This window comes from Magnolia sinica, chromosome 2 (genome assembly GCF_029962835.1).
Source record: "Magnolia sinica isolate HGM2019 chromosome 2, MsV1, whole genome shotgun sequence".
In the NCBI taxonomy this organism is placed as follows: Eukaryota; Viridiplantae; Streptophyta; class Magnoliopsida; order Magnoliales; family Magnoliaceae; genus Magnolia; species Magnolia sinica.
Window position 1 is genome coordinate 4,876,343 of NC_080574.1, and position 72,089 is coordinate 4,948,431.

General features: G+C 39.5%; 3 protein-coding genes across 11 annotated transcripts; 2 read left to right on the plus strand and 1 right to left on the minus strand.

The window, feature by feature from the left end:
• Positions 1–2,674: 2,674 nt before the first annotated feature.
• LOC131232493 (uncharacterized) lies at positions 2,675–21,093 on the plus strand. 2 transcript variants are annotated; one of them, XM_058228764.1, is made up of 7 exons: positions 2,675–2,971; positions 7,016–7,101; positions 13,541–13,687; positions 14,025–14,133; positions 15,781–15,904; positions 16,664–16,958; positions 20,633–21,093. In XM_058228764.1, exons 1-7 carry the CDS (start codon positions 2,824–2,826, stop codon positions 20,738–20,740), a joined length of 1,017 nt encoding a protein of 338 aa, XP_058084747.1. In that variant the 5' UTR covers positions 2,675–2,823; the 3' UTR covers positions 20,741–21,093. The 2 variants fall into 2 exon arrangements, with proteins under 2 accessions (XP_058084747.1, XP_058084755.1); XM_058228772.1 differs by having other exon boundaries at positions 2,678–2,971; positions 16,664–16,934.
• A 1,864-nt stretch (positions 21,094–22,957) lies between these two features.
• On the minus strand, positions 22,958–39,495 carry LOC131232461 (uncharacterized). 8 transcript variants are annotated; one of them, XM_058228704.1, is made up of 14 exons: positions 39,427–39,449; positions 38,970–39,087; positions 38,130–38,217; positions 35,468–35,567; positions 35,290–35,363; positions 35,072–35,143; positions 34,078–34,155; positions 28,765–28,889; positions 27,566–27,638; positions 27,325–27,386; positions 26,853–27,233; positions 25,548–25,650; positions 24,394–24,610; positions 22,958–23,344 (listed from the first exon to the last, which is right to left on the minus strand). In XM_058228704.1, exons 2-13 carry the CDS (start codon positions 39,047–39,049, stop codon positions 24,416–24,418), a joined length of 1,431 nt encoding a protein of 476 aa, XP_058084687.1. In that variant the 5' UTR covers positions 39,050–39,087; positions 39,427–39,449; the 3' UTR covers positions 22,958–23,344; positions 24,394–24,415. The 8 variants fall into 8 exon arrangements, 7 of the variants coding, with proteins under 7 accessions (XP_058084687.1, XP_058084681.1, XP_058084734.1 ...); XM_058228698.1 differs by having other exon boundaries at positions 35,456–35,567; XM_058228751.1 differs by lacking the exon at positions 39,427–39,449 and adding an exon at positions 39,199–39,420 and having other exon boundaries at positions 35,456–35,567.
• A 15,000-nt stretch (positions 39,496–54,495) lies between these two features.
• LOC131232503 (pentatricopeptide repeat-containing protein At4g18520, chloroplastic-like) lies at positions 54,496–57,411 on the plus strand. The gene has a single exon (XM_058228785.1). The coding sequence runs from the start codon at positions 55,216–55,218 to the stop codon at positions 57,049–57,051; it is 1,836 nt and encodes a 611-aa protein (XP_058084768.1). The 5' UTR covers positions 54,496–55,215; the 3' UTR covers positions 57,052–57,411.
• The last annotated feature ends 14,678 nt before the right edge of the window (positions 57,412–72,089 follow it).

Below are 72,089 nucleotides of genomic sequence, written 5' to 3' on the forward strand. Positions count from 1 at the left end.
CAATGAGATGGCATTGGTCCTAGTCCTTCATCGTTGAAACTTTCTGACTCTGGTTAGGTCAACCTTAATTTCTTATTTTTTTAATTATAAATTTTTAAAAAAATTTGGATTTTTTATTTTTAAAAAAAAAATCAGGATCAATCCGAACTATATATAATCCGATCTGACTCAATTTCCCTGACCGAGTCGGACTCGGATCGAATCAGGCCAGTAGGGCACCGGATCGGATTGAGTCAGATGACCCAGACTCGGTCCCAGATTGAATCGAGTTCGGGTCAAGCCATGAAACTTTCAGACCGAGCTAAGTTGGACCCATCTAGTCCGACTCGACTCGATGTCCAACTCTAATTACTAATCCCACATTAAATTTCGAAATAGCATGTTTGGAAGGAATGTGAGATAGGATTAAAATTAACTTTGTAGGCTTTAGAAAATGAGCCTTATTTTGGAGAGTGTGAGATGGAATTACTAATCCCACCAATGATGGATTTTTGCTTCATCCAATTCAATCCAAATGCAATTTGAAAGTAAATCCTGGGATTTATTTTTTAATGCATACATTCTAAACATATTATTAGAAAACATTGGATACACCCAATCCAGAGACAATACCTTACACATGCATTTATTATAATTTTTACAATTCCATGCACCTTAATCCTACCTAATGCAACTAGCCAAACAAGCCATAAGATGAATGGATGATAGATATAATGCGTGGTTGTCATTATTATATTTTTATCATACACTATTGATATAATTTACAATTTAAATAGATTTTTATAAAGGGTTTGTCCTAAAATCAAATTTTAATTTAATTTATCTAAGAACACCAAGCACACATCATACGATAGACAAGTGCTATATGGCACCCATAACCCCTCCATGTGTGCTAGCACTCACTGCAAGACTCAACTATCAAGAGAGATTTGCACCATATGTTTATGGGAGAAAACCTAACTTCCTAACAGCTAAGGTGATTAATAAATTTGTCACTTGATGATAACATGGATCTTATTTTTTTGACATCAAAACTACCTTTCATCGAAAGCAAGACCAACTTAATAATCAGGTGGGCCGACGGCATTCACAGACCAAAACTTTTTTAGTATGAACATAAGTGCACTTGATGATCATTTGGCTGATTTTGTTGAGACATGTAATCTGCATGCTATGGACCACCTAACAAATGAATCAAGTCGTTTGCATGTCTACTTCTTTCAGATAAGTAAACCTAATAAGTGGACAATAACAAATTCGCATCCTACCTTAAAGACAAAAAGAAAGGAAATGGGACTTCATGAAGGCTTTCTTTTTATTGGCTGGCTTATGGGTGATTTGAGGAGAAAGAAAAAGAATATTTTATAAGCAAGCAGGAAGAGTGGGTCGCAAGTAGGATAAATTTTGGTCTTAGGTAACACGTTAGGGGTTGTTACCCTTACTGTGGGGCCACCCTTAATGATTTGTTGTATATCCGCACCGTCCATCTGTTTCTCCAGCCCATTTTAAAATGTAACTTATAAAATTAAGCAGATCTCAATCTCAAGTGGACCACACCACAGGAAACAATGATAATCGAGTGCCTCATAGTTAAAATTCCAAAGAGCCCATAATAAGGTTTTCGTAATGTTTTTCCAATGTATTGATAATGTTAAGAAGATTTGAATAAAGGAAAACAAATACAAAGAACAATTTGATCTAGAACTTTTATGCCCTAGAAAAGGCTTTTAATAATCATTTATTACTGTTTTTAATAGTGTGGCCTACCTAAGATTTGGATGTTCTTTAGGTTTCGCTTTAAGTTCTAAAATAAAATTAAAAACCATACAAACAACACATATAATCAACAAATATAGTAAGGTGAGCCCCAGTTTTTCATGATTAGGGTAACACCCAGTAAGGTGTTAGCAGGGTAATAACTAATCCGCTCTCCAATTTTTCATGTAGCTAAAAGGACCGTTGGTCTTAGTTACCTTCAAAAGATGTAGAATTTTCCTTTTTATTTAATGCTTGGGTTGTACCTTGAGCCATTTTGGCACTTTTTCTTTCCTTTCAATAAAAGTTATTATTACCTTTTAAAATAATAAAAATAAAAATCCTTTGAAAAAAGCTTTTATATCTCAACAATGTGTGATGATGAAACGTAGGCAGATACGTATTCACATTTCATGTACAGTTTCTATGTGCCTGTGTATGAAGTGCCATGCTCTCCCAACCTATTAGTAAATTCAATACATAAAATTAACAAAAAATTGACAACTATAGTGGAGAGACCAGGGTTAGACAGTTGCTTCTTTTAGACCATGAAAAGTAAAGAGAAGTTATTTGATACTCTGCTATCATATGACACTCAATACACAAGCACCTGAAACTTATACATGTGTCATGCATTAATTCAAAGTAAACTACTGTTGCTAAGGGTTACAGTCCCAAAATTACATTGGTAGAACAATCTTCTCACTCATGAACACTTGTTGGTGGAGATAAGACCATAGGATATTTTTCATTTATAACCGTCCAATCAATGTCCACCAATTCCATAGCCAGATAATAATAAAAAGCCAGGCTTTTGGGCAATGATAGATCTAAGCTGGAACCCATAATCTGGACCGGTTAATTTGTATGGATTAGATGCCACGTGTACAATTTCTATATAATTCCTTGAGTGCCTGCGAATCGTACGTCACACTGAAATAGTCTCAAAGTAAAAGTCTAGTCCACCCACGGCGTATTCCAGACACGTCCCATGAAGTTCTCTCCTTTCGCCTCGTCCTCGTCGTCTCAGAAAATTCCTCTCTTTCCCTTTCCTCCTCCATCTTTTACATGAATAGGATGTCAGATCCTGCAACAGGACCTTCATCTCCGTCTTCTCCTCTCATACCTCCTTCGATCGTCCCCGAACCGGGCGAGATCGACCTCGAAGCGGGCCCTGGTGAACAAATCCAGTGCAGAATCTGCCTCGAAACCGACGGTAATCTTTCTATCCAATCCTCCTCTTTGGATCTGCATGCAGCACCTCCTGGCGCATGTTAGCCCTCTCTGCCCCCTTTCCAATCCCTGCTGAATTCAGATTTTGTTGGTGCGATGTTTCCAGCTGAATTTGAGATTTTCTTGTTGTTAACGTAATTTTCCATGTATTCTAGGGCTAGAATTTAATAAGAAAAGAAATTTGTTTTTTCCCTTCTTTTATAAGACATATATACAAATTTTGTAACTAGATAAAATTGCATGTGTCGAAATCTGGACCGTCCATTTAGTTGTTGCTGCTGTGTACCGTTAGAAGCTGTGCTGGCAACATTCTTTACATGATCGAGGAATATCCGACCGTTCGTGTATGGTTCATGTGAACGATGCGATTTCAGATGGTGATCTGTTAGGAATAATGTAGGAAATTAACGGCAAAAATAAATTATCCAAACAATCGGAATGCTGCTCCTGATATGTTGAATTACAAAGATTGAAATGCAGACGATGGATGAATCAGATTTTCTTGTTGGAACGAGGTGTGGACTAGGTTGCTTCCATTGAGATAGTTGGAACCCTGCGGTAGAATCCAGTGTAGCAGTCTCCCAACGTGCTACCCTTAGGATATGATCAGCCAGCATATGGCTCCCCACATAGTCCACCGGCTGTAGAAAACCCAACACCAAGATCACCGCCACACCTTTCTTTGTATGTCTAGAGAGTGAGAGAGAAGATTTTGAGATGAAAACAAAGAACTTTTCATGTGTGAAAAACCCTCAGAGAAAAACCCCCTTTATAGAAAATACAATTAACAAAATGCCTGTCTCATTGAACGGTCACATCTGCTGAGATGCACCTGAAAACAAAAAGTTATGTCTCACACGATGGAAACTAATTAATGATTAAGGTAAAATAAAACAAATTTTGGCAAAACCAAGCCCATCTTAGATTCATGGGAGGGGACCTGTTCAACCTACAAGGCCAGGATTTGAATTCCTAGTCCATTGCACAAGAATATTGTGCGTATGCATTTAGTTAACTGGTTTTTCAGTTGGCTAGGCTTTGGCTAGGCTCATGCTCACGTATAGGTTAGAGCATGTTGCAAATAATTTTCAAAAGCACTGGGGAGTGGAATGCTTTATAAGCACTCTTCACTCCTCCCTATTCCATGTGAGACTAAAATTTTGCACTAAAAAAAAATGGTGGTTTTTTCAAAAGATCTGCACATAACTTAAACTAAGTAATTTTTTTTTTTTTTATTATTTATTTTTAAATACTCTAACAATCCCCCACTCATTTCCAAGTATTATAAGAGAGAGCATCTAGGCATGATGAAGAGCTACTTTGCATAAATGATAGTGACAAATTGTTGTGAACCCCAATGAAACGTGCTTGAACTACAGAAACTTAGTAAATTGGGTCTTGAAATAATTTTCTTTAATGTAGACCATATATGAGACATGCACAGTAGTTTAAAAATCTTCAAAGTGTTCAGAGATGCAGGTTATGATCATGTGCAATATCTTGGTTTCATGAGCGCTTTAGAGAATGAACCAATTTTCAAAGGAAATGACCTATTTCCACGTTCATATGGTAAGCTTATTTTTCTATTGAACCTAATTCTTAAGATCTTCATTCCTTAGATTTGGTTATTGTTTTTGGTGATTCACTTTTCTATGGTCTAAAGTCCCATATCCCTTGATGTTTTACTGACATTTTTTCTAGTTAGGGCTTTGGTTGAGAGATCCACTATATTTTCATTGGATCTTATAAAAGTCTAAAAGTTTTTACACTATTTTTTCAATAGTTTTTCACAACCATGCTTTAGAAAATTTGTTTGTCCCATCATAACACTTGTTATTAGGTACTTCCTATGCCAGCCAAACTATCATAGTGATACATTTATTAATAGATTTGTATCCACGCCTCCCAAAACTATCAAGTGAAAAAATAACCATTAGTATATTTAGAATAATTAAAGCATGAGTTCCAATAAGCATTACTGTAACCTTCAATTATAACAAGGGACCTCTAGTACTGAAGATTGAAGTTCTAGTTTCTTTTAAGATACCTCGAGAATGTGTTAATAGCATTCTAAGTCTCATAACTTGGTTTGAAGTATATTTACTTGGTTTTCTCTTAGCAAAAGCAATATTAGGTCTAGTGCAATTCACAACATAGGTCAAACTACCAATCCCACTAACATATTCTAACCGAAATACACTCATCAATAGTTGATTCTAACTTGACACTTGCATGATAAGGTGTACACACAGCCTGACAGTCAAATAAAATCTTCTCTATCTAATGAGATTGAGTTAGTGTTATATTAGCTTCACTTCGAATGATTTTAATCCCTAAAATGATATGGGTCTCTTGAAGTCTTTCATGTCAAAATGAGAACACATAAATGCTTTAGTCTCTTTAATGATTTCTACGTTTGAATCAAAGATCAAAAGATCATCTGCATATAAACAAAGCAAGACTCCAAAGTTTTCAAACACCATAGGGTAAAATCATTTTTCACCTTCATTAAACATAAAATCATAGGCATCATTACTTTGATCGAACTTCATGTACCATTTATCTGTACATGAATCTTAAAAGTTCACACACCTTACTTTTGGTTGGCTTAGCCCTTTGGCCAGGATCATGTTCGTAAGGCTGGTAATAGGCTGGACCTATGCCCACAAAATCAAAATTTTGAATAGGGCCAGCCCGAAAGACCAACCCAACCATTTCAAAGTCTAGGTCTAGGCCGACCCATTGTTAGGCATACATGCTCATGTACAGACTAGACTAGAGCATGGTGCAAGTATTTTTCAAGAGCACTAAGGAGTGGAATGCTTTTCAAGGACTCTCCACTTGAAAAAAGAAAAAGTTGGTTTTTTAAGAGACTTGCAAATAACCCAAACTACATTAGCGCTTGTATTTTTTGAAACACTCCCAAATGATCTATTCCATGGTGAGGCCTACTCAGCGGATGATCCAGATACTGTCCATGCGTCAACATTGCCACGTCCAGATTGATATTACGACTCTTCTTATTTTAGTCAAATTGATTATTCGAGATTGTTTTCTAGTAAGTAGAAATGTGTTTATATACTAATAAAAAAGAATGAGTAGAAGATCATGTTTCTTAGGGGTTTTTTAGATGCAAGTGAAGTTGTGTTGGCATATGATGCGTAGGTCATGCTATCAGGACTAGTTATTTTGTTCATTGTTTGTCAAAACCCTAGAACATGAAGTAAAGATGGATTGTGGAACATATGAAGAGCTTACTGTGGATGGTGGTATATGTAGCATTTATGATGTGTATGCAAATTGACACATGTGGCAGTTATTGGGTGCTTGAGGATTCATGGTGGCATATGTGCACATGAGGCACTGAACTTGGTGGCACGTGCACATGAGGCGATGAACGTGGTCACACATGTGGCATATTTGGCACATGTGATACATGTGCACATAACATTATGTTCCTTGTTCAATGTTCATCGAACTAGGAATAAGCTGCCCTCATTGTTATTCTGCCTTCTTTTGCAAAGATATCATGTCCTTGCCAACGATCAAATTTTGGAGACAAACGGTCCTTATTTTCTAGGTTCCAATGTATAAATGAGTCTGATAAACCACGAACAAGCCATCTGCCCTAGATAGCTTGTGTTGGCATAAAATGGCTCCTCAGTTGTATATAGAATTCTTTTTGTTCTTGTTCTTCTTTTCCAATTATTTGGGGGCCTGTTTGGATGTGTCGTGTGGAAGGTGGGGAAGGGGAGCCATTTGGTGCATCCCTCAAAATGTGAATGGCAGAAAGCGCTAAAAGATCCCATTCGAAAAAAGTGGTTTGAAATGAGAATCAGATTCATGTTTCACAGAGAGAGAGAGAGAGAGAGAGAGAGAGAGAGAGAGAGAGAGATTCATTCTCATTTTGGGCGGTAAACGTGCCACCAGTATGATTTCTTGTATGCATGCAAATGCGGTAACTTGTACTACCTATCAAATTTTATTTTAATTTTTTGACTGGTGTATTATTTTGCTTTATTTCCAGGTAGGGACTTTATTGCTCCTTGCAAATGCAAAGGAACGTCGAAATATGTTCACCGTGCATGTTTGGATCATTGGCGAGCCGTAAAGGTAAACAAGATCTTGAGTGACACTATCTGGTTTTAGAGGGTGATGTGTAGCTATGCTGAACTCCTATTGGGATCATGCTTATTTATCATTAGCTGGTTATCTACCTTGATTAGGTTGCACGAGTGGGTGCACAGTGGAACAAGAAGAATTTTGATACTCTGGTAGAGTGAAATAACGGAACTGAAACTCAAATTTAACCATCCAAATCCTGAGCACAACTTTAGATGGGTCATGAATATTATGAAGGATGCATTCCTTTCTTGAAGCTTGCCAAGCAGCAGTGGGTTCATTTCCATTGACAAGAAAACATTTGCAACAGAACATGCACTTGATATTCTGTTGGGCTATTCCTGATTGCACAGATTGATAGAGGGTCACTTGTATGGGGCAGTTAGCCCATGTATATTTTATTCTATCAACAAAATTGTCAATTCTTTTTTTAAAAAAAAAAAAAAAAAAACTGTATGCGGATATCTAGACAAATTCTTAGCATTGCCAAGCAATTTATCATGGCTATGCGCTATCTAGAAGGTTCATTTTAGGTGAGTGAATTGAATCAAAGTTACTTGGCATTGATGCACAAGCTTGGAGTGAAAAATGTCAATTGAAGTCACTAGTGGGAGGAAAGGTCCAGTTTAAAGAATGGGCAAAGTGGAGTAAAAAACTCTGTTAACTGTATGTATCATTGTTTAAGTTTTCATAACTTAAACAAGTTGTTCACGAACTCATGATCAGATCCCAACAATGAATTCTGGACCAAAAAGCCCCTTATATTTAGTGAAAAAAGTAAATAAAAGCGTGATTTAACAGTAAGTGTTTCGTGTTTATTCTTTTGAATTGGTAACAGTAATGGTTCTATGAGATAACAATAGACAACATTACAGAAAAGACTTCAGCAAAGGAAAAATTCCCGAGCAGTCATCGATGAAGGCCTAGATGGCCAATCTCTAGTTTCTAGCAAGAGAATCTTCCTCTGAGTTGACCTTTCTAAAGATATGAGAAAGAGAAATCTGTAGAATGATGCACATCTCTCCAATCTTGTTTACGCAGTTCATAAGGGTGTTTCTCTAAATAATTTTTCTTAGGGATAATTCAGATTTTATTGAAAAGAAAAAAGCACAACACTCTACATTCTACAACAACTCAGACCAGAAAGCATCAAAATTATTTTTCAAAGTAAACCATCAGGATAGGATAGTGTCTAAATAATGGTGACAAGAAGAGTGAATAAAAAAGTAGATGACAGTATGACACTGTCAGGGTTTTAAGAAGAAAAAGGCTATTACGGTCTAAAATGAAAGCTGAAGAAAGGTTGAAAGAATATTTCTCAACAGTTTGGTGGTTTTCAAGGATAGAGTTACAGTCCTTTTGGGGTTAGAGGTACTATTCTCTGGATGCTAATGCCATATGATATTCTTTGGGTATGTGAAATGAGGGAAATAGGCTCCTTCGTGAAAGTTGAGAGGGGTTTGATTCATGTGATGTTCGCTAAAATTTAAACGCCCTTCATTAGTTGGGCTCTATCTTGTGAGGAGTTCGAAGGCCTAGACCCAAAAGATCACCCTTATGATTGTAGTACTCTTTTATCTGAGGGAAGATTTAAATGGGCAACTATCAGTGGACTATACCTCCATCAGGAATGTGGACGATCAATGTTGGTGATATCTCTGTGGGTTTTTTGCGGCATTCTCAAGGATTGGAATGCAGTTACCAGGATCTTGTTTTCTGGTGTGGCAGGAGTGGGCTACCCATGGAAGCCAAAGAAAGGTTCTTCAGCTGAAGAAGAGGCTGGGAATCTTCTGTTATTTTTCAGGTCCATCTTAGTGAAACGTAGTTCCAACTCCAAGTGTATAGTCAATTAGGCTATAAAATCAAAGTGCAGAGCTGTGGAAACTTTTATTTTTCTTTGCCAAACTGAGATAGTTCCTCAAAGTCAAACACTTTGCTTTCCTTGATGTCGAAGTGGGGACTTTGGCTTATACGTGAGCTGTCATCCAATAAAAGAAAGGGGATTTTCGAACAATGGGCTGTCTATGTGGCAGCCCTCTCCCCAGCCCTGTTCATTTTTCCCATTTTTGTTTCTCTTTCTTTTAGCCACCTCTTCTCTCTCCGTTATCCTTGAAAAAAATCATAATCATTAAAAAAAAAAAACCCTCTCTTTCCTCTCTCTTGACTCTTGAGGACATGCATGTAACCATTTGGAGTTTTTAATCCATGGATTACTCAAAGAATGGTACTCCAACCATGTGGGCAGGCACAAACATCAACATGATGCACATGTGAGATCAATGCCCACATGATATTTAGCCTTGCTTGATTTCTGAGCCAGTGCATGTTAAGAGAAGGGACCAGACATGTTGAACAACTTGGATCTTACACAATTTTTTCTATGGTTGCACATGTCATGCACCAGTGCATCGCTTAGTTCCCTGCAAGTCACTATGTAATAGGGATTTGTCCCTTAATGTAATTTTGACTCCTTTGTTTTCACAAAATTTCATTATTCATCAATAAAGGGAAAACATATTAAAAGAATAAGATTAAATTTTATTTGAAAAGAAGTTTGGGAATGTGAAGAAAAATTGAATAGCACTTATATGACTGTGTTTGTATGTGGAGGTTTGCCAAGCCCACATGTGTATTAGTTAGCAACATTGTTCAAAGTATCCCCAATATTATCGATATATCCTTGATATTATCCGTATCTCTAGCTCGAGAAATTCTAAGTGTTGACAATGTATCACTAAGTATCGCCAATGTATTGATATCGCCAATATTTTTGACCATACAAATTCCAGGTGTCGCTTGTATCGGCAGTGTATTGGTGATATTTCGGTAATATATAGATATCACCAAAAAATTGTTTATTAAAAAAAATTCTATTTCAATTTTTTTAATGGGCGCATGGTTGTATGTAGTGTTTAAATTGTCGATGATAATATCGTGATATTATCGTTACCTCAACATGGGCGATATTGAGACCTCAATCTTTCGTTTCCTTTCCAGTTGTCAATTTCTCGGTGAAATATTGTGTTTTGTCAATATTCGAAAATATCAATGGATGTTTGAATGGAAGGTTGGATGGATAAATGGGATTGATGGGATGGTTGGACTGATTTCTTACAACAACACATGCGTTTAGGCCCCCATTAAATGGAAACTTATTATGTATGCAGGCTTTTTACATTTTTTTAATTCCTAAATATGCAAATAAGTATATTTTAGTATCTCCTGAAGTTTCACTGAAAAATTCCATTGTTTCCCCATGTTTCCCCAATGTTTCCCCACATTTCCCCATGTTTCCCCAATGTCCCTTGGGGGAGTTTCACTGGTTGTAGTTCTATTTGCATTTTTGTATATTTGTTTGCTTCGGCTTCGGCCTTTTTAATGTAACATCACTGTACAAAAAGAAAGAAAGAAAGAAAGAAAAAATCTTTCCCCGCATTTTCGTTTATTAGCAAGATCGATATTGTTTCTGTATCTTCAGCTAGTGAAACTTGTAGTGATACCGATACTTCGAATGCTGGTTATCAAATGCACACGCCACCACCTATGCTAGTGTGCGGAGAGCTTTGCTCGGCCCACACACATGTACATTTTAGCTACTGTCACGACAAATACTAGTGTAGAACATAGGTGAAATATCCAAGCCATCCATTAGGGGAGTACCTCTACTTAGATTCCTATGCCAAGAAATAGGTTGGTCTACTAGTTAGGTGGGCCACAATTAATTGAACAAATGAATGGTTTTGAATAAATTGGCTGAAGTTCTCTAAGCTGTCTACTTATTTCTAATATTATGGCACACCTATTGAGTGGACCACCTTTGTCTTTTGGCATGTATGTGGTGAGGTCCGCATAAAGGATGACTTGGATATTTCACAAATGTGCCATGTTGGCAAATGTTGTGGCATGTGCATTAGCTGACTTCTACACGCCTATGGGCTTGGCAAAGCTCATATGCATGTGTACGCTCACAGACACATTTCATGAGTTATTTCCAAAAAGGATTGACTAAGAACCTCCTTTGCATTTTGTATTCCAACTTGGGCCTATATGACAGCCTATATGACATGAATGATCGATAGATCTTCTGCATTAGTAAATGTCTAGTTTGTTAACATGCATGATATCAATCCATGTCTTGGTGATCCGAACCATTTATCTTATGTGATACACTATGTTATGACATTGAAAACCACATTTTCTAAGATTGCTGAAAAGTGGACAGCGCGCATGGCCTGAGTTTGAGATAGTGGATGGATGAGCAAACGGCGTCCAATCAAAGGGGTATCATTTCGATGATCTCGTTTATAAACCCAAAGAGGGGTCTCATTTCAATGATCTCTCGGGGATGTTTCCCATTTTTTGGAGCTCGTGCTCTCTGAGTTGCACCCTTCTCCAGCAAGTGTGCAAACGTCTTTGGAGGACAAAACCTACCGAGGATAGGAGCTCGTGCTCTTGATGTCTTCCGGATTGGATGGCTAATGCCCTTCTATTCAGTGCTCATGGTTATTGCGGTCTTCCTCCAGCTTCGTCTCCATGTCTCCTTAGTCACCCAGCAACACTCACCTTTGCCAATGGAAACACTCTCCTTCCAGCCCTATTTGTTCTAACTCTCCTCTCCTCCAATGGCCCTCCACACCCGCGCTCTTCTCTACTAGACAACACCCATCACTCCTTTAATGGTATAGTGCCCACGCTCATTTCCACAAGAGTGCCATTCATGGCGGAACCCTTCATGGTGGTGCCCATCATCTTCTTAGATCAGAGCTGCTAGATAGTTGGCCATGGTAAATACCACATGCAAAGTTGCTTATTATGTTTGGGATCAGCATCCATCTTCATCACCGATGTCTAGAGCCGTTGGTAGATGGGCCACACTTAGATTAGAACCGCTGGATAGTGGGCCATGGTAAATACCTCATGCAAAGTTGCTTATTACGTCTGGGATCAACATCCTATCTTCATCACCGATGTCTAGTGCCGTTTAGTAGATGGGCCACACTAAGGGTTCTATGGTAAGGGTTCTATGTAGGACCATCGATCAGATAGACCGTATTCAAAGTCCCATGCAAGGATGTTGATCACGATTAGGATGTGATGATCCTCTGATCAACAACTGTGATCCCAATGGCTACACAAGGATGTTTGTCATGGAGGATGAGCAACAATTCATCCGTGTGGGGTGATTGTTTTAGGACTTAAATAGATGGAAACCCATTTCCCTGCCGTGTGCTTTTACCACACAAATTGGTATGAGAAGGTCTCTACTATGTGTTGTCCTCGTAGCCTCATAGTTGATTTGGACCATACACATCACGATGGACGTTGTCTACATGATGGGATCCAATGGTCCAGCATCTCTCCGGACCATATGATTTCGTAGCATCTTCGCATCTATTGCCCCGGGTGTGCTTCCATGCTTTCTTTACAATTGCACCGCATTTATGCTACGGGGCTGTCTTACACTTAGGCTATAATGCTCTCAGTAGAGCACTTCATATATTGTCATTATTTGGCATGATTCCAAATATTGAGGCCCTGCGCCCACTCATACAGAACATATGTGAGAAGGGCACGGAGTCCATTCCCTTCTACCATTGACGGGGTGTGGAGCCGGCTGCCACTAAAGACAGAGCCGTGCTCTATGTGCAGTATATGCATCATGTATTACAAGCATTATGCATATGCATAACCATGCATCTGCATGAATAACAACTTTAACCTTTTATCCTAATTCCTAATAAACTATTTTGTCACTTATTATTGTCTTAAAATCAAGGGTTACTTTATGTAGTATAATTAAGGGCTTGTGGTATGTCACGGCCTGGAATGTAATAAGAATCCAAGATAATAATAAAAGCGTTCCAACTATATGCTTTTGTCTCTTTTGTGTAGATATGGCTATGTCTTGTGAATGTTTATAAATGTGAATGTGAATGTTCCAGCCTTATTTATTTCCTCAACACCAAAACAAGTTAACACAGACGCGCAGCTGATGGGGCTCTCTTGAAAAACTTCAAAATTGGATGGTCTTAACCTTTTGATTAATGGCCCACAAAGAGATGGGTGAGGTGATGGTCCATATAAAAAAGAATACTTCAATGATTAAAGGGTCAAAGCATTTCATTGTGGAGATTTTTTGGATCCCCCCATCCATGTTGAGGCCCATCATATAAATAGTTTGGATTGTTGAAGCATGTCCCCACATGTATGGAATCCACCGCTCAGTGAAAATGTACGTTTTCTAATATACAAGATCCCTTAATCCACATTTCCAAAATATCATGATTTTTGTTTTTTTTTTTCCCCCCAAAAAAAAAAAAAAAAAAAACCTTGAACATTGCCCTTTTATTGCACAATTAGTGCAATATTTATTGTTGGTGCTACTATCTTGAATAGCTCAAATCTGATTTCCCCTTCCCATTTTCTGCAGGAAGGTTTTGCCTTTGCTCATTGTACTACCTGCAAGGCTCCTTACCACTTGAGAGTGCATGCTTTTGCTGATAGGAAGTGGCGTACCTTGAAGTTTCGTTTCTTTGTGACTAGAGATATACTATTTATCTTTGTGGCTGTTCAACTTGTAAGGATTTGATACCATATGTTATTATGTGCCATTTCTCGCAAGGCTATTTTGGAAGTACCTCTGGAAGCAGGAACTGGGAGAATGCCGTTCTGCAAATTAATATTTTGTTCATTGAGAGTAGCACTCAAAGTGAACAAAGGTGTCATTTAAGGGCCAAAAAGTTGTTGGTCTCGTTTATTGCACCACCCCAAATTCTTGGCGAGTTCAAAACGAAATGACCCCATTAGCACATGCAACCAAATGCTGATTCAGGGGTACTTCCAAATGCTACATCAGTATTTAAAGTAATCATCTCAGCTTTCACGTTTTGTTGTGGGTGGGTGTGCATGTGCAGGTAATTGCATTATTGGCATATGCAGTGTATTTGGTTGACAGTTTTTGGCATTACTGGCTGCGGTTGGCTTGGGGTTTTGAAAGTGAACTTAGTTTCTACTACATATGTGGTAAATCTTGAGAACCAGATACAGGAGCTAGATCATTTGAATTGTTCTTCTCATAAATTAGCTTACAGTCACTGCACTCTACATGTTCTGTTACAAGCTTTTAATGTTTTTGGTATGAAACTTGATATGTTGGCCATCATTCCCAAATGTATTGATTCATTGGTTCGAATAAGATTTGTGGCGAAGCATTATGTGATCCGTCACTGTACATTTCCTTAGTTCCCTCATGCAGAAATACCTGATCTTTTGGCGCGACAAATAATTGCATGGTACATCCAATTCAAATGCTTCCACGTACAATTAGGATATCACATCTGGAAAAGGTGATGTAATTTGGATGGTGTTCCATGCCCAAATAAAGAGCTTTGGAGATGCATTCTGAAAATAGTAGGCTATCATTTTTTCCATTAACCTTATGCTATGTGTTCGAAGGTAACATTTCAAGACCGCATAACATAACTACTTTTGCGCCACCCCCCACCCCCCCTTCGAAAAAGAAGAAAAAGAAGAAGAAAGAAAGAAAGAGAGGGAGAGAGGGAGAAAAAGCTGGAGTGGGGGATAGTGTTGAGGTATTAATGCTATTATTGCAATGCTTTCATGGGTACCTTTCCGATTGTCATGAATGACTTCCCGACGTGTTGTTTTCAAAGCTCAAGAAGGTTTTCAAAGCTCAAGGACTTTTGACCCTCTCTGGCCTCTGTGGATCACCATAGTTCAAGTTAACATTGCTCATTTCTATTGGCTTTCCGGAAGGTCTTTTAGCAATTTTGTTTTCAAAGCTCAAGCACTTCTTCAGCTACTGCAAGTTGACTTTCTGGAAGGTCTTTTAGCAGATTATTTGTTTAGGTAGAGGAGTGGTCTGCTTCTTGGTTTTAAGGTGGGAACACCAGAAGTTAGCATTGCTCATTTCTATTGCCAAAAGTAGGTTGTTTGTGATTGGTCCCAGATTCAATTTGATAGTCTTAGTTGCATCTAAGATGATTTGCGGCGGTCTCCATCCTCCAGCCGCATCTTCATAAAAGTGTAATGGTTGGCATATCCATCTAGAGTAGGAAAATGGAAGTGTTGAGCCCAATGTTGGTTGTAAGAATCATTTCTCATCACTCGGGTCTTCCATTGTGTGCTAACATGAACTCAATTGCAGCTCGGGATTTGATAGTTGAAAGATTAGAAAGGAAGCTTGCCATGCAGAAGAGGTTATTTATGCATTGGAGATCTCATTATGGTGATTAAATTACCTATCTAATCTCCCCATTTACTACACCTCTCAAGACCGAAAGTGAGAAAAGACATCCTAATGGTAGCAATTGTTGGACAAAAGCTTGCATGGATTCATTAAGCTTGAGAACTAACCACAACAAAACAGTTTTGATACAAATTTGGCCAACTATCACGTCTATGTCTTTTGTAGTAGTTTTTCCAACTAGTGCATATCTGTATCTTTTGAAGTAGCTGGTGTAACATCATTTCTCGCGTGTATTTCATGATGTGCAAAATCTATCTTTGCTGTGATCACAATTTTTAGATGTAGCTGTCCTCCATGTTCTTCACTCTAAAATTTGCCAGAATGTGGTTCTAGTTCCGTAGCTAGTAGCTACTGTCTTTTGGGAATGCTGATGCATTTCTCACTATTGCTGTTGAGTGCAGGAGCGCTATTGTTTTTTGCTTTATTGGGATTGTCTGGTTGCTTCATAACTTGTTACGATCGGCGAGTCCGCAGCGATCTAGCTCAACCATGCCGAGAATTATGTCTTTGTTGCTGCCAACCTGGGTAAAATTCTGTTTTATTTGATATGCTTGATGCCCATATCTCAATTTCTCCTTGATTCTATTGATGAAGTTGAAATCAGTTTGTTTGTTCTAAGTGCTTGGATCTAGTCATCCCAAGTAATGGCTAGGGAAAAGAAGTTTTTTTTTTTTTTTCCCCTTCTAATGAGCTGTAGTGTAAGAAGGGGGGGGGGTTTGGCAATTTATAGTAGTATTTTAAAAATTGCGATGGTGGATATTCTGTCCAAAAATGATAGTGCCAAATGCTGAGGTTGTGGTTTCCTCTATCTCAGCTAGAAAGTTCTTTATCTCAATTAAGTGTGTCCATTTATCAGCCAGTTCATCGGGTCTTTGGGTGTCACTATCAGGCCTCTTGATTTGTGTTTTCTAAAAGTTCAGGACCAATTAGTAATTGAGCGTAGCTTGGGTCAAGGTCCATTGGATCAGGTCTGTTAACTCTGATCTGGTCATATAGAAATTGCATAAGGGCCGGGCATGGGCTTAACAAATGTTTAATTGGGTCAGACTTGGGCTGATAAAAAATTGACCATCTCGTGCTCAGATTGGGCCTGCACTCAGGCTGGTGCTGACCTGAGTCACCTGACCCGGGCCCAGCCCATGGACATCCCTTGTCTCAACCATGATGTTGTGAATTCGTTCCCAATCATATGTCCTCATGTTCTTTCATCATCTCAAGATATGTTGTTTGTCTCTTAAGATATGTTATTTAATGAATAAATGCAATATCTCTTTTTCCATGCAGAATGTGTGCTGATTGCCATCTGCCTGGCACTCTCTGTATGTGGACCGACTGTACTACATGCTTTGAAAGCTGTGCAAGTGCAGCAGGTGAATGTGGTTGCTTGGGAGGAGCTGGTGAAGCTGGACTACCATTACTACTTATCATGGGTTTGATCTTACTCGGACTATTCACGGTTATTGGCATATTCTACAGTGTACTCGTGGCTACCATGGTTGGCCAGCGGATTTGGCAGCGGCATTATCATATACTAGCAAAAAGGATGCTAACAAAAGTGAGTCAGTGCTGCTTTATATTCGTATGTCTTCTGCACTCCTTTGAGTTACCATGCTATTTTTTTTTTCTAGTGTCCTATCCAGTCTCTCATTATTTTGATTGGTCAACAGGGCCATTATCTTGCTTATTAGTAGGGCTATAGGTTGATCAAGTTTGGGTTGGGTACAGTGTACCTGTATACAGAGGGAACCAGATACAGGTCTTGTTGGGTTGGGATACAAGGTACCTGAACCCATTGGATCCTGTCAGATCTAATTTTTAAGCACAGATTAATAATCAAGATGGGGTTTGGATCCAAAATTGGGTCTATGATCAGGTCCTATCTCCGTCTAGATTCCAATCCATACCAGAAACATGCCTTTTGTATGGTTATTAAATCATCATCATCTAAGCCTTATCCCAATTAATTGGGTTCGGCTACACAAATCCTGTTCTGCCATGCCACTCTATCAAAGGGCTATAACTTGAGTTCAACCACACCATGGGGCCATAACTCATTGGTTCTAATCAACCTATGTAATAGATTATTGCATAGCCCCTGTGGGAGTTTTGTACTCTCATTACCGGTCCCAAGGATAAAGGAGAAGGCATGTGCCAGGTTATCAGCCGGCTTGAAACTTTTGCCGTAACCTTCATCATGGTTATTAAACAATGAGTGTAATTAAATAAAAAGATAAAACTAAAGAATCATATCCAGGTACCAAACAGATACCGAGTTGGGTGCCCAACCTGACCTGATATCTAATCGGATCGGAGTCTGTGGGCTTAAATGTGACCTGATAATTTTTAAGCCCGAAATCTGGATCCAGATCCCTGATTAAAATCTGTAGGATACTTTTTGGGGTATCCATGTATGCGGACGCAAATTCAGAGCGCTACTTATTAGCCAATGATGTCAAACGCATTCAAAGCTGCAATTTATATCAAATCTTGGAAAGCAGATTGGGAGAGTTCATTTAAGCCATCACATTCTTCTCCAAAAGTGCCTCTAGAGGTGGCTACACATGCCAAAGAGGCAAGTTTGCAGGACATGCAAGCTGTGTATCAAGTGAGCCTCACCATGCAGATGATGAGAAGAAGCCAGGCTTGTCAATTCATCGGGTTGACACCTCTACATTGAATGGGAACTTTTTTTTTAAACCATCCATTCATTTTTTACATGTTGCCCACCCAATGAGCTGACCATCCTGATATTTTTACCAGATCATCTACAAGTTGGGACCCACATGATTAATGCCCTGGATGTCCTACACATGGCAGATTGACATGCATTTCTATGTACTTGAGGTGCTTGAGGACTTGGCAGTGATTTTTTATTTATTTTTTGCTAGTGAAGATGCTTTTCTGCTTATTGCAATCAAACCAATGGCTCAGTTTTCCAAGAGGATTTCACCTTATAAGTGGCCATATCATTATACAGCTCTCATCCCGGCTGATGCATCCATCATCAGTTGCATGGTACATTCTAAAAATGATACCTTCCACATCATTCCATATCATTAACATTGTCCGATCAATGTTCAATTTTTTTAATTTTTATTTATTTACTTATTTATTTATTATTATTATTTTTTAACGTTGTTCAATTCTCACGTTCATGTGATGTCTTCTAAATGATCCTCCAATCCTCAACTTTTGGTGCACAAAGTTCTAGTCAGGTCAAGAAGGAACATTCGTAGTTTGATGCTATAGGAGAACTTGTGATCGTCGTATTTTTGTATGTTCTTGGTGCAACTGTTGACTTGTTGGTCTATCCACCATTCCTTGTGGCATCCCACATGAGAGATGACTTCAGATCCATCTGTGCCCCTATATATTTTCTCGATGCGTGCATTGGGATTGACTTGGATCGTGTCTTCATCCATAGGATCCCAAGTGCCCGGATTAATGGAAAGTTTGATTCTATCTGAACTACTCATTTTCAAATTATATTCACATTATTCACAAATATTCATTTTTGACTTAAAACAAATTCTTATAATTTAATCCATAACAATTTTCGCATTGAACCCATAAATGTCTGTATTTTTTTATTTATTTTGAAATCATTCAATCTTCCTCCTTTATCACTGCCATTGCGGCCAGTTCTTATATTAGAACTCCCACTATCGCTTCCACTTATACTTTCACCACTACAAATATAACTATAAATGCAACTGTCACTGTAATTGTCGCTACCGCTTGAAATGTAACTATCAATACTGATTTCAGAATGAAGATAACTATCAATGCAACTATTAATGTTCCAACTATATTTAGTACTATACATGTCACAATCATAGTAACAATTGTCACTCTTGGACCCATTATTCAGATAACTAGAAAAAGAACTTTCTGGTTCACTCAGAAAAGAACTATCATTGTCAATCTCAAAAATCTGATTTTCAATCTCAAAATATACGGAATAGCATCACCATCGTCTCCCAGATACCCCTTATAACTGTTGCTGCCTATATCACCGCAGTCATTGATCTTCGCATTCAATATGGATGAGTCCTATGGTTGCTTTTCCCTCAAGATTATCAATTTTTCTTGGGTGATTTCAGAAAAAATAAAAATAAAAATTATAATCTTGGTAGTATTGTCACCTCAAGTGGGTAGAGAAGAAACGGTGGACACTGGTGTCTTTAGAGCAACCTTTTGAGAAATCGTTGGCATTGGGAAAAGACAATCTAACTAAATAGTTTAAAGCAGGCATGAGTCGGAGAACAACCTTTTTAAGGATTGAAGCCATCCAAGCTAGCATGGCAAAACCAGTCCTTGGAACAACCATTAAGCTTTGAGGCAATCGATTCCAAAATGTCAAAAAATGTTTTAAGTGGGTGAAGGAGGACCTCTGTGGATTTGACCAGATATAAGGGCATTGTTGGTATTTATTATCTGGAGTTTATTGATCCTGTTATTGGTGTTGATTTTCCAGAGTTTATTGAACAAGGTTCTTCTTCTCTTTCATTGACTTGATTTTTCTTGGTATGGAGAGTATTCATCATTTATGAGTCCATGGTCCTCTTCTATTAACTGGAAGGTACAAATGATCCCTTTTCTATTTCATTTGTTATGTGGAATCGAGTTGGTACTGAAATCAGTCATTTTGATAAACTGAAACCCTTCTTACGACCACTGCATCTCCCATAGAGAAAAATACTTCAATAAATTAATGAGATTGGGGACCCACTCTTCACCCCCTAATCTTTTCATGCACATCCCTTTTGACTTACTGATGGAACTATTCTAATCTGAAATGTAGGATGAAGGGATCTATGCATTAAAAAAAAAAAAAAGAGTGTGCGAGTAGCATTCCCTAAATTTAGCATTTCATTTGTTGTGAATTTGGTTTGCCTGTGCATTTGCAATCAAAAGATGTCATTCGGAGAGTTGGTGGATCTCAAGTCAAATTAAAGGAATGATAAACAGATTTCATATACTGAATGGGATGACCCTCTCGGTTAGATATGATAAACAGATATGATATACTGAATGGGATGACCAATGATCTCCTCTCTCTCGCAACGATAGACATTTAAAGACTTTGCTTACAATACCCATCTCTTTTATTCTCATTGTTCGACTGATTCTGTTTTGCAAATTAGATTTTTATATGAAATGCTGATGCATGCAAATTATTTTTTCTTATTGATTAAATTCATTTACGTGGCTTGAAATCTCTCGCTCATCATTTTCACATCTTTATACCAGGAGTATGTCGTGGAGGATGTCGATGGCGAGATGACAGGATCAGATTGGTCGCCTCCACCTCTTCCACCTGAGCATGTTCAGCAGCTGAAGTCACTTGGGCTGCTTTAGTTCAAAGCCTCCATGCTCATTATGTGGTCTAGATGAAGTAATCATTGTGCCGATCTCCCGATAAGATGTGAGGAAAGTGACAGCCACCATCATTCTCTCTCAGAATGGCGGGGAAAGAAAAACACAGAAAGAAGTGTTTGTTATTATCATAGTGCCCATACGCACCGACATGAGCGGCCTTCCATGCAAGGTCAGTTTCACAAGTTGGGCTCTTGTTACATTACAAATTATTATAGATGTAAGGAGTGTTTTACAAATTTTTTAAGTTTTTCTTTGAAATATGGGATGGAATGTTATATGTTTTCTCAGAGCTTCTAATGCCTCGTGTTTGGTATATCCATGACATTTGATAATGCATGTTTGACGTTTGACGTTTGACTAATGTGTGGCAAATCCATACTTGTGGGAAAGAATAAGGATGAACATTATGTGCTTCCGATGATTATGACATGCGATTTGTAAGCATCCCGGTATTAGTATGGGATTTTGATAGGATATGGTGACCATGGACTGCATCTTAGATGATGATCTTAACTGTTTGTGTTCTCAGTACTACCTTATAGAATCTATCATCTTGTAATCATGCTTTATCGATGATCCTGACCTTTTGAGTTTTGGATTTGAACATGAGCCATTAAAAATTTACTTTTCAATGTTCAGAATTCATCTTCATACATCAATCATCCATTCAACAAATCTTTCTTAGGATGGCCCCTTTAGTATAGAATCCAGAATATGAACGGTTCTGATCATCATCTAATATGCAATCCAGGAGTGTAAATCTCACCCCGTACTGCAGCTGTGCTACAGTGGGAACCGTATCCTATCAAAACACCTCAGTATGATATCGTGGGAGAAAGGCAAGCATCTGGACTCATCCTAGTGCCGTGGCAGGTGAGAAAGGAGCTGTGCATTGGGTGGGATGGCCTCCTTTCTACAAATTCAGGCTGTTTCGCTTATCAGGTGGCCACGTTTACTATGAAGGTGGGACTGCTGGCCAATTTACTTGTCCGTTTTTTATTACATGTGTGCTCCGCATGGGCTGGTCTATTTCTGGATTTGGAGCACATATGGGAACCTGCTAGATGAGTGGCATGGAGGTCTTTGTGCAAGTGTTCATGCAGACAGCATGGCAAGATACCTTTCAGGTTTACAGTATACAGCATGGCAAGATACCTTTCAGGTTTACAGTTTGTACTAGTCGTCAAAATACATGGTCAGGAAGAAATGCAACTACAGCTCGCATTCAACCAAAAGGCCAAATGTTCTCTATATATCTAGAAGCATGGCTATGATCTACCAATTTGGGGTTGTTTTTTTTTTTTTTTTGGGTTATGGACCTTTCGTAGTGGGCCCATCATTAATTTGAATCACAGAACCACGAGCCCCATCTGTACAGAGAGGAAATTTGCACAAACTTTAGGCTGTGAGCCGTTTCCTACAAGGTGGCGGCAACAGAATTGGGGAAACCTTTGGGAACAGCCATGGGCTCTGCAGGTACTCGGCAGGAGTATCTTAACCGTCCATCAGGTCGGGTAGGTCTGACCTTGCACATGTTCTTGCCCAAAAATAACCATGATCCACTCGAGGGTACCACAGTATCAGAAACAGTTCCAACTGTTAAGAGAACTATCATCAAGTTTTTTCAGCTGGCCTTCCGATCTGTATGGTGAAATATGGCCCATCTAAGGGAATGGATCAACCTGATTCTACGCAAGTCCGGGTATTTTACATCTCCAACAATTTTAAAGGGGGCATTAAATATTATAAATTTTAATTATTTAAAATATTGAGTTTACCGAACCTGGCTGGAGTTGAGCCGAGTTTTTTAAGTTTTTGAACCATGATTGAAACTAGACAGCGAGAGAGCACTTGCCAGCCAAGCTCGTAGGCCATCCTTTTGAAGTGCTGGTTCAGTGAATTCCCCCTGCGACCCCCCTCGCAGTCTATGGATGGGTTTCCAAATGGGGCCCATTTATCATTAACAAGATTCATTGCGGCCCCCTATAAATGGGCAATGCTCCAGATATCAATTCAATGGGATAATCGTAACCTTTCAATTTTTCAATTTGAGGCCTACAGGTCAAAGGTTAAGAAGAGAGATGCAGCAACACTCCCAGGTTAAAAGTCACCTGATGATTGCATACTCACTCCCATCTGGCAGGTTTGATGCAAATCGCCACTACAAATCCCCCCTGCCGAAATCAGCCGTTCCTGTAAAGAACACTGCAAAATACCTCAATTTCTTGTACAAACCAAACACTATGATGATATAGGTTTGCAAATCACTCGTCCTAAGCATATGTTACATCAGTGTTGACTGTCAACTGTGGGGGAGCATGAGCCAGTAAGGGCAGTCATTCTTGTTTTTTCCTTTTCCTTTTCCGTGTGGGCATCTCCCTGCATTTCCCCTAAGTTTTCACTACATCACCTCAACTCAGAGAGTGAAATTTCCTTTGGAAAGGATATTTACATCTATTTTTTTCTTAAAAAATTTCATAACCATGTACATGTAAATGGCACAAAAATATGGATCTCCAGTTGTTGCAGATTTTCAGCTCCAATGCTCCTGTTTCTGAAGAGGTGAAGTTTCTGAACAGAAACCTACAAAGAGAACACAACTCATTAACTGAGAAAACAATCATTTGAATCAAAGGTCGATATCTTCTGATGTCAGTCAATTTGCCAGATACAACCCGTATCATCCTCGAACAATACGGCTCTATTTGGTCTATTGGCACACATTGAGCCAAAATGGAGTAATCCAAAGCCGGCCTCAGCAGTGGCAGATACAGCAAACAGAAACTGGTATTGAATCTTTTAACAGGGAAAAAAGGTCATTAGGCGAAATACATGGCAAGCCTTAACTTCTAAGCCACAATCTTGCACTTCCAATGTGCAATTGGCTGAGGTGCACAACCCCATACATGTTGGGACCATGATTCATTGATCTGATGGGACCAATACTGGATCAGAGACACTGCAAGAATCTCCCAGATTAGAAGAACTTGATGCTTTGATCTTTGGCACATTTTCCACCGACGGTGGACCAGTGCTCTACTTTTTCTATAATCTTCTATCTGGGAAAGTTTTAGGGCATTCCCATCTTACATTGGGGACCCACCAGATCAGTGGTCTGGATCACCCGAACCATGGGCTAACATGTACAAAGTCCAGTGCCTCAGCAGACCTTATATTTCCCAAAACTCAACCCCTATAATTCCTCGTTATTGATTAGAACTAGGATACATCCTCTTAGAAAATACAGAGCGCAGGCATCTGCCATCGTCCCAACTTGGCAGGAATCCCAAGACTACTCAAAATGGGAATTTTGAATTCTCGAACTAGAAAATGCTCTGGATTCGCACCACTGTATGTGGATGGCAGGAGATGTGCACACCAAAGTTTGCCTGACTTCTGTATTCAATTGGTTCATCATTAGATTGTAAACTAGTGGCTCCAACCAACATCCATTAATGGTGAGCAGTAAATTCTATACACATTTAAAAGTGTGATTCCACTTAACCCACTTTGAATGTGCAATAGAAATTCCATCCATCCTGATTTGATGGTTAGGAGTTATTGGTACACAATCTCCTGTGCACTACTTGGAACACACAAATTTCTTCTTCACTAGCAGTCAGCTTACAAACCTTGAAAGAAAACGGTGCCCGATTATCTTTTTGTAGCATCGATGATCATGGCTCGAGTCCAATGTTCGATGTCTTCGGTCTGTGATGGTGGAGGGGGGAAGGTAGGATGCTCCACAATATCCCATCCTTCAGCAAGGCTTTCAGATTTCCGAGTCTCAGTCATATCAGCCATAGAAAGGAAACTAGCAGCAGAATTTGAAAGGTTGTCAGTGTTCCGCTGCAAAAGAAAACAATAAAAACCATTTAAGATGGACAAGCATGAGAATAACTGATAAAATAGGCCTCATGTGGCATTACAGAACAAGGAAGCCTGAGATAGTTACCACTTTTCTTTGCGTTAATCATAAATACTGCACATGTCTACTATATCCGAACTGTTCATCAGGTCAGCCATAATTCATGCTTTGGACATCCTAACATTCAACCAAGGGATTTTTAAGGCAGAAAAAGGAAGTTGATCCTCAACAGAACTTTGGTTGACCTTTTCTTGAACTATAATTTTCTTTTCTCAAAAATCCTCTAATTGAATGGTTAGGATTGTCCAACCAGTGTGATTTTTGTTCTATGGCCTGACCAAGGTAGTATGCCTTGCCAGATGATTGTTTCAGATCTCGTAAATGTGTCCCATGTATGGAATCACTCACCCCCAGGAAAAAGTGACAAGCAAAGTATCCAGCCCTTACAAGAGGCGTTTCTCGTTAATTAGCAAAAAAACAGCAAGTAATGATGGAAAGAAGCTAAGTTCCTACCAAAGCTGATGTCATTAAATTTTCAATAGAAATAAGAAAGCCTTTTTATTTTTATTTTTATTTTTGTGAAGAATGGATTTCTCATGATAATTTTAGTTACACTTCAAAAAGTATTGTCTTGGTGCTCCATGAGATGAGGAAAAGAACATTTTGAATAGATGTTTTGGTAAGCTGAGCAAAATCCAAAAGACCTAGGTTTTCTTCTACATAGAGCAAATGTGCCATCTAGTATAAAAGGCCATGATGCCAATGGACCCATGGCATTCCTTCAATGTCATTTGGTATTTGCACTTGCAAAAAATCAAGGGCGCTTAAGCATAAAGGGGTGTTTTCAACATTTGATGGTTAAGCATAATTCATTCAATAGTTCGAAAGCCTTCCATCACATTTAGTCAAGGTTTATACCGTTGTAGGAGTTATATGTGCACTCTCCGCCAAACTGCTAGATGAAATGGCTGAATTTACATTCCAGAAAGATCTGTTCAGTTGCTGAACTTGCTCACAAGATCTGCAAAATGAAAATGAAAATGTTTTTTTTTTTTTAATTCTTGAAAGGAGAAAGTGAAATTGTTACAAAGAAACGCGTGAGCATTTCTGAAGGGGCAAAAGCTTTCTACAGGAGGTTTTTGAGATCATTGGGATGGATATCTATGCTGATCAGTCCTATAGCAGCCTCCCATTACTGACAGGAGGAATTATATGATTGTCGACCAAGGATACACTTACCTTAGTTTGTACAAGTTGACACCTGCTCTGGTGATCCAGGCCATTGAGCTGATGAGCCCAAAACATCCTTGGATGACAATCCTAACCTTTCCATTAGTGGCCTGTAAACAAGCAGTTAAGAAATACAGGAAAGGTCCACATTCGGCTAAGGAAAGGCCAAAGATTGGATGCCTAGGATCTACCAATTCTGGGAATTTCTTTTGAAGGGCAGAGTTCATGTCCATCCATGGTGCATCTCATCAGGTCAAAGGTCTGCCCTTTTTTCTCCGGACATTTAGCTCTATTCACTTTTACAGGTCCACAGCAATAGTTGGAAATTCTTTTAGAGAGAATCCTTCATAAGTGAGCATCCATAAGATGCCAGTTTTCTGCCTGAGCTTTCAAATATATATATATATATATATATATATATAATAGTGTCACAAACATCTAACAGTAACAAGAGATTTCTCAAACTGTTTATTTCCTAAAGGAAATGTTATTTCGGACATTTGTCAGCACACAAATGTGACCAATAACCATACCTAGTGAAGATTATTCTTGCAAGGCACTCCATTTCCTAAAAACTTGCCACAACTGAAACCCAGATCAGATGTGTTTGGACAAAATAAGTCACCTATTAGAAAAAAAAAAGGCTTAATTTATCTCTTATTTGGTATTTTAGCAGGATTTGCATACTATTCATATGGTTCGAATGCATTTCTACTCAATGGTGTGGATACATTTTGCTATATTTATGCAGTTATAAACTAAAACTTATTAAAAAAAAAAAAAAAAAAACATTATTCAATATGTGTGGATGGATGTGTCAGCCTGTCAGTTTTCTGAGGTCCCCTCATCAGGCACCCCATGTCCATTTCGAAAATGACATGTACGGATGTACCTGCATCCGAGTTCCATAAGCGAGCCACTCAATTAATATATATATTTTTTCTAATAAATACATAGGATAAAATCAAGTAGAAGGGAAAAGACAACACATACCTAGAAGATGGAATTTTCAAGGACAAAACAGATCGAATTTCCCTCGAAGAAGACAGCGTGTTCAGCAGCTTTGCAAATGCTTCAAATGTGGATGTCTCAGATGGAACATCCAAGTACAATGAGTTATAGCAGTATGCAGTAATGCATGCCACACTTTTCTTGAGAAGTGATATCCCTTTCTGCAGGTCCTTGTGAGTTTCAACTGAATGCGGAGACGCAGAAGAATAATTGAAGCTACTACTTCTAGCAGTGTCGAGTTGGGGTTTCCTTTCTGACTCCATTGACGTAACACCAAAATTACTAGAGCTTCTATCAGACCATGAATTTTCCACACTGGCAGAGCAGCTATTCTGACGTGGTATGAAAAGGGGATATTCATTACTGCATGACAAATACAAAGTCACTCTCATGAGAAGATAAAAGAATGTTTAGACTGACAAGATTAAGAAACCAGCTAAAGTTAGGAAAGCACCTTGGAGAAGATGGACGTGCATCCCAATACGAATCCCGCTGCCATATACGTGAGCATGAACCCTGATGCAATATTTTTCATGTCAAAAATGTTAAAATGAATAACCAGAATGCTGAATGGCCAAAAATGAAACCCTGTTCTAACATCGGATGGTGAAAATGTTTACTGATAATCTTTGTCACCAGTCCCAGTATTGCTTAAGGTGAGTAAATTCTTCTGCAGAGAATGAATCAAGGCTTACCGCAAAACCTGAATTATGAAGTGCTGGAGCAGCCAAGATCTTGACAACAAGATTCAGAAGTTGTACCATGTATCTGTTATTTGATAGTTCAAGATTAGAACGAAGTTCATAAAATCTTGCATTGGGATATCTTATTTAAGTAAAACCAAATACACTGTTCTTTAACTATTTCAATCCGGACAAGATTTGTACATGAGCGAATATATAGTTTTGTATATAAACAGTGTTTTAAATAGCAAATAGCATTTAACCCTCTGAAGAGTGAGGCATGATAATGCAGGGGCATCTTCACACTGGGCTCGAGTGGGGTCACCTGTTGGATGCAGGGGCACACTCGGGGTGGGTGACCCATGTGATTTAGGGCCCATGGGGGAGGTCTCGTGTTCGAGACTCCTTACCAGGGATGATTAATGCGCATTTCACACCGGGCTTGAGTGGGGTAGCCCGTGGGATGCGGGGACACACTCGGGGTGGGCGGCCCATGTGATTTGGGGCCCACAAAGGGGGTTCGACCAAGGTCCTAACCCATGAGATGTGGGGCCTGGGCTATGAGATAAAGGGGTTAATTCGCTATACTCTAGCAGTTTGAGCTTTTAGAGCAAGTGGTTAATTGTCCTGCATCACATAAGCTACACAGCATGTAGGCTACTTCTAGATTTTTATTTAAGGTCATGCTCAGTCGCATCAAATATCATGAAATTTCATGATATCTGGTGCAACCAAACACTTTATAAAATAATAGGAAAATTAGGGCAAAGATTAACTACATAAAGAAAAAGCAACAAATTTGATTTAATACTATTACTTTTATTGATTTTGCTAAGATCATTGAAAGATAAAACCAACTTTTAATTGAAAAATAGGAAATTTTAACAAATCATTAAAAAAGTCAATTGATTTCTGTTTTATTGAAAAATAGCTTGTATTGTAAGCTATATAGCATGTGGCGTGTAGGTATACAAATTAGCAAGTAGCATAGGCTACATGTGATTTAAGCTATTTTCATGAGCTACACAACATTAAGTCTAAGCTACGGTATGTAGTGTAAGCTACATACCATAGCTATTTAAAACACCGCATATGAATGAAGGTTATTCCTCAGCATGGATGTCAAGGAAACCATGGCAACAAAATAAATAAGAAATAAAGAATTGTGTATAAAAACATAAATAACAGGTTTTCCAAGTGAGAATGGTAACCCCAGTGAGGCAGCAAGCTCTTCAGATGGAATAGAGTGTGGATCAAGTCCTCTAGGTAAGCGTGCATTGCATATTTGATCATATTGACCACTGGAACCATCTTTTCTTTCTCCATCTGAATTCACCTGGAACATAAAACAAATCTAGATCACTCAACCATATCCAGGGATGGTTGATTTGAACCCTTCTGTACAAAACTCACGTTCATGTCTATAATCTATATAGCACCAAATCAGCAGAGAAACATTGTTTTGAAGAGAAAATTACCTAAACTCAATACAGAGAGAAGATTGGTATGATTATATAGTTCTTGAAAGTGTGTACATCCAAGAGATAACTTACAATAAGTGTACAGATTAAAAATATACTAGGAAAAAAGAAAGAGGAAAAAAAAATCATAACACCTTTTTATAACGGGAACATTCACTCTCCATTATGTAATGGAAAATGCTTGTTGAAAGTTTGAATGGTATAAAATGCCTGTTAAATAAAAGCCATTATCTTCAAAATAGCAGCTGATGTTTTCTCAACATCACACAGTAGACCATGAAATAACGACCATTATCTTCAAAATAGCAGCTGATATTTTCTCAACATCTGATTAGACATTATACCATGAAATAACATCTAAAAAAAAAAACACTATACCATGAAATAGCAGCCGTTATGCATGGAAGCTGGTTTTTTTTAAAAATAATAATAATTATAAAGGTGTTAGATTATGGATTACAATACCACTTTTTAATATATAAAAAAAGGGGCACGATTTCCCATGGACCAGATGTTTGAAAATTTTCCACTCCCTTATTTTTTTTTAAAAAAAAAAATTCAATTTTTTTTTCATAATAGTCATCACCATAATTTTTTCTTAGGGAACAATAACTTCCATTAAAAAGAAAAGAATAAGCCCCGAGATGGTGCTAGCTACAATCAAAGCAGCAAACAAAACACATAAATTACATCTTTCTTTTTCTTCTTTTCGAATTTTGAATTTTATTAAGAGCACAAAAAAACAACACAACAGCAAAAAGACATAAAATACAGCCCATCCTAAGGATTAGGCACTTTACCCCCGAAGAGACAAAAAGACCTTTCTAAATGCGGACCCAAAAGGATTTCTCCTATCCTCAAAGCATCTCTCGTTTCTTTGCAGCCATATACACCATAAAGCCACTAATAAAGTGAGGCACCAATTCCAGTTATCCTTGGAGCAACGGCGCCCTGCAAGCTGGGATAAAACAACACCTCCACAGAGCTCAGAATAACCCATAGCACGTTGAAAGCCGAAAGGATGCCATCCCACACCCCTTTTGCGAAAGGGCACATGATGAACAGATGCACCACAAATTCCTCCTCCATGCACATAAGGCATGCATTAGGGAGGACTATCCCTCTCTTTTGAAGATTGTCATCCACTGTCAAAATTCTGTTTCTACTTGTGAGCCATGCAAATGCTACCACCTTCAAGGGGGCCCAGTATTTCCAGATAAAGCCTGTGTGAGAGGTACCGACGTCTTGGCCCTGATCACAAAATACCACCAGGCATCAGCACACTGTAAAGACCCCATATCTGTTCGCCCATCCGCCAATAAGGTTCATCGAGAAAATCTGGGTCAGGCCTTAACACCATCCAGGAGGGTCAGCAGGCCCGATAGCTCTATTTCGACTTCGGAAAGATCCCGGCAACATGGGGGAATCCACACAGAGCCGTTCCCTTGGGCTGCAAAGCAGTTGGCTATCAAAATGTTTGAATGCACACACAACTCAGCAATGCTGGGAAATCTTGATCTAAGAGTAGACTCCCCGATCCAGATGTTATCCTAAAAGCTTACCTTTTCCCCCACAACCCAGTGGCATGCCAATCTCGGGAAGGACTTTAGCCATCATTTGTCAAATAAATTTCCAGCAAGAGGCTCTATAAATTGATGAATCATTTATCCACCAACCTGAGCTTGCCTCTCTCCATACTTTCCTGCAATGACCGTTCTCCATAAAGATTCCCTCTCCTTCCAAATCTCCAGACCTATTTGCCCAACAGCACTGAGTTAACCTCCAGATTTTTAATGCCAGCCCCACCTTCCTTGAAAGGTCTACAAACCTCCCCCCAATTAAGAAGATGGAATTAACCATGCTCGACTCTCCCTTGCCAAAGAAAATCCCTACAAAGGTTGCTAATCCTCTTGAGAACTGATTTGGCGTGTCGAAAGCGGGACATGAAATAAATAGGAAGGTTCAACTAGGCTGATTGCCCTGCTTGCGACCCACTCCTCCCACTTGTTTTTATTTTAGAAGCACCTTCCATTTCTTTCTCCCCAAATCACTCATAAGCTGGCCAATAAGCAATCACCACAAGACCTTCACTTACTGAAAACCACACCATGCCACACTGAGAAAAGATCCCAATAGTGTGTGGTGTTGACCAAGCTAAATTGAATCTTCCTAGAAGTATATTCTACACTTGACTCGTGAAGGAGCAATGGATATGAATAGATGATCGATTGACTCGGGATTATACATGCACATAAGGCAATATTAGGAATCACCATTGATCGCTTCGAAGATTATCAATAGTCAGTACTCCTTTTCTTCCCACATGCCACCTTAAGGCCGCAATCTTCAGAGGAGTTCTGTAATGCCACACATGATGTGTCTGCCCAAACTCCTCTCCCTTCTTGAGCATGAAGTCGAAGGATCAGACCGAAAAGCAACCTAACTTGTCTTCACCCAAACCATCTTGGCGTGGTCTCCACTTGTTGGGCAACAAAGATGCGACCACTCGAATAAAGAAACAAATTCGTTAACCTCGTCATCACGGAGGTTCCGGCAACAGGACTCTCCACATAAAGAATAACATCTCACAACCACTATACTGCAATCCGGGGCAAGGCATCACCGGCCCCCAAGACACCTATGCATGCCAGCAACAACCTCAGCCGCCCCCCCCCCCCCTTAATTTACCCAAGAGCGCTGGGTTCATCGATTCCAAGGTTCTTAAATCGGCTCCTCATCATAGGATTTGCACAATTCACCCAACTCTAGAAGATGGAATTTTTTCTTCTCGTCCAAATCCGCCAAAGAAAATCACGTTTCAGCCTTTCCAACAGTGCTAATTATGACTTCCAGCACCTGAATAGCAACATGAAGTAAAGTGGCAGATTTGAAGCGCCACTTTTGTGAGAGCTTATGTTTAACACCATTATATTTAATGGTAATGGGAGTTGCTGTTATGGGGTCATAAAACCAAATTTAAGCCTTGCTAAGTATGATGTTCTTTTTATGAGATTTTCCAAACATAGTCTTTGGAGAACTTGGATAAACAAATCATCCAGCATGTTGAAACTTTGAACAGTTTGAGAATCCAATCTGCGCAACTTCAAGGATATTTAAACCAGTGTTTTAAGTATCGACGATATCGGCCGATATATCCCACGATATATCTTGTATCCCATGAGATACAAAACGCACTAGTGGGATATATCCCACATGTTCGATCCAATGAGTATTTTTTTATTTTTGATCATTTTTTTTCTATAAATCATGTTAAATTGTTACAAATCCATGAATTTTCATGGTTTGAATGAAAAATCATGGATTGGGAGCTTCACTTTCGAGATCTGGAGATGGGCCGAGTTGTGGAAATTTGAAAAATATATTTAAAAAAAAAAAAAATCAATTTCTTGCAAATCAGTTGCAATCTGTGTCCAAACATAAAATCAAACATGTAATCTGATCTAGTGATTCTTCTTTTGCCTTTGAATGTATTGATTGTGTTTCCACACATCTTCTTACATTTACAAATTATATGAATAGACTTTGAATATACTTGCTTCAATTCAGTTATACAACGCATAGATTAGGACCCCATACAAAGAAAACCCATCATGCGCTCTTGTTTTTTTGTAATGTTTTGATTTACAAGTGTGTATTGATATCTTTTTTAACAATCACTGAAGTTTCATTGAAAAATTTGACCAATTTCCCAATGTTTCCTCATGTTTCGAACAACAACGATACATTATGCAATACAACCGATATATCCCATGCGATAACTAATACGTATCTGTATCCCAAGGGTGCGATACGTAACGTGATACCGATAATTCAAACACTGATTTAAACTAAACTATTGCTAGTTCCAAGGATTTGCAGGACATCACACAAAAATATTGAATCAGCAGAAGTCACTATTGGGAATAGATTTCTGTAAAAGTTAACGAGAAGCAAAGAAGATTGGATTAACTATATGGCCCAGTTTATGGTACAACTCTTGAGGCTTGCAAAATATCATTTTTTCAGTTTCCTAACCTTAGTCATGGTTTAACATTCAAAAACAAAAAATGTCACACCTCTGTGAATATTAGAAACGTTTCGGTTTCCTACCTTTGTGAACATTACTTGTAAATAGAATATAAGTATTACTAGTAAAGATAATTAAACATTACTTGTAAATAGAATATGAGTATTACTAGTAAAGATAATTAAAAAGTACATCGAAACATCTAATTAAAGTTGGACTACTGGTCTTTCTCCCTGATTTTCTATGAGATGGAGGATCCAGGAGATAAAGAAGACCATGGTTAAGTTTCTTTTATAAGGTAATTAACCTATTTAGAAACTGAATAAGCTGATTGATAATGTCCAGGATAATTATGTGACCCACGACCAGATGTTGCTTGCACATGATGAATGATACAAAGGATAGTTGAATATGGGCAGTAGAAGGTCTAGAAATTAAATTATTAATACTGAGGATTGCGACTAAATTTGGACGATCTTAAAGACGTCACAGCATGGAGATGGGGTTAGCATTTGTCTCATTGCAATTGAAACACAAAAGTGATTGTCTCATTTATTATTATTTGTCATTCTTGTTAGGATTTTTCTTTCCTTCTCCGTGCTGCGCATTCTCATGAATAGCGTTGATGCATTTAAAGATGCAAAGCACCATGGTTTATTGAGTTGAATTTATTCAATTTGATTTTGAAGATTTGGTTTATCCAGCTAGAATGAGGGAACTTATGAGGTTTTCTTGACTAATTGAACTAGAGCAATTCAACTTGTGCCTTCAGCATATTAAAAAAATTCATCCCAATTTCTAAGCTGGTATTATACTATTCCTTGCAGTCATCTCTCCATATCCACAAGCTTGAAAATACAACCACAACTGTATTTGTATTCCAAATTTTCTGAATTATGAACTACATCTAGGATGCTTTAATTCAATGTTAGTACTAACCGCAGATAATCTAGAATATCAAAATATCCCAATACTTATTATAGTCACAATATATGCAAGAGGTGCAAAGTGCTTACCCGGCGCTGTGGAAACAATTTGCAGATCTGTTTTATTACCACCGACTGTTTGTGAAGACGTTCAGAGGTAATGTGCATCTGCAACCCATGCAGTATCATAAGCAGTGAAACCATTGTGCATAGAATAGGCTTATAAGAAAAATAGAATCATTGAAGAAATTAGTTACTGACAGGAGATCTAGCATCACATATAATGTACATAGGTCTGGAACTATGCATAGTGCACACAATTCTAATATTATAGCAGTGCAGAATCACATCTTTAAACTCTAGTTTGCTATAGTTCCAATGTTGTTACAGGGTATGAATTACCCATAAAGAATCCTGGATTGGCATTGGACAGATTTGATTATTGTGACATTGAGATAACTGTCACAACTCACATGCATTTAGGAGATACATCATAGCTGTTATGTCGATTTGAACTGATAAGTCCTAGGCCTCATGCCATATTCCCACATAATTCGCTCTCTTTTTTCTGCACCGACTACTACTTGTGTTAAACCAACTGAAACACATGAGTACAAGAATCCAGTGGCGTACGATTCCAACTAGATCTTTGCAACTTTTTCAACTTCATTGATTTAGAAGACATGAATGGTCATCCAGTCAATAGTGGAACTCAATAAAGCACTGGACATATGTTGCATAGCTGAGATCGTTGTTACCAAAACACCATATGTCCAAAATAATTCTCAGACCCACTTTTTGGACACAGGTTTAAGCATTACGACACAGGTTATGAAGCTCATCTTAGATTTGTGAATCTTTAGACTGCACTCATATCACGTCTCAGAGTTTCAAAACAAGTCCTTCCTTTCAACAGATTGAATAATGAAAGACATACCAGAAGAATAATATGATAAACATTAAGATATGAAAGCATAGACATGGAAGGATAAAAAGAAATTTTCAGTTAGTGATGGATCCATTTATGCCAGAGCAAAGAGAAGACTACCTCAGATACTAACAAATTGAGAGAGAGAATACGTACAAGCCCTAAGTTTTGAGTGCAAATAAAGTTAGGGTAGAACTTCTCCAGCTTCTCCACACGGTTTCTTTCCAACTGCATAGGGCAACTACTATTTAAATCAGAAATAACTGGCTTAAAAGCATCTTACTTGGTGCTTAAAACCAACCTGAAGTGATGATTTAAAAACAGACAACTTCAATGTTTGTTAGTGAAATTAAGATAAAGAGAAATTGTATTACCGTGGCAGAAGCGGATTCCAACAGCCCATATCTAACCTTCAAATCATCAGACATCTTCTCAAGCTCTGCCTTCCCTAAATAAAAAAGGCCAATTGTGCAACATATAATCATTAATAACTAAATCATATGCATAAATAAAACCAGATGGAAGATACATATTACTTACAAATGAACCAACCTTGTGAGAGTTGTTTCTCTTTAAGATGAAGCCTCTGCCTCAACTGTGCAAGTTTCTCTTTTTGAGAAACTCTCCACTTGTGTTGATCATCCACTTTATTCTGGTGAGAACAGTAAACGAAAAAAGAAACAAAGTTGAAAAAGAAAAGCTCATAACTGGTCTCAACTCTCAAGGCCTTGGAGTGCTACAGACATCTCAGGCTGGAGGGGAGAACAACCTTCTCCGAGAATTAAACCATTTTTTTTCTCAAGATTTGGAACATAGACACGAAAACAGATACTAAAGAAAGAGGAAAAAAAGGGTAATAAGAAGCAAGAGTAGAAACGAGAAGTAAAACTAGCATGCTATGGTTAAATGCATTAAATTCAATTCGAGTTCCACCGATATTGTCGGTCATGGCATGTCTTCCCTCAAATATGAGCTAAAAGATCTTTCACAGCAAAGGTTGCGACTAGGCAGGCTCAATCTAGACCTTACTGCCCTAATCCGATTTTAACTAACATTTGGTCAAGTTTGGTTACTCTTGTGTTGGAATTTTGTAACTGATGAAAATTTAGTCGACGATCACATTGGGCCAGTGCGACACAAATAGATATGCTGAACCCACCCAGACTCAACCTGACTCCAATCTAATGCAGGGGCATTTTCACATCGGGCTCGACTGGAGTAGCCCGTGGGATGCGGGGACACACTCGGGGTGGGTGACCCATGTGATTTGGGACCCACGGGGGAGGTCTCATGTTCAAGACTCCTCACCGGAGGTGATTAATGTGCATTTCACATCGGGCTCAAGTGGGGTACCCCGTGGGATGCGGGGACACACCGGGGTGGGCGGCCTATGTGATTTAGGGCCCACGAAAGGGGTTCGGCCGAGGTCTTAACACATGAGATGTGGAGCCTGGGCTATGAGATAAAGGGATTAATTCGCCATACTCTAACAGTTCGAGCTTTTAGAGCAAGTAATTAATTGTCCTGCATCAAATTGGTATCAGAGCGGGAGATCTCGTGTTTGAGACTCCTCATCGGGGGTGATTAATGCAGGGACATTTTCACACCGGGCTTGAGTGGGGTCGCTTATGAGATGCAGGGGCATACTCGGAGTGGGTGACCCATGTGATTTGGGGCCCACAGGGGTGGTCTCATGTTCGAAACTCCTCATCGGGGGTGATTAATGCATATTTCACACCGGGCTCGAGTGAGGTAGCCTGTGGGATGCGGGAACACACTCGGGGTGGGCGGCCCATGTGATTTGCAACCCACGAGGGGGGTTCGGCCGAGGTTCGAACCCATGAGATGTGGGGCCTGGGCTATAAGATAAAAGAATTAATTCACCATACTCTAACAATTCGAGCTTTTAGAGCAAGTGGTTAATTGTCTTGCATACTCATGTGATTTGGGGCCCACGGGGAAGGTCTCGTGATCGAGACTCCTTACCGGGGGAGCATTTCACACAGGGCTTGAGTGGGGTAGCCCGTGGGATGCGAGGACATACTCAGGGTGGGCAGCCCATGTGATTTGGGGCTCACGAGGGGGGTTCGGCCGAGGTCCTGATACATGAGTTGTGGGCTTGGGCTATGAGATAAATGGATTAATTCGTCAAACTCTAACAGTTCGAGCTTTTAGAGAAAGTGGTTAATTGTCATGCATCGAATTGGTATCAGAGCGGGAGGTCTCGTGTTTGAGACTCCTCACCGAGGGTGATTAATGTAGGGGCATTTTCACACCGGGCTCGAGTGGGGTCACCCGTGGGATGCAAGAACACACTCGGGGTGGGAAGGGCCCGCGGGGCCTTGGATAAATAGGCTCAGATTGGAAATCGAGGCCACTCAAATTGGGAATAAAAATTGAGTCATTCAAGTTGGATTCAACTTTATTCCAAACCCTAGCCAGCCTATAGTTGCAAGTAGCGTGAAGCGAAAGTGGCCGCAAATTTGGGTACAGGAGCGGGGAAGCATCTACTTCACAAAGTTAGCAAGTATAAACAGCTGGGAAGCGGGAGCAAGAGCGCGAGTTCGAAGTGGGATGCGAAGACCGTATTTTAGAAGGATTGTGCAACTGCCAGCCCGACCTGAGTTGCACCGCACGCAGCTCACTCCCAAGTGACACTAATCAAATGACATACACCTGTCCAACTGTGAAACCACAGACTTCATTATATCAACATTAATAGATCTTTTAGATTCCAAATAGAATGAAAACAGAGGTTATTCAGATGGGTACAATAAGCAACCTGAGACTATTTAAAAAGAGTTCAATCCCAGTAGGTTGAAATGTATTATTTTATATCCAGTTACTATGAAACAAACATGACAAAGTTCATGTTTTGAAGCGCAAGTCTAGATTGAGTGCGGGATAGAATGCACAAAAAGATTATGCAAAGACACATGCACAGTTGAAATGACACCCAATATTATTCGAGAGTATGTATTCTAATTGGTGATCCAAACAAAGAATGGATTGTATGAGTCCTTAGTCTTGCTGAGATCTTAGCCGTATTCATGGCTGATAATGAAATCGAATCGCATAACAGTTGCAACATTTCTTATTGTTTGTTCAAGTACTTGCATTATTGTATGCAGAGTAAATGAACCAATGATAACTATCACAATAAAACGAAATGGAGCTATTGCCCTTAAAAATCACAAATGGGACATATTTGCACCTTCACCATGAGCTCTCCACTCAACCTCATGTACAGGGAATCCCGAACAGTCTTCAATGATTTCAACAACGTGTTGTAGTCATTTAATCTGCAAACAGAGCAATACTAGAAAAATTCAATTTCTACGTAGCCGCAGTAGAACTGATGTGAATAATGATCAAGCACAGAATCAGAAAATGCACATAAGGCAGATAATTTCATTGATATCAATATCATAAAAGAGGAATTATACAATATCCACCCAAGCCAGCAACAGTTTCCTTCAGGCCAGCATTATGTACAAGTGGGGCGTGCTTTTCAGTGATCCAGACTATTCGTATGGTAGGCCCTGTAGTGGCTGAGCAATGAACCAAAAATCTCATTGACCAAACAATGTCAATCATCGATTGGTGGATTTAGTTTTCTGGCATATGATATACTATCTAGGCTAGCAATCCGATGGATAGAATTGTCCCCTCTTTTCGTGCAACATAGCCTCATCCCAAGGTGGGGCCCAATAGAGAAACACCGTGAGTCACTATAGGTGGGCCCCATCTTAACGGAATGCCGATTAAGACCCAAATGCTCCTACTTCTAGCAAAGCATTTCAAATTCCCCCTCAACTGGAACTCTGCAACTAAAAGGACTTGTAATACGGAACTTAAAAAAGAAATTCATCTTTTTTAAAGCAACAAATGAATCTATAGTTGAGATAAGTAGACGATTGACAACATATCTAACAACAAGAGAAAACCCAGTTCTAAAATTTTTCATTTTAAAAAAAGAAAATAAAAAAAAAGAACACTTCAGAGCTACAAAATTCGCGGATTTTCTTCAAATATCGGCCTCAAAAGAGATTACCTGTAATTCACACAAACAGTACAGATAGAAGCCACGTTTGAATTCTCGCAGATAGCGCAACAACTAGATTTTCTGGTCATGGTATCGTTTCTTCCTCTGCTGCAATTCCTACAACACCCTAGGGGAAAAAAAACCAACAAAAAATCCAAGATTTGAATAAATTGAAAAAGAAAAAGCACAGAAAATCTAAAAATATAGCAATTCAATTTCTGCACTGATCGGGATATACCGTAAATTGCTTATCTATCTGCGAATTTCGATCGAATTTGGTGCTCGGGAGAACGATTTCGAACCCTAGATTTCAAATTCCAATCTCGAAAGGGTTTTCATTTCTATGGTTTGAATTTGAGAGGTTTTCTTCCAGATAGCGGATTGAAGATGAATGGGGATTCCGATCTAAGAGGGGAGAGAGAGAGAGAGAGAGAGAGAGAGAGAGAGAGATGAATGCTCCCTGTACCCAGGAGACCCTGGAGAATTTCGCGGCTACGTAACCGACCGACTATCGTAGGATTTGTGCGTATAATACGTTTCGGCAAATCGTGGGCCCCACATTGTGAGTAGACGGTGGACCCTAGCTCTTTGAGGCCCACGAGGTTGTATGTTTGAAACCAGGTGTTATCCTCGATGCTAGGCTGAGGGCCAAACAATCCAGATTTACAGCGCAGGGGGGCCACACCGCAGGGAACAATAAGGGGCTGAACGCTAACCATAGGTTTGTGTTTGGGGCCACCATGTTGTGTGTATTGCTCATCAAACCCATTCATCAGGCGCGACTCCCCAGGATTAACGGAATAAAAAATGGAATATACAAAAGTCATCGTTATTTAAAAACTGAAGGCCACAATGCAAGAACTTCCAAGGTTTGAGGAATTTTACATTGTTCCTATTGGAGTGTCCCATTTGTGTTATTTATTTATTTATTATCATCACAATCACCTGATGGACGGATGGATTTCACGTATATCTATAACATGATGACCTCTTACTTTTTACCATACATATTAGAGCTATCTTAATTCGGAAGTTAAGTGGGACACATTAATATTTAATTGAAGTGTTGGGTTACATGGAGGAATGTTCACCTGCACCCCAGTTCTCATCAGAATTCAAGAGAACTTTTTGGTAACTCATCACATGTAATGTGGGCCCAAAATATGAATAGTACATGTGATGCAGCACCCCCGTGAAATACTGGGGGCCTAACTTTTACATGGTCCAAAACTTTGGTGGGCTATGAAAAAATGAAATCAACCACCAAAGTTTTAGATCAGAGTGAAAGTCAACTCCTGAGGTTTTATGGAGTGCTGCATCACATTGACAGTTTAGATTTTGAGCCCACATTACACGTGATGAGTTCTGATAAAATTCTCACGTGTTTTCATTAGAACTAGTGGGCATGTGAGCATTCTTAGGGTTACATATGGCATCTCTACACGAATAGACAGTTAAGATCAACAAAATGATTGGCCCCTCACTAATGTGCATATGGGACTAGAGTATAGGTGTACACGAGTCGAGCTAAGCTGAGCTTTGCCCAGCTTGTGCTCGACTTGAACTGCTCAAGTTTCAGCTCGTGCTTGGCTCACCTCGGCCTTCGAGCTCGGAACAGCAGCTCGTGCTCGACTCGGCTGAGTTCGAGCCGAGTTTTCAAGTCAGTGCGGCCATGCAAGGTAGTGCGGGTCGAGCGTATTTAAGGGTCCCAAATCACATGATTTTGACAACATTACCCTAGACATGTTGGGGTTGTAGATTAGATAATTCGTCCCCAAAACATTTTATAATCTCTTTGAGGAATCTAAATAAAATGAAGATGAAAGAGTATTGGATAGAGAGAGAGAGAGACCTCAGTTTGTGAATGGACATAGGATTTATGAGTGCCATTGAGTAGCTTCACATCTCGGTCATAAGAATTTACAAGAATAGAAATAGTCCTGCGCAGAAGATTTTTTCGGAGTAGAAAAATTGCAAAAACACCCTAGCTATTGAAATACTCAACTATTTCTTCGTGATACTTTAGGACACCTTGCACTGACCATGCAGAGACAAAATCCTGATTTTTTCTCATGGAGGCATTTATCTTTCCCATAGAGCAGAGAGATCAGTCGGCCGTGCGAGTAAGAGAGGATGAGGGAGAGAGTAGGGAGAGAGAGAGGGAGGGAGGAAGGTTAGCTTCGCTGGACTGAGAGAGATGGAAGAAGAGAGGGTTAAGGTCTAGGGTTCGTGCGAGCGTGGGGCGGGATGTTTTTTGAAAACAGGTAGGGTAGGGATTTTTTTTTTTTCTTAAGGGTATATATACCTCGTACCGAGTCGAGTTGAGTTCAAGCAATATTCGAGTTGAGCTGGGGCAAGATCGAACTCGGCTCGAACTCGTTTCGAGCTCCAAAAATCAGCTCGACTCAGTTCGAACTCAACTTCGATCCGAGTCAAGTCGAGCGAGCTACCGAGCTAACTCTGCTTGTGTACAGCTCTAAACTAGAGTATCGATTCCCCCTATATGAAAATCAGACAAGGGTTTGCTTTCTCCAGTGAGGAGAGTAGCATTGAATTCGTCACAAACCACTCTATGAAAGAGAAGTTAGGCCCCCTAATCTTCTTACATGAGAGGTGATTTTTCCAATCTCCTTCAACTAACTTGAGCAGGTAAAGAAAGCAAGCACATATGATTGGGTTTGATCTTGCATGTTATCATTGTTAAAACCCAATTGTATTGACCTTCCTTACTGATTCAATATCAATTTTCTTATATTGAATGATTATATAAGTATAATTATAGGCTTTGTCTTAGGGCCTGTTTGGGAGCATGGATTTGGAACCCTCTAGATTTGAAATCTTCTTGTTGTGTTTGGCACCCTATATTCATAATTAACTTTAATCCAAATGTAACTATGCATACTAAATTTACAGGGGTTTGAATTTAATTACTAAATCAATTTTAATATATCTAATTATTAAACGTATGTAATGTTTGACACAATGATTGTAATAAGCCTACTGAAATATATACTTTGTCTAAAAATGATGAAATTCCAAGTCTAAAATGGGCCACAGGCACGAGATCATGTCCGAGTGACTAACCAACAATTTTTAACTGTTGATTCATATGGACAATATTTGGATGGCGTTGATTATCGTATTAAAGTAATTATAGAGATGCAATTGATAATCTATTTATTTTGGGATATCATTAGTGGGCCATGTATCTAATAGATTAATAGTCTAGTGACACAGATGTTACACATGCAACCCGTGGAAAGATATTAGATGTAATCCAAGCTTTGACCATGGATTTGAAACCCCCTAGATTTGAAATCCTCAGTTATTTTATGGTGCCAAAAATCTATGGTGCCAAACGACCTCTTATAATCTACCAAGTGGTTATGTAATAAGACATTGAGCACATCAAGAATAATAGAGAAATACTCATCCTTTAACTCATAAATTAATTATGACATTAATAACATGTCCACACAAGGCCTATAGCCCTCATGATTCATGGACAAGATCAAAGCATATGGTCATTATGATGGTTTGCAGGGCACACTACAACCCTCTCGCACATTGGCTTTTCCACGCAACCATTTAAGACGATGGATGAACATCACCATTTTTGAAATGGTAGTATGTTGAGGGTCAAATATTGCATATTAGACTCCAGTTATTACCTGCATTTACGAACATGATACTGTCTAACAGCCTATTTTAATCGTGTTTGTGTTGCAAAGTGACTTTGAGAGCTTGGACTGAAAAAAGGGTGCTAAATGTATAGATTTGACGCTCCAGAATCACCAAGACAAGGGACGGACCCCAGGGAACCGAGATCGAAGAAATTACACGCCAGATATTCGAGAAAATCAGGCCACTCACTTTAAACGAGCCCGAAAATCGTCCAGAATGCAAGATCACAGGGTTTCCACCATCTGTTCAGCTTGAAAGTTTATATGTAGCCTGAGGATCATAAAGTAACCGTACACCTCGAATTTCAGCCATTGGATCCCTGTGGAAGTAGCCCAACGGTCAGATCAGCCCATAAACCATTAATTTTGGGCCCACCTGCTATCTGGATATGCCTCAAAATTTTTCTCGACAAGTTTACATGATATGAGAAAAAAGATGGACGGATCAGATTTCTCATGGGCATCGCGATGTACCTCACCTGGAGTTGGGTGCGCACATAGTGCACGCGCATCCACTGTGTATCGCAATAATTAAAGACAGTCAAACCGTCTTTGACCGAAGGAGTTTCCTTTTTCACTACGGCCAGTGAATTTTGAAACAGAGACTTGCGGTCCTTTGTTGTGGGCCACCATAACGATTCTAGGGTCCAATCCGGACCGTCCATTAGACCATCATGGCCCATATTACCATCTCCTAGGTGGCGGTATTTCAAATGACAGCGGATATCAGTTTTTAACCGTCCAAACGCAAGACAGACGGTATAGAAGAAAACCACGTGGGCCACACCGAAATCAATCCAACCTCACCATTACCATATTTTTTTTCGTCGTGAGTCTAATGGACGGTGTGGATTTTCAAAACAAAAGCGAAGTGGGCCTCACCGAGCGTTGCAGCGCAAGAATCTTCCGTTTCGCACGTCCGGACGCTGTCCGTTTTTCACGGGAGTTGCATGATCATGAAAGTGATCGGACGGTCGATCTGGACCGTTAAAATCACTCCCAAGGTGAGGCCGTCCAGGGATAAGAAGCCTGAATGGCTTAGATCTTGCACTTGGAGCGTCCTTTGGCCGAAAAAACAAGCCAAACGCAATTCGGTTGGGTTTCTCTTTGCTGCGAAACGCTGCTTGCTGCGTAACTTGCATGCCCATTCTCCTCACATCGACGTAACTCCACCGCTTCCCTGCCTATAAGAAAGAAGAGAGAGAAAGCGTGAGCATCATCTTGGGGATCCAAGCTGGGACGTGGAGCACAAGAAAGAGATTAGAGTTTTTTTGTTTTTGTTTTTGTTTTTTCTTTTGTTTATTTTATTTTTGTTTAAGAGATTTAGCCTAATCATGTTGTTAGGCTAAACCTCTTAGCTAGGGCTAAGAGGTGAAGCTTGTACCGTGATTGGGGTGTTAGTTTTGTTTTGATTCATGATTATTGAACTCTTATAGATTCTAGTTTGATTATTAAGGAATACTTTTAGTTTTTAATGGTTTATTGTGACTCAAATTACAGTAGATCTGCAATAGCTTTGAGTATGTTCTTTTCATTATGAGATTGTGAACTTATGAGGCCCCGTTGTTCGCCATCGTCTCATGGGCAAGGTTGGGTGATGGAACCCTTCCTAACTTTCATAATTCTCTCATAATTGGCTGTGGGATTGGTAAATTGTTGTTGTTTGCCATAGTCTCCCGGGCATGGTTAGGTGACGGAATCACTTCCAAATCTTCACCAATTTTATCTGTTGATGATCAGATTCATGAGAAGTTCAGAGATCTGACAAATCTCTTCTTATCAACTGGATAAGATAGAACTCTGATTCCAGTTGTGTCCCTGAATCAGTGCAAGGTAACTTCCCAATTGCTACAAGTGGATCCTTGGCACCCTAGTTTCCTACCTCTAAATTCTTTAAGTTTTAGATTAATATTTCACCATTATTCCTTAAATTCTATTCGATTTAGATTTCATCTTATTCTAGTTCTAGTGCTATTTAGTTTCAGATTACGTATAGATTTCAGTCCCTTGGGATTCGACCTCGGTTTCACCGAATTTATTGCTACATCACAACTCTATACTTGGGGAGTGAACATAGTGACTATCACCTGAATCTAAGTGTAAAACTAGAGTTGTACATGAGTTGAACCAAGTTGAGCTTGGCACAGCTTGCCTCAGCTCGGCTAGTAGCTAACCCCAACTTGGACTTCACTTGGCTTGGTCCTCAAGCTTGTCTTGCTAGCTCAACTTGGTTCGGTCAGCAGCTCGAGCCAATTCGAGCCGAGTTCGATCCTATTTGGCATTTTCTCAAACAGGTAGAATGCATCTTCAATTTGTCACAAAATATAAAACAGTAACAATATCTAACAGGTATTTCATCAAACACTTATATAGCAGCATCAAAATTAAACTATCGACTCTTCCATTCCTTCCTTGCCAACACTTTGTTGAGTTATTTCATTAAACACTCGGCGAGTAGCATTCATATCAAAATAACCAAGTCACAGAGCTAATTTGATCCAAGCCGGTTCAAGTTGAAGTTTGATCTGAGCTGAGTTGAACTCGGGCAAGTTCGAACTCAGCTCGAAATTTTTTCGAGCTCTAAAAACCAGCTCGACTTGGTCCGAATCCAATTTCAAGCCGAGGTGAGTTGAGCTTTTTCGAGTCGAATCAGGCGAGCTAACTCAACTCATGTACAGCTCTATGTAAAACTAGCACAAAACTGTGGCTCAGCTCTGATTTCGGTAGGTATAATCACAGCCATATAAATTTTTTTATACCAATGGGTGGTAAAAGTAAAAGAAGATGATTAAGTGGGGCCATAAGAAACTAAAAATGGATCCATCTCCAAAAGACACATGACAAGGGTGGTGCACAAATCAGATTAGCCCATTGCAGGACTAGCACAGGTGGTTTGTGTTTCTAAAATCATTCATATTAGACAATTCTATTTATTAATTTGTGGCTATTAAAGTGTGTTGGTGTATGGGCCGGGTCCCTAATTATGGCAGTGATAGACTGTGGATTTCAACACTAAAGTCATGAGTTCGAGTGCACATGGGATATGTGTGTAAAAAAAATAAAATTGTTATTGGTTTAAAACAAAAACAGTCAATGGTCAAATGATTAAATATGAATTGGGATAAATCGTAGAAAAACTAATGGATAGGACGTCTCAGAGGTTTTGTTTTTAAAACACAAGCCATCCATCGTGGTTTCGGTAAATGAGTGGAGACACCCCCACACGCTTTGATGTATATCTGATCATCAGATTTGATCAAAATGGATGGTTTTGATTTGTTCTTGGAGTTCATGACTATTGGGGTGTTGTTATGATTTTGAGTTTGATTAAATCTTAAGTAGTATTTGGGTTAATGGAAGCTTGATTAGGTCTTTAATTGATGGTTGAGCGAGATGGGATGAATAGTGGGCCACGATTGGCAAAAAGAGGTGGTTAGAGTTTAACAAACCTGATAAAGAGTCAGGGTTTTTAGCTTGTACAACCACCTTTTCAGGAGGTAGTTAAATTTTTGGCCTTACAGCATAAACATAATATTTTTAGTGATTTTTTCCTTCTCCATCCCAATTTTGTTTCTGTCGATCTTAGAGTTGTTGAGTGTTTTGGAAAAGCTTTTCAATTTAAAAAAATGATGAGATTTTAAGTCATGTATAAAAAAGTTGTGTGCGGGCTGGTAAATGAAGGTCAAGTGTTGACAAATTTGCCATTTTTAATGGGAATTAGATTTTTTAAAGGATTTTTTCTCATAACTAGGATGATTATTTTGGTTGATCTTTGGATTCATAACATGATACATTAAGTGAACATTCCAATATGAATTGGAATGTGTGCTGCCTTGCGAATGTGCTAGAACCAATTGGGTTTGGTTCAAACCATGAGCATTGTTGGCCTTTGGAGTAGAGATAGAGTGGTGCTTGGTGGACCCATCAGCAAGCCAACTGTCTATCTAACTAACAATGTATGTGTGTCAATCAGGCAATTGACGGAGGTTGGGGGCTCTTCCTCTTAATGATCCCTTTTTTTTCCCCTTGAAAACTAAGGACCTGTGAAGTTGCAATAGTCGTATGATTGAATATAAATAGAATGAAGTGATAGATGCATAAATGAATGTAACTTACCACTAAATAGGATTATCCGCGTAACTAAGAAAAGCATGCTACTTCTTGGAGTAACGTGATAATGACCGAGGTCAAGGCAAAACCAGATATTACAACTATGGTCTACCTAGCATATGAGTATAGGTGGACGTAATCTTGGTCTGTGTGACCTTCTGAATAGAGTGGATGGAAAATAAATGTTATGGCAGGCCTTATGAATGTTTTAACGATGAAAATTATTGACCCCACTCTTATTTGTGTTGTGGTCTACTTAAAATTTTGATATGAATCAATTTTAGGTTTGTGCTCTAAAATGATCTCATAAAGTGAATGAATGGTATGTATATAATAAATACATCATTTTGATGTCATGTAACTTTTATCTCCTTTGAATCTTCGCTGTGGTACACCAACCAATCCGCTTGGTGTGTCTATGATTTCCTTATGAAAGTATTTCGTAGGGAGTTCTTGTGATATAAATTTAGGTGGGGCACACTGTGATATTTGTGAGAAATCTACTTGTCCATCCATTTTGTGAGCTCAAATCTAAGAATCAAGTGGGCCTTGTAAAGGAAAAGGTCGGTAGGGAAATTACTACCTATGAAACCTCCTGGGTCGGCGGTGATGCTTACATGCCATCCGTATAGTTCATAACGTTATACTGTTCATAATGTCATTATGTTGCCCTACAAATATTTCAACCGTGGACATTTAATTCTTTGCTCACTTGAGTTTTGGATCCGACTTATTTTCAGCTTACTGTCCTTAAATAAGCTCACAAAATGGATGGACGGATGGAACTGTAACCAACGTCACGGTGTGCCACGTAGGTTCCAGCGCGGTGGATTTCTCAAAAACGTCTCAGCGAAATCGGATTGCATACTGAGTTACTCAGTATGCTTTTATTGTACTGGATAAACTCTGTTAAGCCCACGCTGAATGTATATAGTTTATTGTCTATATGTTTTTCCATCTTTTAGGAGATTGAGACAAAAATTTAAATATATCTAAAGATAAAGCGGGCCATATCATAGGAAACAGTTGGAATAATGACTTCCACCGTTGAAACCTTTTTAGGGCCGACGTTTTCCTTTATTTCTCATCCAACCTGTTCATAAGATCACAAAGACATTGATGAAGGGAAAAAACAAATACAAGCTTGATACAAAACTTCTGTGGTCCCTAAGAAATTTTCAACGCTAGATGTTCAATTCACACTGTTTCCTATGGTGTGGTCCATTTGAGGTTTCAATATATTTCATTTTTAATCTCAAGCCCTAAAATTATCTGGTAAAATGGATGGACGGAGGGGATAAAATACATAAATCACACGGTGGACCCCACAGAGTTTACTCAGTACGCGTAGCGTACCGAGTTAGTCAGTACGCAATCCGCTTTCCTTCTTGGCGAGGCTTTTGCGGGAAATCCGCGTCCCCAAGCCACTTCCAATCTTCCTCGCACACGTCAGTTGTCCTTTGGCGTCTAGCAACTGATGCTTTATCTTGAACGTGACGTTTCCGAGAATACCAAAAGTACGAACCTTACCGATGGGGTCATATTTGAACGATCCGAACCGTTTATATGAGGTCCCTTATCTTGAGTGTGCATTAGCCGTAAAATAAAATTTCTTAACTTGAAAAATACCAGCCCTCTGACCATTCTACCCTTTTACGTTGAATGTGGACGGTTCAATTAACGTCTACATAATCAAAGGTTTGAAGTATTTCTCTTTTAGAAATTTCTTAGTCACACTCTATCCAATGTGATTCCCATCAAATGAGAGGTTTGGGTCATTAAAAAGTACCATGATCCAACGGATAATATCGCGACGTACCATATTGTAATACTTTGGGAAGCATTCTAACAAAACTCCCCCAGAAGAAAACGTACCTGCCGGTTAGTCGGTGCCGTCAACAGGAAGTGATTCGGTGGTTTGGCCAACTCCCGTTTCTAAGATAACTGAAACCTGAGGCTTTAAACTCAATTATCGGCAATTTCTCGCCTACTCATCATCTCGTTAGAAACCGAAACACATTTTCTCCCACTTTTCTTTACACGCCGCTATGAGCGGCGAGCAGTGGGCAGTTAAGCACAACGTGTCCATTCGTCCTGCGGAGCGGATTCGGTGAAGCCTAACGTGTTGAGATTTGATTGGTTCTGCCCTGTGCTCGATCGAACCGAACTGCTCCCCTCGTCACGTGGGTTACCATGTTTGTGGGATACAGCCATACAGGCCCGTGATGATGCAGTCTAGTTTCCTCGTTCTTGTGTGGCCCACCTGATGATTAGATTCTCGTGATAATTTTCTCCATGGCCATCTAGTTTCCCTATTCTTGTGTGGCCCACTTAATGATTAGATTGACGTGATTCATGTGCGAGTTATATACGATTGGATACACTCTATCAGGCCTACCACGATGTATATGTTTTATCACTAGAATATGAGTATAAAATGAACAGGAGGCACCCTAAGACATAGGTCTAAGTGGTAGATTGAGTAAAAGATATCTCGTTTCAATCTTTAAATGGCAGTTGCTAACAGTGAATTGTGAACCCACAATGAAGTGTACCAACAACCTAACAAAAACAAGGATTTCAATCTTTAAATGGCAGTTGCTAACAGTGAATTGTGAACCCACAATGAAGTGTACCAACAACCTACCAAAAACAAGGAGAATGAACCTCAGATTGAGGCTCAAGTGGACAGAGATAACTTGCTAGGCTCGTAAAATTTTTGAATTAAGTTAATATTTATATTTTAATTTCAACTAAATATATAAGTGAATTAGATAGAAAATAAACATCATGGTGAAATATTAACGGGCCGTCTCTAGCTTAGGTCCTGATGGACCACCTCCCATTAATGATTGGCCGCAGCATGTGGCCCAACTTGGTACACAGCGATTTCACCTCTTCTAAACGTTCATTTATTTTGATATGCTGTGGCCCAGCTTAGAAGTGAAGTGGCCTGATTTTTATGACAAAAGATCTAAAAAGTGTAGCTTGCCAAATGGAGAGCTCAGATCTTACACAAGTTTCCGATTGTGACGCATGTGCCGGCGATTGGAAGAGTACAGCTCCCATGCGCGTCTGAAGTTAGAGAACCTTAGGAAAATGATCCAATAGGGCCCTCTGTCGTAATAGTCCAGGTGGAAGGTCAGACGGTAGATCTGACCGTCAATCTAGTGGATGCTTACCTCATATGGCCCATGGTTCGAAAACCACATCAGTAGGACAATCCCAATACCACCCTTCCATTTTCTCATCTTTCATCCTGTACGGAACCCGTAAGAAGAGTTTTACTATCCTTTTGAAAGGCCACCAGGCCAAAGTTCAACGTTGACCAGCCATGGTAGGGTCCATTAGGTGAACGGTCTCGATCTACCTGCCCATCCACGTGTATAGGTGGAACGGCTGTACCAGACTAAGATAGTGTCAACTCTATCACATCAATTCCCTACAATAAAACACGCCAGATCAGCGGACATGGTCTTCCCAAAATGAGCCCCACGATGTTGACGGTCTGGATCGCCATTCCTGTACGGTGCAAGAGATTTCACAGGACACCACGAAAAATTCAAGCTTATCTCGCGATATATTGGCTTGCGAAAATATATTACGAAAAGCCTATCCGTCGTTACTACCGACTCATCCCCCAAGAAAGTAAACAAAACATGGGGCCGGATTCACTGCATCCGAAAGCACGGCATCTTCGTTAGCTACAGACTGCATAACTTACATGTGGCACATCCTCATGATGATCCGATCCATTCATCATGCATTCTTATCCATCGATTCGGTAGGAATAAGAAATTTCATTGAGTAGAGTGTAGTAACCCTCTAATCAAAGGACATTACAGACTTCTGTCTTTGAGAGTCCATTTGTATGCACCACATTAAAAAGGTTAGGATTCTAAAAACGGTCTGATTTTTAAATGGTCGACCATTCATAATTTGGCCTACCAAATGAAAGGTTTCGATCTACTCTGTAATGCCACGTAAGCAACGATAACATCGAGGCATGATACTTTCCATGCCTCGTTCCCAATAACATAGCATACGGGAGTGGCATCCACGGTAACAAGACGGTCCAAAACCAAAGCACCCACAAAATAAAATAAAAAGAAAAATGTCGATCCTATCCAAATCAAAACCACCCCAGCAAAAGCTAGCCATATATAAAGGATTTAGGGGCATTCCAAACAGACCCAAGTGCAGAAAGGGATTTGATTTGAGCTCTCTTGTGTGTTCTGGGATTTGGGTTTTTGTTATTTTCGAGTGTGGAGAGATGGCAGACATTGCTCTTTTGGTCATAGAGGAGTTTGAGAGGAGGAAGAACTTAGAGAAGGAAAGAGGAGGGCAGGAACTAGAAATGATTTCCTGCTTCTCGGTCTTGGCTCGTGAGGTCGAGGAGCTTTCCTTCGTGAAGGTTGCAGAGAAGCGGCTTGAGGTTTGGAAGAGGGTCATGGACCCCAAAAGCCCGTTTGGATTGGCAGCCGTAAATGGGTTTTTCTCGGCTTGAGATTTGATCCTGTTTGGACAGTTGATTTGGGAATTGTTTGGTTGTTATTTTGTACACAGGGAGGATTTTGTTTTTTGTTTTTGGTTTACTTTTCTCTTGTAAGTTGTGATTGGCATATTATGTAAAAAAGGTCATCTTTTTTTTTATATTCCGTTTCTACTTCTTGGATAAATGGCACAGGTGGGTCCCACCACCGATCGGCTTCGGCCTGGATTATAAATCTCAGTGTTTGGACAATCTCAACTTGGTGAGATATATGTAAATGGTAAACGGGTTTTGAGTGTAGGAGGTAAAATGTACATTCTTTTTCTTCTTCTTGTTGTGTGCATTTTCCAGCAATTTATCATAGGTCTGTCTGGGAACTTGGATTATAAAAGAAAGTGACAATTTATTTTTATTTTTATTTCCTTTCAAAGAAGTTATTTTGCAATAAAAAACTTGGGAACAAAACAACAGGAGAGGATGTGAGGGCCGTTTGGATGCCTGTAAATGAGCCAAGTTGAAAAATCAGGCTTTTCCTTTACAGCCCAACGGCTATGAATGGAAAGATCAGCTCTCCATCTACGGGACTTACAATTTTACTGTTTTTTTTTTTTTCACAGGAGTTACAAATTTACTGATTATCCAAATATAGATAATTATTTTTCTGAAAATCATTTATAGCTTAAAGATAAATAAGGTAGGTGCGTAAATCATTTACCCGCACCCAAACAACCATTTAGGAATTTATTTATTTATTTATTTTAATAAAACAGGTTTTTAAAATGTTTTCTACGGAAAAGTTAACTCTCTGTCACTAGAAAATGTCATTTTCTTGAAAAATAATTTAAACGTTTTCTGCCCAAAAGTAAACTCTCTATCGCTAGTAAATATTATTTTTCTGTAAGAAGTCGGTGGAAATGGGTTACGATGGGTCAACCTCAGCCCGATCCATTTTCTCATGGATTACAATGAGCAATCCAACGGTTTAACATTAATTCATGGATTACATCATCCAAATAAGGGTCCATCCATCTTCATTAGAATATTCAAGAAAGAAACATCTGTTGTATAAGTCAAGTCTCTGTCCATCTTAGACGGCTCATGTGGACACACCCTCAAAACGAGCGTTTGGCACCTAAACCTTGTTTTAAGGCAAACCCCAGTTCATAAAGTGTATTTGAATGCAGTTTTGCAAAGAGCCATTTTGATTAGGGCTGTCAACGGGCCGGGCTTGGGTGGGTCTTGGCCTGATTTTGAACTGTTTAGAGCTGGGCCTATTTAAAATTCTGATTTTTCTGGCCCAAGCCGGCGCTTAGACACCCCTAATTTTGATTCACCACTCACTGAAATAGGCACTAAAAAGCCAACTTTCTGGCGGGTTGAAATATAAAATGGAATGAAAGCTCCTTTGACGGAAATGCCTTTTGCAGAGGTTGCCGCCTTGAAGATATATTTAGATGTTTAAAAGTATACCATGGATGTCCAACCATCAATTATCCAAGTAGAAATGGAGGGAATTGTAGAAAGAAATCAATAATTCATCAAAAGATATTACTTTGTTATTCAAATCCAAGTTATTTTGTAATGGTAACAGTGGTTGTATTGGCTATAACCGCTGCAACCACTGTTCTAGGAAAGGGGTTGAATGTATTGAATAGATATTTTTATTCTTTTATTCATCATTTAGGCCAATGAGTTAAACCAGTAGTCAGTAGTCGTATGAGTGAAACAAAACAGCTTATAAATTCAGCTTATAAATTTGCAGTAAAAAAGAAAATGATTCTCGTTGTCTATATACGAGAGTAAGGTAAAAGTAAACATAAGCAGTAGAAACTATTTACCACAAGATTGATTGATTAATCTTTACAATATGGGTTGCAACCACCAGTACAACCCTTCTCTCTATATCTCTTTATTAAAAAATTTAAAAACTTATATCAAACCCATTAATGAACTGTTATGGAACTAGTACGGCCTTTATAGAAGGTGTAATAGGCTGTCACAGGAGCTGTAACAGTCATTATAACACACCATACCCAAACCCTTAAACTACCAAATTTTATTTGCTATAATTGTGTTTGGCAATTAGGATAGTCCAAGGAGTCTGCCCACTCTGACAGGAGCATTAGGTGCAAGTGAGCTTGCTTGCATCCAACATTACCAGAAAAACTAGGGTGGCCATGCCATTAGTTAGCCATTAATTCCAATAATTGCAATATTGTGATTGATCTCTTCTTTAAAAGAGATATTTACTCCGCTCAACTCATCACATTGGGGCGAAGATTGAGTTGATGCAGGTGTGTGGGACTCATCCAAGTTTAAAGCCCTGACCATCCTAGCTCGAGGCCAATTCCTTAGCCGTGGGCTGGTTTGGGTTTCCACCGGACCCAGTTACAAGTATTATATTAAACGGTTGAGGACAAATCAATCTTTTTGCCAGGAGGTGAAGATTAAACAGGAAATGATGCAATACATCATGCCTATTGTGCTGTGAGTGGATTAGGCGAGACCCAGCCTCACCCAAGATGGTGTGGCCCTTACCTTGGGGCCTAGATTGATGCATGTATCTTTGTTTATCCATTTTTCTAGATTATTTTACGATATTATTAAAAAAATATCTAGAAAAAGCGTAATGTGGATGTGTTAGGGTTGAGAATATATGTAAAATCAAAATTCTTTTATAATAAAATAATATTTTAGTTATTTTCATGCCCTCTCTTAGACAAGTGTATATAACACATATTTTTATGCTCCTAATTATTGCAATTTGCATTTGTGTGATATCAGTTGAGCCATCTTAGCGAGTTTTCACTAATAGATGGAAAAATAGAAAATAAAAAACCAATCCAAAACTTGCAAGTCAATACAAATTAAAAATCACCCTTAAAATTCACTTAAGTTTATGGAATCAGCTGGCCAAGGTAGCTTTTGGGGTGTTCCTTAGGAGGCATTTGGGTCTTAAGTTACATGAGATAAGCTACTCATGCTTTAAGAAGCTTATCTTGGTTTCTACTTAATTAAGTAAATTTAAATAAAAAAGTAACTTATAATTGATCTTAAACCATATTTATTTCTAATAAGTTATTTATCTACTTATTGTAAGTAGAAAAAGTAAGTTAATTGCTGGTATCCCAAACGACCCTTAATCCTAACAAATCTCAACTTATGAAGCGGTTTGATGGAATATACACACCATGTTTTGCCCCCACATGCAAATCATGGGTGGCCTCCTCTTTCCATTGTTCCCAGTGGTGTGGCCTACGTGTTAGGTGTGGATTGATCAGGCATTTGGCTACATGGTTTGATATAGAGGGTTCTTACCTGATGGATGGATTTGTGGTACCGGACCTTGCGACTAGCCAGGTGGTACTGGTCGGTTGTCTGTGGGCCCGCCATGATGTATGTGTTTTATCCATTCTATCCATCCACTTTTATACATCATTTTAGGGCTTTATCTAAATCTAAATCTCAGTTTACGACACCACAATAAAATAGTAGTGATTAAATGTCCACCTTTAAAAACCTTCTAGGGCTAGCTGTAATGTTTATTTGACATCCAACCTTTTGATTAGGTCATACAGACTTCAGCTTGATCTAAAACTTTTGTGGTTCAAGAATTTTTTAATGGTAGGTGTTAAATCAACACTGTTTCCTATGATTTGGTCCACTTGAGATTTTGTACTATCTCATTTTTGTATCTTCTATTAAAATGATATGAAAAAGTAGATGAACGGCGTGGATGAAACATATACATCATGGTGGGCCCACAGACCGCCGGCCACTAGCCAAACCGCGTCCGTTGTACCTGCTCCGTAGCACAGGCGTTGTAAAGGATTACGTTACTGTGAATATGCCTATTTCTTTCCTCACACTTTTCCCTGTTTTTTCCGAAAAAGCTCAGAGCCAACGGCTATATTTTTGGCAATGAGCTAGACCCTTTTTCCTGCAAAAAATCCTGGCCTCTTTCCCGGCAATGCTGGCCTCCGCATCTCTGTACATTTCTCAGCTTCAACTGCCCCAAATTTCTCTTCGCTTAATACCCTTCCAGCCATTACCACCATCAAACTACAGAAACAAAAGCAGCATAAACGCCAATAAAATCCTAAAAAGCCCATGTTTTTCCAGCAAAACCCCTTCAATTTCCACCCAAGTAGAAAACCCAGATGCCGAGTCGCCAGATTCTTTGTATTCTTTGTCCATTGAGCGATTTCTTCATCCCAACGTGCTTGCTTTGATGCTTCAGTCGTGTCTGGATGCGAAAGAAGCTAGAGGCATTCATACAATCATTGCGAAAGGATTAGGAAGATCCATAACGTTTGTAGATAACAATTTGATCAGTACATATGGGAGATTCGGTGAAGTAGCTGATGCTCGTCGAGTGTTTGATAAAATGTCTGATAGGGATGTTGTTTCGTGGACGGCAATGCTTAAAGAGTATCTGAAAATTGGAGCGAATGGCACAGTTTGTAGGTTGTTTAAAGAGTTGATTGAAAGTGGCGTTCAAGCCAATAGCTCAACATTTGTTTGTGTTTTAAATATGTGTGGTAGGAAATTGGATTTAGAGCTTGGGGAACAAATTCATGCTTCAATTGTGAAAGGAAATTGTAGCAATTTGATTGTGGACAGTGCTCTTGTTTTTTTCTATGCACAGTGTGGAGATTTAATGGGCGCACTTAGGGTGTTTGATAGGATGCCTGAACGAGATGTCGTTTGTTGGACAACAATGATCACGGCCTGTGCGCAACATGGGTATGGAGATGAGGCTATTTCAATGTTTTCACAGATGCAATTTGATGGATTTAGCCCAAATGAGTTTACAGTGTGTAGCACTTTGAAGGCTTGTGGAGAAGAGAAGGCTTTGAAGTTCGGGAGGCAGCTACATGGTGCCATAGTTAAGAAAATATTTAAAGATGATGTGTTTGTAGGTAGTTCCCTAGTGGGTATGTATGTGAGATGCGGGCAGGTGTTAGATGCTAGAATAGTGTTTGATAGGATGCGGAGGAGAAACACAGTTACATGGACTACTATGATTGCAGGATATGCACAAAATGGGCTAGGTGAGGAGGCCATAAGATTGTTTCAGAGAATGAAACGGCGGCGTGTATTTGCTAATACCTTGACAGCTGTTAGTGTTCTCAGCGCTTGCGGTTTGATAGGATCTCTAAGCATGGGAAAGGAAGTACATGCAAAGATTTTGAAGAATATGATTGAGAACAATCTGTATATTGGGAGCACCCTTGTGTGGTTTTATTGCAAATGTGGGGAGTATGTTCACGCGACAAGGGTTCTAGAATCCATGCCTTTGAGAGATGTTGTCACGTGGACTGCCATAATTTCGGGCTATGCTCGTCTTGGGCATGGCTCAGAAGCTCTGCAGTCCTTGAATGACATGTTATGGGAAGGTGTGGAGCCGAACCCATTTACTTATTCTTCAGCTTTGAAAGCATGTGCCAAGCAAGAAGCTGTGAGGCAAGGGAAATGGATTCATTCGTCTGCAAATAAGACCCATGCTTTGTCTAACGTCTATGTGGGAAGCTCACTTATCGACATGTATGCTAAATGCGGATGTCTTGAGGACGCCATTCGAGTCTTTGATAGGATGCCGGAGCGCAATTTAGTCTCGTGGAAGGCAATGATTATAGGTTATGCAAGGAACGGGCACTGCCAAGAAGCTTTAAAGCTCATGTACCGAATGCAAGCAGAAGGTATTGAGGTGGATGACTTTATCCTCGCGACAGTTGTTACTGCATGTGGGGATTTCGAGCGTGATTCTGAGGGTTCACAGACAAGTTGCTTGCAATCTAGTTGAGTTCTAGCTTTGAGAAATCATCAGTGGCGAACTGGGTTGGATTGGATCCAATGTGACTGTGATCGTTCTCTTCCAAAGCTACATTGTTTGGCCATGTGAAGCAAAGGACATCCATTGGTTTGAACCAGTAGCCTTTGGTCCTTGCAAGGAGTGATATATGTTGTATTGATATGGGTAGGAACTGGAACAAAGGCAGAAAACTGTGGATATTCCTTAAGGTTTTCTTATGGACCGCTACATGTCGTGCATGGATACTGCTCCTCTTTTCAGATATCCATGTAGCATTGAATTGCCTGACTACAAGATGTTGTATGTGACTATATTGTTATGCAGTTGAAGTCAACTTGCTCGATTTTGATTGCTCTCGCTCCATAAACTTTAGTATCAAGAGATATTGTACATTGGTCTTTTATTTAATTTATTATGAGGAATGGTGATTTGTGAAGGGTATAATCACATGTTTTGTCTCTGCAATCTGGGTCTGATATTATACACCTTGTGTGATTGGGTAATCTTTTCGAACTCCAATGTGCCATTTCCCTGTTTTATGGGTTCTGTTTTCCTATAAGAAGCCGGTTGCCTTATTTCAAAATGACGTGTATGTTCATGTTTGTGCAGGACTGCTTTTCTCATTTTCTTTCCTAAATTACATCCGTCTCCTTGCATTTCAGATCAATCTTACATGGATTCTTGTGTGGGAACCGGTACCTGATACAATACTTCCTCTAGAAGTGGTATGCTAGGGGTAGTTTCATGTGGGTCCCTCCAGAACATTCACTAATGATATGCAATGTAATTTCACAAATGAGTTCATATTGTAGAATTTGATAATGCTAACTAATGGTGTGCATTCTGATGTATTGCCTAACTGTTATTGGTGGGACTTCCCTGGCATGCTTCATATGCTTGGTGTTTGGGTTGCCACAGAATTGGAATCTTGCTTTCACTGCCCAATATTACGATTGAGATAAAAATGATTTGGACGCATAACAGAAACCTAGAACACTCAAATGTGTTCAAGTTGCAATAGCGAAGTCAAGATAAAATCTCGTGATTGCTTTCTCTACGCAAACTTCAAATTACGTTTTGTTTTTTGGGCAGGAAAGAAAATACAAAAAAGATGTAATTCCAGCAATAGTATTGACATGGTTCAGATACCTTGCTATGCTAGTAGGGTGTGTTTGGATGCCACCCATTTTACAATTTTTTTACCCATTAAATCAGCGATAGACATGCATTTGCCAGGAAAGCTGCCCTCTCTCGGTTTATCTTTCTTTCATTTTGCTCAGATGCCACGAGTGCTGCTCTGATTGATTGTCTTAACATAAATGCTCATACATACCAACTGCTTAAAAATCTGAACCCTTGATCAAACTCACCATTACAAATACACCCAAGTGAAAATTGAGGCCAGCTGGATAACTAGGTTGTCCACAGTCTAGGTTCATCATAGCTGTTTGTATGCTCTCAAAGGTAAGGTGAAAAACACATTAAAATGCATTTTTAGTGGCATCCAAACACTCCTTTTAGGCATATTTGGCAAAAATGCAAAGGAATGAAAATAAAGCTTGTAGATAAAATTCTCATATTCTTTTATGTGTACAAGAGTTCTCATATTTTGAAATAAACAGAAATTAAAATGTAAAATGTAAAATGTAAAACAGGTTTCTAGGTATCCCACATCAAACTAATAAAGATTACTTCCATGAAAGGGATGAAACCACAGACCCCACTGCTCGTTAGTCCGGTGTGCTTGCTCGTTTCGCCATTGTTCAATCAAGGCCTCTTCAGGGAAAATGCAATACCGACAGACTGGGCACGTCGCCATCTTACATTCCAGCCATTCATCTAAGCAGTCCTTATGAAACACATGCTTGCATTCCGACTCCCTTATCATATCACCTTCCTCCAATTTGCATATGCAAACCGCACACTCGACATATCCTTGCTTCGATCGATTTTCAAACCGGATCACCGGAACTTTTCCTTCCACCAACGCCAGATACCCGCGCATCGCCGGAGGATGCGATGGCTTCCGATCGAACCCAATGAATCTAATGGCTGATTTGATCATGTGGACCACTTCAGAGAGTAGCAAAGACAAGATTATTAAGGCTATGGTATAAAAGCTACATAAGAAGTTTGAGAAGCTAGAAAACTTCATCTCTGTTTAGTAGGAATCTGAAATCACTGAAAAACTAAGAAATGAAATTAGATGGAGAATCTATATATGATTGTTGGATTCTTCTGGAAAAACGAAGACATTGGTTATTTTATTTCTGTTGGTTTTTTAAAATCATTTTTTGGAACACTGGATCCACGTATGACGTAGGTCACCATTTTTTTAAGAAAAAAAATGAATGGTGGTGGCTCATCCAACGGTGCACATGACATAATTGTACGGAGATTTACAATATTTCAAATCGCTAACTACAACATTTCCAAATTGCTGATCTTGGGTGGGGGCACCAAAGAAGATTTTGAGCAGAAGACAGAAATCATCTCATTTTGCCCATCTAATTCGGGCCGGTCACCGCTTTACTTTCAACCATCCATTTCACGGCCACGAGTTTGATTGTTAGGATGGCTCGATCCTTGTCAATTTCGAGCTATGATCCGTCCGTGACGTACCCCAGAATTTGGATGGTATGGATAGACGTACACGTGTACCATGTGTAACCACCCTGGTCACTACCATTTAGCTACAACCGCAGCCTTATCACTTTTCTGAATAAATGCAAGGGCAGCCGCTCGGATAGATAGCCTTTTTAATATTGGAGAAATTCTACTGCCCAACCGTAAGATTACCATACTGCACATTCATATCCGGAAAGAGTCGGGATCCTCTGTTATCAAAAACTAATTCAAAAACTACGTTTTATCTACCTGTTTTATCTACCTTACACCGTAAACAAAACTACGTTTTATCTACCTGTTTTATCTACCTTACACCGTAAACATGTCACAGGGGTCAATGAACTATGACCCCCATCAAGTGTCCCCGACACTTAATAATGGGCCCTACAATTTGAACCGTCAATGAACTTTGAGAGTGTATCAAATACCTCCTATGATAAGAACTTACACCTCAAACCCTAACAAACTAGCTGAAATGAAGATGAATGATCATCTATGACCGCTTGGTAGACCCCACCATTGACATCATCGGTGTAAAATCAGTTCTGCCCCTCAACACACACAAAAGTCTTATTTTGAAGTGCCCATTATTTTATTTTTTTTGTGTACAGTGGCCCACCTGATGATTGGACCCGCTATGATTTTTGCACCCGGGGATTAGAGCTGTACACGACCGAGTTAGCTCAGTTAGCTCGCTCGACTCGACTCGAAAAAGCTCAATTCGACTTGGTTCGAAACTAAGTTCAAGCTGAGTTGAGCTGAATTTTTAGCTGGAAAAAATTTCGAGCTGAGTTTGAGCTTGCTTGAGCTCAACTCGACTCAGATCAAACTCCAACTTGAATCAAACTTGGATTGAACCAATTCGATGACTTGATTATTTTGATATTGATGTTGCTCACCAAGTGTTTGATGAAATGACTCAACAAAGCATCAGTTGGTGACGAGGAATGTATTGATATGAAACAAATACCTTTGTATCTTGATTTTGATGTTGCACATCGAGTGTTTGATGAAATACTTGTAAACTGTTGCTGCTGTTTTACATACCGTGGGAAATTGAATGTGCGCTCCATGTGTTTGAAAAAACACCGCACAGGCTTAATCTTGGCTCAAACTCAACTTGAACTGGCTTGAACTATTGACTGAACTGAGCTGAGCTGGCGAAACAGGCTCAAGGACTGAGCCGAGCCGAGTTCGAGCTAGGGTCAGCTAGTGGCTGGGCCAAGCTTGAATCCACTGGACTCGTGTACAACTATACCTGGGAATCTGAATGGTGAGGCCACCTTTTCTGCAGTGACATTAACACGTGCAACTGGTTGTAGCTTTAGCTACCGTTCTACCCTCGCGTGGAGGGATCTGGTGTTGCCTTGGTAACATCCTGTGTTTCCCTGACAGTGGGACCCATCTTGATTTGTGTATTGTATATCTATTCCGTCCATTAGTTTTTCCGAAAGGAACTTACCCAACTGGGCCCACCTTGATGTATGTATTATATATCTACACTTTCCATCCGTTTTGCCATCATTTTAAGGCATAAGCCCAAAAGTGAAACACATCTAAATCTCAGGTGGACCACACCACAAGAGATAGTGGTGATCGACTATTAAAAAACTCTTATGGGCTCAAAAGATTTTCATCCAGATGATATTTTTTTATTCCTTTTGTCCACTTCTATGTGATCTTATCAACGAGTTGGAAAAAGAAATATAACTGTGAGCCCTATAAATAATGGTGGGAATTCAATGGCCATTAATTGTTTCAGATGATTCACCTGCACGACAAGAGATGGTGGTGATCAATCTTTAAAACAGTCTTGTTAGCCTCAAAAGTTTATTTATTCCCTTCATCCACTTTTGTGTGACGTTTTCAATAAGTTAGAAAAATAAATATTATGGTGGGCCCTGGGAATAATGGTGGGAATTTAATTAATGACGATTGTTTGGAGTGATTCACCTATACCACGATGGATAGTGGGGATCAACCATTAAAAATGTCTTGTGGGCTGCAAAAGTTTTTTTTAGATCAAAATGATATTTGTTTATTCCCCCCATTCACTTTAACGTGACCTTCTCAATACGTTGGGAAAATAAATATTGTGGTGGGCCCTAGAAATAATGGTGGGAATTCAATGACCATTGTTTTCGGTGATTCACCTTTCAGGTGGTCCATCTATGTACATGGAATGTGGCCATCTCTCACACACCAAAAAATAAAAAAATAAAAAGGTTTGATTTTAAAGGATACATTATTTTTGTGCACAGTGGCCCGCTTGATGATTGGGACCTACCTTGATGTATGTGTTGTATATCCACTCTATCCACGAATTTTTGCAAATTATTTTGATGCGTGATCTAAAATTGAAAGTAGATCCAAAGCTCAGGTGGACCACAACACAGAAAGTAGTGGGGACAATGATGGCCATAGTTGAAATCTTTCTAAGGGGCACCATGATGTTTATTTGCCATCCAACCCGTTTATAAGGTCACACAGACCTGGACGAAGGGAAAACAAAATTACCAACTTGCTCTAAGCCTCAAGAAGTTCTCAATGGAAGGTGTTCAATCCTCGATACTTTACTTTGTGTGGTGTGGTCCACTTGAGCTCTGGATTTGACTCATGAGGTAAAATGATCTGGCAAGATGAATGGGCAATGTGGATAACACATGCATCATGGTGTGGCATATTCTTTCCTTGATTTTTTATATGAAAATCTGACAACATTATAATTCCCTCCCACACACCACGGTTGAGAGAAAATTGCATTAAATTCATTTGTAGCGACATACAAACACTCCCTTAGTTATTTTAAACATATTTAGCAAAAATGCAGGGGAAAAACAATAAAGCTTAGAGATTAAATTCTCATATTCTTTTATATGTGCAAAACAGCTCTCACGTTTTGAACTAAACAGAAGTCAAAATGTAAAATGCAAAATGTAAAAGAGATTTCTAAGTGGCCCGCATCAAACTAATGAAGATTAATTACTTCCATGAAAGGGGTGAAACCACGGACCTAACTGCTCATTATCGCGGTAACCTTGCTCATTCCTCCATTGTTTGATCAAGGCCTCTTCTGACAAAATGCAAGAATGACAGAGTGGGCCTGTTTGACCGGGCAGATTGGATGGGATTGGAAGGGATTGGAAGATAGATCCCGGAATTGGCCAGGCGTATCAAACAGACACGGGATCCTGATCCCGGTATATAGCAATCCCATGGATCTTAAGACAATCCACCGACATCACCATCATTACCTTTAAAGCCCATCCAGTCCACCCTAATCCCTTGAAAATTGCCTGGGACGTGTTTGGTTGAAGGGATTGAAAGGGATTGGAAGGTTTAATCCCGGGATTGGCCGGGCGTGCCAAACAAACCTGATATAGCAATCCAATCCACTTACGCAGCTGTCATTGCCTTGAAATCCATGCAATCCACTCGAAAACCATCCAATCTACCCGGCCAAACAGGCCCTAAGCAATCCTTATGAAACACATGGTTGCATTCCAACTCTCTTATCATATCTTCTTCCTCAAATTGGCATATGCGCACTGCACACTCGATGTGTCCCAGCTTCGACCGGTTTTCGAACCAGACCACTGGAATCTTTCCTTCTACCAATGCTACATCGCCGCAGGATGCGATGGTTTCCGATTGAATCTAATAAATCTAATGGATGATTTGATCACGTCGACCACTTCAGAGATTAGCAAAGATAAAATTATTATGGCTATTGTATAAAAGCTACATAAGAAATTTGAGAAACAAGAAAACTTCATCTCTATTTGGTGGGAATATGAAATCGCGTAAAAACTAAGAAATGAAATTACATAGAGAATCTATATATGCTTGTTGGATTCCTCGTAGAAAAATGAGTACTTTGGTTATTTTATTTCTGTTGATTATTTTTTTAATCATTTTCATGGAACTCTGAATACTTTCTTCATGTTAACCACCTATGATAGGTTAACATTTTTTTATAGCAATAAATGGTGGCGGCTCATCCAAGGTGCACATTGAGACTTGTACGGAGATCTACAATATTCAAATTGATGATCTGGTGTTGGATGGGGAAACTGAAGAGGACACGGAGCAGATGACAGAAATAATCTCATTTTGCCAACTAATTTGGGCTGATCACCGGTTTACTTTCAACCGTCCATTTCACAGCCATAGGTTTGATGGTTGAGATGGTTCGATCCATGTAAATTTCGAGATATGAGCCGTACGATACGTACCCCAGCAGTTGGATGGTAAGGATAGGCGTAAATGTGTACCGTGTGTAACGAGTACGGATCACCGCTATTTAATTACCACCAACAGCCTTCTAACTTTCCTGAATCAAGGCAAGGAGTGCCGCTCGTATGGAACAGTGGAATATCTTTTCTAACGTGAGAAATGCTGCTGCCCTAACATAACGGTGTCTTTGGATTCACGTTTTGGTTGTATTGTATTGTATCCGGTACTGTTCATGTATATGTTCGGCGATATTCAGAATACATATTGTGGAGACGTGCCACTAACCAATGTTTGGATAGGACGTATTACTCTAGCATGTATATAATTTCATGTCAGATCAATGTTCGGAAACAATTGGATAAGGGTCACACGATGTATATACGTGCGTGTAGTGGGGCTCACTCACTATTTCATTGAATGATCTAAGCCGTTCATTCACTTTAGAGGGTGGGCATTACCCTTGCCTAAGTGTCCTTTTATTTCTATGCAAACTATTACAGAATCTCAACCGTTAAACATAAAATGGACGGCGGGGTAAACACCCTCATGGGCCATGCTAATTTCACTCCAAAAGCACTTCCTTCCGGATGGTTTTTTGTCCTAAATCCAATGGATGGAGTGAACTTTTTAAGAAGCTTCAATAAGTGGGCCACCAAATTTCACAGAGTCGACGTACGCCGACTCTGTTGCGAAACAAAGGTTTCGTCTTTTCGTTGCGGGCCACCATCATGCAGTGAAAGGTGGATTTGAACCGTTTATCAGGTAGAGGAAGAAAAACTCATCAAAAACATGTTGACCTTTCATGACCATTTACTTCCTCATGATCGTTACAATGATCAAAAGAAGACTGTTTGGCTGTTGTTTTAGCTTATTGTCTCAGTGGGCCACATCATCGGTTGATCAAAGCTCACCATTCATGGTTTAAATCTCGAGAGGAAGATGATGGACGGTGTGGATTTGTCAAAAGACGGTCATACTGGGCATTACCAGCAACACAGTGAAAGAAGAAAATGCTTTCTTCCTGTTTACGTCTGACTGAACATCCGGCCGGTTGCGTGGTACAATCCCATCGATGATGCAAAGTGGTTCTCGGGCGTATTCGCGCGCGTTGAATGTGTCACCCACCGTTCGTTTCCAAATGAGGGACATGTCCCATCAACCCCACTAATACGATACTATACACTCGAAACCGTGAATCCAAACATGCCCTAAGATTACCATAATGCACATTCGTTTCGGTAAGTATGTTTCATGTGTACGGGATGTTGAAAATTATACAGATTAATATAATTTCTGTATAATGTGGAAACTGAAAAATAAAAAATTAGCTTGAAATATAGATAGGCTGAAGCACGTCTGAAATGCTGTCCTTAAAGCGTTATTTACCCCTACTCAAGTGAATTGAGTATGCTGATAGGTTATAGGCAAACTGCTTTTAGGATACGACGAGCCTGGTGTGGGTCTGCGTTCAGCAAACACGAAGGCCTACCAAATGGAACTTTGTTACATAATCTGGCAGAAATGCAAAAGAAAAATTCCAAAAGAAAAGAGAGAAGAAGAATATTTAAATTAGACCACTGCACTGGTTAGTTCTTCAGCCACTGGTTTAGTTGAACCGTTCTAGACCACACCGTTGGTCTGTTCTTCAAGCAAATGTTCAATTCTTGCTGTCTTACTGGAATAACTGGAGTATAGGAGAGGAGTAGTGAGCTATTTCAGTTCGTATGGGTCTGTTGGAGTGGGTTGAGAGATGGTTTGGAAACCCATCCAAGCCCTTCTTTTATAGGCTATGGTGGCTGGGAGTTATGGTCCAGGGAAATAAATCTTATGACCGTTTTCTAGCTGTTCGAGAAAACTAGCCGTTTTATGTCCGTTTTCTGACTGTTGTGCATGGGCCATTAAGCTGCTACATACTAACTGTTGTGAGACAGCAGCTAGCCGTTTTCTAGCTATTAGGCTAGCCATGCAGCAGTTATAGCTGGACCCTGCACTAATGGCACAGTTGTTACAGATCTGCTGTAACATCTCTTTTTCCAGCTCTCTATATATACTGGAGGACTCTCATTCAATCCTCTAGTCTCTCCTTCATCTAGTCATCCGCCTTAGCCACTTAGTCACACCGCGACTCGTACACGTCTCGCTCCGATTCCCTTAAGGTCGCAATGGAGCGACACGATGTGGACGTGCGAAGTGCAAAGTGCGCCACTAGCGCCTCTACAGCCACACTGCCTCACATGCCCACGCCCTCACACCGAGCCCGTACCCATGCCCGAACCCGAGCCCGAGCACGAGCGCGCGTGCGCGGGTGTTCCAGTCCTACAATGTAATAGCCTACAATGAATTTGAGATGGTGCACTGAGTGGTTGCATGGATTTGGCATCTGAGGCAGTGTGGCTGTAGAGGCGTGAGGGCGCACTTATAAAAATCAAAGGTAGTATCTCAATTCTAATGATTTACCGTTTGTATGGCTTACTGAATCAAGTACCACTTTAATTTTAATAGCCTACGATGAATTTGAGATGGTGCACTGAGTGGTTGCATGGATTTGGCATGTATATCAAGATGTGGCCCAATTGAGAGCGACTTTTCTTTCACCCCGTTATCTTTTGATTCTGATTTTGCAATAGTGTGCGACCCTCGTTATGAGCCCACCTTCATATATGTATTATATATCCACACCGTCTATCCATTTTTCCATAATTTTAGGACAGGAGCCCAAAAGCGAAGCAGATCCAAATCTCAGGTGGACCACAACAAAGAGACTGTGGTGATCGACCATTAAAAACATCTTGTCAGTTACAAAAGCTTTTAACCAAGATGATATTTGTTGATTCCCTTCGTCCATGACTGTGTGACCTTATCAACAAGTTAGATGGAAAACTAAATATTATAGTAGGGCCTAGGAATAATGGTGGGAATTCAATGACCACGGTTTTGAGCAATTCACCTTTCATGGGGAGAGCAAGAGGCACAAAGAAAATAAGGGATAGAGCTTCCCGACAACCCCAACTTTCATCGGGTGGGAAATAGGGGGTTTTGCAAGAGAGACGTAGAGAGAAAGGTGTGTTCGATTCTTCTTAAGGAGGGAGTGGTGAGTGAGAGAGAGAGGCAGTGAAATTTTTTTTAAGTGATTTGAAAACACCTGAGATGAAAGGATATATCGGTCATTTTTTAAAAATACGATATACGGTAATTAACAGTGGAAGACAGCAATTGCCGGGATGACTAATGACGAGTTAGGATGCCTGTATAAAGTCCTTGAGTTGAAAAGGGATTATAGGTAATTAGATTACAGGGGTTGTTTGGATGCATGTATTTGCACGTAAAATAGGCAGTAAAACTTGGTCAAAAGTTATGTTTCATGTTACAGGTCTTTACTACTAAAAATGTATTATACATATTAGAACACAATGGTTAATATAAACTTAATTATGATATGTGGGGCCCAGCGTAATGTGTATGATACATCCAATCTATCCATCATGAATTTCCCTTGATGCTTTCCTATGAGACTAAAAAAGCAACTCGTCCATTATCAAATGGACCACACGAGAGATGGGTGTGACGTCCACTAATAAAAACTTCTAGATTACATTTGGGGCTCACTGTGAAGGGCAGAAGACATCCAATCCTTTTATCGTGTGCATGCTTTAATGCTCTCTTAGAACCCTAAGAAAAAAATCAAGTCTTTTTTATATGATTTGTAAATTTTAAAAAATTCACCCCCCAAGTTATCTAATATGAATACTTACTTTATTCATTATAAACAATTTATAGTTAGCCAAATACCATATATTTACCCATAAAAAGATTACCACTTAAAAGTCAAACCAAATAACATGTAAACCAATTACACCTAGAACTCTTTTGAAGTGTAATGTGTTTACAACTAAAAAAAACTTCCAGACATCCAAACGACTCCTAAAGGTGAAAATGTTGAATAAGTATCTCGAAAGAGTTTAAATGGAGACTAGTTTTCCCCGATAGTCCACAGCTTAGGTGTACGGTACAATGAAAACTCTTTTCCATTTATATATAAAAAATAAAATAAATAGGCCTGTACATCTGGCTGGACATGCATGTACCTTGAATATATAACACGCTCACTTTGTTCTGCCCCTATATGCATTAGACACTTGTGGCCCACCAAATGATTCGCCCACCTAAGCCTCGTCTGATGAATTGCCAGATCTTACTTTTGAATGTCATGTGGATTTGCCATCCAATAGCCTCTACTGCCTTCCAGCCTTTTGCATTACCTATCTTAAATATACAATCAACATGTCATGGTTCCAGTCAACTGTGATTGTCCAACAAGTGGAACCTACTGTTGATAGCCCATAATTCAAAAACTACGTTTTATCTACCTTACACCGTAAACATGTCACAGACGTCAATGAACTATGACCCCCATCAAGTGTCCCCTACACTTAATAGTGGGCCCTACAATTTGGACCGTCAATGAACTCTGAGAGTGTATCAAATACCTCCTATGATAAGAACTTACACCTCAAACCCTAACAAACTAGCTGAAATGAAGATGAATGATCATCTATGACCGCTTGTTGGTTGGCTTAAGTTACATACTATCATGTGTTCCAGCTGAAAATGATGCACATCTAAAACATGCAAAAGGTAGACCCCACCATTGAGATCATCGGTGTAAAATCAGTTCTGCCCCTCAACACACACACAAAAGTCTTATTTTGAAGTGTCCATTATTTTATTTTTTTGTGTACAGTGGCCCACCCGATGATTGGACTGCTGTGATTTTTGCACCCGGGGATAAGAGCTGTACATGAATCGAGTTAGCTCGGTTAGCTTGCTCGACTCGACTTGAAAAAGCTCAATTCGACTTGGTTCGAAATTGAGTTCGAGCCGAGTTGAGCTGATGTTTTAGCTGGAAAAAAATTTCGAGCCCAGCTCGAGCTTGGTTGAGCACGACTCGGATCGAACCCCAACTCAAATCAAACTTAGATCGAACTAATTCGGTGACTCAATTATTTTGATGTTGATGCTGCTCACCAAGTGCTTGATGAAATGACTCAAAGAAGTGTCAATTGGTGGCGAGGAAGGTATGGATATGAAATAAATACCCTTATATCTTGATTTTGATGTTCCCTACAGAGTGTTTGATGAAATACTTGTGAAATGTTGATGCTGTTTTATATACTGTGAGAAATTGAAAGTGTGCTCAATGTATTTAAAAAAATGTCACGCTGACTTGATTTTGGCTCAAACTTGGCTCTAACTGACCCAAGCTATTGACTAAACCGAGCTGAGCTGGCTATTCAAGCATGAGGACTGAGCCGAACCAAGTTCGAGCTAGGGTCAGCTGGTGTAAGCTCGACTTGGTTTGATTCGTGGACAGCTGTACCCGGGAAAATCTTAACGGTGAGGACACCTTTTCTGCAGTGACATTAACACGTGCAACTGGTTGTAACTTTAGCTAACGTGCTACCCTCACAGGGAGCGGATCAGGCGTTGCCCTGGTAAAATCCTAGTGGCTGTTTCCCTGACAGTGGGACCCATCTTGATGTATGTGTTGTATATCTATTCCGATCCATCAGTTTTTCCAAATCATCTTAATCCATGATCTAAAAATGAATTAATTCAAAGCTTAAATGGACCACACCACAGAAAGCAGTGGGTATAATGAGGCTAACCGTTGAAACCTTCCTATGGGCGACCATGATGCTCATTTACCATCCAACTTTTTCATACGATCACACACATCTGGATGAAGGGAAAATAAAAATACCAGCTTAATCCAAAACTTCTGTATAATCATAGAGTTGGGCCAAGTAAAAAAATTAAGGGTAGTGTCTCATTTCCAATGATTTAACGTTTGTATGGTCTACTGAATTAAGGGCCATCTGATTTTTATGACGTGCGGTTAATTTTAGATGGTTCACTGAATGGACGGTGTGGATTTCGTATGGACATTATGACGTAGCCCGACTGAGAGCCAATTTTCTTTCTCCCACGTATCTTTCTTTCCGATTCTACAATAGCGTTGGTTCACCACACGGAATGGATTATTAGGTGTGACAAGGGACTCACCCAATGTATATCTACTGTCCATCTGTTTTACCATCATTTTAAGGCATAAGCCCAAAAGTGAAGCATATCTAAATCTCGGGTGGACCACACCACAAGAGATAGCGGTGATCGACAATTCAAAAACTCTCATGAGCTCAAAAGATTTTTATCCAGAAGCTTTTGTCCACTTCTATGTGATCATATCAACAAGTTGGAAAAATAAATATTACCGAGAGTCCTAGAAATAATGGTGGGAATTCAATGGCCATTAATTGTTCCGTGTGATTCACCTACACGACAAGAGATGGTGGTGATCGGTCATTAACACCATCTCGTGAGCCTCAAAAGTTTATTTATTCCCTTCATCGACTTCTGTGTGTCCTTTTTAATAAGTTTTTTAAAAAAAAAAAATATTACCGTGGGCCCTAGGAATAATGGTGGGAATTTAATGAGCATTGTTTCGAGTGTTTCACCTATACCACAATAGATAGTGGTGATCAACCATTAAAAATGTCATGAAGGCCTTCAAAAGGTTTTTTTTTTAAATTTTATTTTAAATATCAAAATGATATATTTTTTTTTCCCTTCGTCCACTTTAATGTGACCTTCTCAACCAGGTAGAAAAATAAATATTATGGTAGGCCCTGGAAATAATGGTGGGAATTCAATGACCATTGTTTTGGATGATGCACCTTTCAGGTGGTCCATCTATGTACATTGAATGTCACCATCTCTCACACACCAAAAAATAAAAAATAAAAAGGTCTGATTTTAAAGTATACATTATTTATGTGCACGGTGACCTGCCTATTGATTGGGACCTACCTTGATGAATGTGTTGTATATCCACTCTGTCCACAAATTTTTCCAAATCATTTTGATGCATGATCTAAAATTGAAGTAGATCCAAAGCTCAAGTGAACCACAACACAAGGCAACGGGGACAATGACCGCATAGTTGAAACCTTAGGAGTACTATGATGTTTATTTGTCATCTAACTTGTTTATAAAGCCACACAGACTTTGATGAAAGGAAAACAAAAATACCAACTTACTCCAAAACTTCTATGGCCCCAGGAAGTACTCAATGGCCGGTGTTCAATCCTCATTACTTTGTATGATGTAGTGTACTTGAGCTCTGAATTTGCCTCATCTTTTGGCTCATATAAGGCAAAATGATTTGGCAAAATGAATGGACAATGTGGATAACACATGCATCATGGTGTGGCATACAAAACTTTGCCACATCAGCACAGCATGCAATCTAAAAGTGAAGAAGCCCATCCATGTATAAGGGCCCCTTCTCGGAACGTGTAATCGTTGTTGTTAGGACCTGAAATTGCTCCAAAAGCCTGTAATTGCTCCCGTGACTTGAAATCATCGTTGGGGTCTTGTAATTAAACCCTAATTGTTCCGTAGAGCTACAATAACTCTCTGAGGACCTGAAATAACTTGGGACCTCTAATCAAACCCTAAAAGCTCCACATACCTATAATCACTACTAAGACCTGAAGTAACCCCCGAGAACAAGAATCTCTTCTTGCACAGTAATCGCTCCCTAATGTCTCCTTATACTCTAATTGCTAATGAGACCTCTAATCAAACCCTAATAGCTCCTCGTACCTATAATCGCTACTAAGACCCGAAGTAACTCCTGAGAACAGTAATCGCTTCTTGTACCGTAATTGCTCCCGAGACATAAAATTGCTCTTGGTACCTATGACTGGACCCTAAATAAAAAAAAAGAAAAAAACGAAGATATGAAATTTGGAATGTATATATACACCTTCGTCAATAAGGGTGTCAGTGGGCCGGGCTCGGGTCTAGCAAAATCACGCCGGCCTAAAATATTAGAAAATCCGGGCCCAGACCTACCCCTGACCCGGCCCGTTGACAGCGCTATTGATAACCACTAGAAACAAAGCTACGGTTAGCGCACCGGCGCTATTGGTCAGTGGATTAGGTGCAGCCGGCATTACCCAAGACGGTGCAGCCCTTGCTGTGGGGCCCACCTTGATGTATGTATTTTATAACTTCACTATTCATTCATTTCTTTCGTATCATTTTAGGTATAAGTCCAAGAATGAAGCAGATTCAAACCTCAACTCAACCATACAATAAGA

Excerpts from the sequence above, each read along its gene's own strand:
- LOC131232493 (XM_058228764.1), top strand. The coding sequence starts at position 2,824 with ATGAATAGGATGTCAGATCCTGCAACAGGACCTTCATCTCCGTCTTCT. Across the intron at positions 7,102-13,540 it reads ATCATTGGCGAGCCGTAAAG|GAAGGTTTTGCCTTTGCTCA; the intron begins GTAAACAAGATC and ends CATTTTCTGCAG. Across the intron at positions 13,688-14,024 it reads TCTTTGTGGCTGTTCAACTT|GTAATTGCATTATTGGCATA; the intron begins GTAAGGATTTGA and ends GTGCATGTGCAG.
- LOC131232461 (XM_058228698.1), bottom strand. The coding sequence starts at position 39,049 with ATGACCAGAAAATCTAGTTGTTGCGCTATCTGCGAGAATTCAAACGTG. Across the intron at positions 35,144-35,289 it reads TGGAATCCGCTTCTGCCACG|TTGGAAAGAAACCGTGTGGA; the intron begins GTAATACAATTT and ends TGCCCTATGCAG. Across the intron at positions 27,387-27,565 it reads TTCATAATTCAGGTTTTGCG|GGTTCATGCTCACGTATATG; the intron begins GTAAGCCTTGAT and ends ATATTGCATCAG.
- LOC131232503 (XM_058228785.1), top strand. The coding sequence starts at position 55,216 with ATGCTGGCCTCCGCATCTCTGTACATTTCTCAGCTTCAACTGCCCCAA.